Raw genomic sequence first — 72,089 nt, 5'->3', positions numbered from 1 at the left:
ATCCGTCTAAATTCCGCCTAATTAATAATTATAATCTACTTTTCACACGCTATTTATCGATTTAATAATTACTATTTACTATTAAAATGCTATTCGTTAATTTAGTAATTACTATATACTATTTAAATAAAATTCGTCGAATTAATAAATCTAATTTAAATTCGCTTAAATTCCGCCTAATTAGTAACTATAGTTTACTTTTTATACGCTATTCGCCGATTTAATAATTACTATTTACTATTAAAATACTATTCGTCGATTTAGTAATTACTATATACTATTTAAATAATATTCGCCGATTTAGTAATTATTATATACTATTTAAATAATATCCGCTAATTTAATAATTACTATATACTATTTAAATAATTTTTTTAAAAATAATAATCGTCTTATATTAATATTTTATTATTTCTATAATTCGCGATATTGACTTAACTCTATAAGTCGAGTTCGACTTAACTTAGTTATACTATAAGTCTAATTCGATTTAACTTAATAATGCTATCGTCAGATATTGAGTTTATATATATAAGTTTATATTACTATATCGAGTAATCTACCTTCTCTACTAAAGATAAGAATATTATTATTTATAATATATCTCGTAAGCGCTAATTATCTAAGAAGGAAAATCGTTGTTAGTACGCTCTTCTATCGCTATAATCGCGTTAAAGTTAATATAATATATATAAAGATTAATAATATATATTTATATCTTTATTACTCGACCTTAGCTCTACTAACCTCTTCTTTTAATATCTAAATCCCTTTAAGATTTATGCGTATTAATACTCGTTAAAGTATTAGACATTTTTCTTATAAAATCGAAATCGACTTTCTTAAGTTAGAAGTTTCGACTTTTAAATAATTATATATATAAGAGTATAGCGAGTAGTAGTATATATAAATCTCCTCTTATAATATCTTACGTTAAGGCTTTCTTCTAGTTTATCATATTTTTAAAATAACGTATCTCGGTTTTAATATTATCGTATAGATTATTAATAACTTAAAGAAACTTTGAATGATAGCCCTTATTATGGGCGATAGTATTCTTTAAATTATAAGAAATCGCGAATTAGTCTAATAGTAGTCTTCGGCGCTAGAATACTTAATTAAATACTTTTTAAAGTGTATTAACGTCTTTCTAATTAGGGAAAAGTCCGCCCTCTCTTCTCTTTCTAATTACGATATTTACGTATATATTCTATAATTATAGAATCTCTTTTCACTTAATAAACTCTAAAGATAATTCGAAAGTTATTTAAGTTGAGAAGGATATTCGAGTCGAGAAGGGTATTCGAATTGAGAAAGATATTCGAGTTAAGAAGGGTAACTAGAACCGATTTTACCTATTATATATTTAATCTTATTTCTAATATCCTAAGATTTAGATTCTTAATATCTCTATTATCTTATAGTATAGCGTATATTAATCTTCTTTACTACTCTATAGCTTTTATTTAGAAAGTTTAAATTATAAATACTATTATATTAATTAAAGTCAATAAAGCTATTAATATAATAAAATTTCTTATCTTTTACCGACGCGGGTATAATATATATACTTCTCTCTATACTTACGAGGCTATAGAATCGTCGTTTTTCGAGAATTTTTAGATTCCGCGCTATTAATAACTACGCCTTTTTTATTTTTACTATATTATAATATTTCTAAACTTATTTATTATATCGATACTTAAATATCTCTATAAAAATATCTTATAGATAAGTCGATCTTTATTTGAAATCTCTACGAGCTAGATTTATTACTTTTATTACGATTAGTACTTTCTCTATTAATTTCCTTAAAAAAATCTTATTAATATTAAAGATTTATTAATTATATTTATAGATCTAAGCGTAGTTTCTACGCTATCTTTTTTAAAAGAATTAATTAATAAGTCTATAGACGACGACGTTTTTAAATAGACGAGCTATATTTAGAGAATCTTCTTTAAGAGTCTTTTAATATCGAATATTAAAATAGATATAAATTGGATATCGATATATCTATTCACAGTTCGCCTTATATATATCGATATTATTATCTTTTTTAGATAGATAATATTCCCTTAATTTCGTTTAATCTATTCGAATAAAGGCGACTAGAGTTTTAAAAAAAGTATTTAACTCTAATTATTTAGTAATAACCTTTATTAATTATTAATAACGACTATTATAATAATAGATTTATCTTATAATATTACACTTTTTATTATTCGCCTACTAATCTTAGATATAAAGATCTAAAGAAATTCTCATCTTAATCTTTTTCTCTTTTTTTTATAATCTCTTAATTATAAATAATAATACTTCTATATTTTAGTGCTTAACGAGATTATATATCGTAATTATCTTCTAATATACGATATTATAACGTATAATCTATTTAATATAGTTATTATACTTATTCGTTAATCTATAATACTTTTTAAAGAATTTAATATACGCCTTTTCTCTTATTTAAATAGTTAATTTATCGGATAAATTAAATAATTATATTATTTCGAGTAAGTAACTAATATTATAAAACTTTAAGAAGTTAAAGTAACCTTTATTCGTTATTTTATTTAGAGATCTATATACTCGAAAAATCTCTTTTAATAAATTAATTTGAGTTAAGATCGCGAGTAGATATCGAATAGTATTATTATTATAAGAATAATATCTCGCTAATATAATAAGATTAAAAATAGCGCGATCTATATATAGCGTATTCGAATTTAATTTAATTAAGATCGATATAAAGATAATTATTATCGTCCTCTATAGAGTTCGATCGTTCTCTTTTATTTACTATATCTTCTTACTTAGAGACTTAATATATCTTAGATTAATATAGCTAGAAATCGCCCGAAAGCGAGTATTAAAAAGCTTATTTATTTTATTCTCTATCTTTATAATTTTAATATATTTAATCTATTATTTAAGTAAATAGTCTATAAGTCTCTTAATTATTAAAAAGTATAAGATATTAAAATATTATAGTCGATATATATTAATAGCGAAATAATTATCGATAAAAGGATAACGGTTATAGAGTACTATATTCTATAAATATTTCGATATTTTATTAATATATCTCTTTTATAGTCTCAGCTACTTAATCGTATACTTAAATATTTATTTAGAATATAGAATTAAGAGGTATAATTACTCTCTCTCTATAAGTAAGATTATATATATAGAATAATATTTATCGCTTAAGATTAAAGTAATTATTATCTATTTTTTATAATTTAATATTATAGTAGCTAATATTAAATAATATCTTCGAATTAGACTATCCGCGTATTATATATTAATATTATATTCGAAGTATCTTTTAATTATTAAATATACTTCGTTAGTAGATAATATATCGCGAGAGTATAAGAAGTTATCTTCGATTATTAAATTTAAGATATAGTAATAGATCTAGGTCTTAGCTTCTTTTTTTATAATAATCGATATTATTTCTAGAATCGCTATATTCGATCTACTATACGCGCGTTACGCGTCTTATTAAAGATTCTTAATTATAATATAAATTAATTAAGTATATTAGTTCTTATATATTTAAGAGAGATAAGTTTTATTTAATATTAAAATAATAAGAACGACGATAGAGTTATTAGATAGTTTATTTTACGTTTTCTACTATTAATTCGTAGTATATATCTCGTTATAGACTCTCGCTTTATTAGCGTTTCTTTAGTATATAGATCGATAATATAAGCTTATACTAAAAGATTTATATATTAAAAACGCTTTAATAATACTTATAATATCGAAGTAAATAACGTAATATATCTTCGATCTTAATTCGGGTTTAAAGTTATAGATTTTAAAAGACTAACTAATCTAGCCGCCGTCGATATTATTGCCACGTATATTCTATATTTTATATCTTAATAATTTCGCGTTATTAAAGCTATAGTCGTCTCGAAATCGCTATAAATAAATATCGCGAAAGAATTTATTAATATTATTATCGAAGAGTTTCGATTTAAGAAATTATAGCGCCAGCGCATAATCTTCCTAGGATTTAAATAAATTTTAAAAATTATTTATATCGAATATCGACTTAACGTCTAACTTAGTTTAATAATTAAATATCGATTTTATTTAACTAAGAGACTTTAATTTAAATTATAATTTTATTAATCTCTTAGCGTCTCGCTTTTTTAAATATAATTCTATAGAGTTAATTATTAAAGATAAAATTATAGTACTATAACTTAAGTCTATTATAGAGATAGAGAATATTATTATCTTATTATTTAGGTTTATTATTTACACCGCGTTTATTCCCTCTTTCTCTATCTTCTACTTATTTAATTACTATTATAATATTAAATTCGTAATTATATTATCTTCGAGTAAATATATATCTTCTTCTTTTACGATAATTAGAGCTATTAAATTATTAATATTATTAATTATATCGCAATTTGTAATATCGAAAGACGCGTATAAAAGAATTAGTTTTCGCTTTTTATAACCTCGTAGATATCTAATAAGTTCACTACTATTTTTGTATTATTTTTTATAAAAGCGATATATTCGATATATATTCTCTTATCTGTTATTGATTAATTATAAGATACGCGTTTTTTAGTAATCGATAACGTGTTAACGTCTTAGCGAACGTATATTACTACTCTAGCCTTACTTATTATAAAGCTTAATTTTAACTTTATATTCTTTATAATTATATTAAAGATATTTATAAATCTATATATAAAAAATATCTTATATTAATAGATATTTATAAAAAGGAAGAGTCTATAACGAGCTATTTAGGGGAGAAATACTTTTATTATTTTTAAACGTTTCTTCGTATTTAATGCGTATATAATTAAAGCGCTTTTATATATATAAAACTATATTTATATATTTACTTTAAAATAGTAAAGCCGTCTATAGAGTATATAATTTAAGAGTATATATTTTGCATAAAAGAAACTATTAGAATAAAAGCTTTTTAGATATAAACGATCGAAGCCGAACGAATTATTAAAAGTTATATATATTCGAAGAGAAGATAATCTAATTAATCGATTTTTATAGATATAAAGAAGAAAGAAGATTAGTATATCTACTAAAAAAGGAACTCGATTATCTACTAATTAATCGAAGAGTAGATAAAAATTATATAGATATAATATTTATTAACTACTATATCTTACTATTATCTCTTATATCGAAGAATTAAAATAAATATTAATTTTCGAAATACTAATTATTAAAGTAATCATTATTACTTAAACTTTATCGAAGATTATTAATTTCGAAATTATTAATAGAGAATAGATCTTAGAAAATTTATGCTATTATTAAATAAATTTATATCCCTAGCAGATATAGTAGCAAAATTCGCACTCTTATTATCGATATACGCGTTATTAATTTTAACGCTAGTTAAAGCTTTTATCGAAGTTTCTACTAATAATTAATTAAAGTTAATTAAAGATATAATATATTAATATTTAATTAAGGCTATTAAGATAGTCATTAATAAAGTTAATATTAATCGAAGTCTACTTATAATTAGTTAAAGTTAATCGAAGATACAATATATATTTTAAGAAATAATATCGAATATCTAACTCGAACTCTATAGTCTTATTTAAATTTCTTTTTATCTTATATCTTACTTAATCTAACGCGCGTTTTCTTACTATCGTATTATATATACTATTATATTAATATCTATATTTTCTCTAAACGATATACTTATAATAGTAGCGTCTATCGAAATTAATTTCTATTTTAAAATCGGCGTTACTAAGTTAGGCGTTATTGCGAACTAAGATAATATTTATAAAGGACTTCGATTTTCAGAGCCTATATTTAAAGTAATAAAAGAGAAGTTCTCGCGCTAATTAAGATATAAAGACCTTTAGAAAAAGTTTATAAGATCGTATAAGAGAAAGGTTAATATTATCGTAAGCGAGACTATTTAATTACTACTTATTCTTAATTATATAGTCGTATAAGACCTTAACTTTCTTCTTAAATTCTTATATAAATTAATCTTATTAATTAACGAGGCGTCTATAAAGTAAGAGAAGCGATTATTTAAGAGGGAATCGATAAAAATATAAAAAGATGAATATGCGAAGATCTAGAAGCTCTTAACAACTGAGAGATTAATAAATCTCTATTAATTTAGTAAACTATCGACTAAAAACCCCCCTAATATTAACTCTCTTTAACTTATTATTATTAATAATCTAAACGAGTATAAACTCGTCTTTATTTAGAAGTTAATAAATAATTTAATAGTAATCTCTTAATTCTAAGAGTAACTTAATCTTAAAGCTCTTATTATCTATCTTCAATCGAAATAATTTTAAAGTAATATTAATAAAAATTCTATAGTATTATTTTATTTAATCTATAGAGTAAATAATATAAGCTTAACTATAAATAATAATAATAACTTATAAGAGGCGTATAAATATTAAGAGCGAGTATATATATTTAAATAGCGGATATTCTTATAGCGCGTAATTAAAGATTTATTTATCTCGCTTCTCTATATTAATAATAAGTATTAATATTAATTCTAGCTTTAATTAAGACGTTAGATATCGAAGCTAGTATCTTTAAAACTTCGCGAGATTTATTAATACACTTATATTCTTAATCTTAATAATCTTTTAAGATATTCGAGTATTTAGTTTTTTCTTCTATTAAGCTAAAGTAAGTCTTAAAGTTTTTAATCTTTTCTAATTTTTATAATACTTTATCTTAATTTAATTTTATCGAAATTTCACTTTCTCTCTATTCTATTATTACTTTACCTTCAATTTTATTATCTAATTTACTTAATATCTATAAAAAGAATAAAATAGATTTTCGACTTATTAATATTAATTTAAATAAGAATAATCCTTAACTATAAGTTCGTTATCGTTCTCTATAAAAGAAGTTCGTTAATAATTTAATAGATAACGTTATTATACTTAAAACTTATAAAAGTAATAACGCGCTTTTATTATAAAAGAAAAAGTGTTTAATAATAGAAGATATTATATTAATAAAGCTCTTAATTAAATAAAATTACGCTTTTTAATTAACTAACTCTTATAATATTAAAATTAATAAAATTATAAGTTAAAGAAAGATATAGAATAATATAAAGGCCGACGATAAAGATCTAATATTAGAGTATATATTCGAGTATTATTATTTATTTATTTTTTATATTAATTAATATAATAGAAAGATAAAGCTCGATAAAAAGAGAGGTCTTAATAATTTAATATAACTTAATAAATTATAGAGTAAGTCTTATAGCTTAACTATAATAATATAAATATTAATAATATTCAAATATTTAGAGACTTAGACTATATCTTAGATTCGCGAGAAATATTAATTTCTATTATTTTAAAGATCTATTAACTCTATAATTTAATATAGTAATATCTTTAAATAAATATTTACGAAGAAGCTATTAATACGAATAAGCTCGACTTTAATAAGATAAATATATCTAATTCTTTTATTTAACTCGCTAATATAAATATTTCTTTAAACTCTAATACTATTAATAAGTTGAATATTTAAATAATAACTTACTTTACGATTTAATATCCTTAAAGAATATTAGAATATTACTATCGTCGAAGTCTTTAAGAAGTCTCCCTTCGCGGGTAAATATCTCACATCGAGATTTATTCGAAAGGATTAGTAGTTTTAATACCCTTCAATCGAGATACTTAACGTTATTTATCTATATAAAAATAAAGCGAATTATATAGCCTAAATAATATTTAAAATAAAATTCTTTCTTATTATTATTCTAGTAAAGACTTTAATAATTTAGCTTATTAAAATTATTAAGCTTATAAATCTCGACGATTACGACGTTATATAACTTTATATATTTTATATATATAAATTAACTCGATATAGTAAAATTAGCGCTAAGCTCTTAACTTCTATAAATATTAAATTATTTAAATATATAATTAACGATTAAGCTTAATCTAGATAAGAGAGATTCTTAATTCTAATAATCTTCAAATTATATAAGAATTATATAAAAGCTATAATTAAAGATAAAGAAAAATTCGAATATAATTTTATTATCGACTAGATTTATATTAACGAATTCTATAATACGAAGTTAAATATTATCTTAATTCTTATATTAATTAATATCTATAAAATAGAGTAATCTAGAATTATAATCGACGATTTTATAAGTATATAAAAATTACGTAAGAAGGGGTAAGTATACTATAATAGACTAGCGAAGAAGTATAAGTATTATCTATTATTTATATATAAATACTTAGCTATATTATAAATTAAATTCTTTATAGATATAGTAGCGATAATAGTTCTCTCGATAGAGTAATTATAATAGAAAATATATTCTATTATATCGAAGATAATAGAGAAAGTATATTATAAGATTAAAAAGCGGATAGAGAATATAAAATCTCGTTTACGCGCTTTATCGAATAAGAAGTTAAAGAGAAATATTAATAAAATATAGATAGTTCTAGATAAATTGATAATTAAATAAATAGCGAAGACGAGAATTATTAATAATAATATTTTACTTATTAAACTTTTACTATATAAGATAAGAAAGATTATTTATATATTAAGCGAGAATTAGAGAAAGATATTATAGAATATTAATTAAACTATTTAAAACTAGACTAAAGCGAAATATTTTATATAATATAAGAAAGTTATAATCTAAGACTATATTATCTTTAACTTTATCTATAACTTATATTTTAATAAAGCTTATAAGCTTTAAATAGTAATAGTAATTTTAAATATCCTCGACTTTTCTAAATAATATTAATTAAAATTAATTAATTCTAAGTATCGAAATAATAAAGATTATTATAGAATAAGATAATAATAATTAAACTTTACGAAGCTAGATAATAAGAAAAATAATTAACTTTAATACTTAGAATATAGTATTTATAACTATTATCTAGATAAGCTAATATAAGATACTCTTAAGCTTATCGTCTTAAAGTAACTAATTAATATTCTCGAGGAGAATATATATAAACGTATTGAAAAATTAATCGTTTTTATAAATTCTCTTATTATTAATCTTATTATTAATTTAATATATTTTTCTTCTTTATCTAATTAATCTCGAGTAATATTAATAAACTCGCAGTAACTTAAACGAGAATATTCGAATTACGAAACTCTCTAATACTTCTCGGCGATTCTTTTTAAGAATTATAATAATATAATAATATAGCCTTTCGAGAATAATAACGAATTTTACTTTCTAGTTTTTATTAAACGTCTTATAAATATAGATATAATCTTAATAAGATTCTTTCGCTTTATAAATTTAGATATTAATTAGAAGAAATAATAGAATATTTAAGTAGATAATAGAGTAATACGACTATTATAGAAAAATAAAAAGATCTATAATTATTACTTAATATTAAATAACTCGAAGAGTCTTAATAATAAGATATTAAATCGAAATATATAAAGAGAGATGATTTAATCTTAGATATATAATAATATTAGAGATAAAGATAATAATACTAAAAATGTAGATAACGCGAATATATAGATAACTTAGATATCGCTTATTCGATTTCGATACTACTACTATATTTAGTATTCGAATTAAATAAGTAATATATTCGAGTTAATTAATAGTAATAATAGATTTAATATTTAACTTCTACTAAATATCTATAATTCTTTTAATTATAATCTCTAATTATTAATATAATCTCTAATCTAGCTTCTAGATAATATAAATTATAATCGAATATTTAAATCGAATAGACGATTTAAATAGTTAATAAACTATCGAATCGAAGCTAGATAATCGATTATCGCGCTAGTTATTAACGCTTATAATATTATATTCTACTATTTTCCCTTTATAATTTATTATTTAATATTTACTTTATAAACTTTATACTATAAATAATATTTAATAAAATCTTTATCGAAGTTACTCTTAATTTTAATATCGAGTTCTATCTAATATAAATTTTTTATCTCAACTTTTAAGATTAGCTTTCGGTCTAAATAGATTATTAATAATATATTATATTCTTCTTTTAAACTTTATTTACTACTAAAGTAAATTATTAAATAAATTCTTATCTACGAAGAAGATTAAGCTATTTATTAAAGTACTCTAATCTTAACTCTAACCCTTAATATTCTTCTTCTTTATATCTTTCTTTTATTATACTTCGTATAAGAAGATTTTTAGAAAATCTCGAAGTTTTTAATTTCTTTTAGACTTGCTAATACCCCGCCTTAATCTAAATCTATTAAAACTCCGCTTTCTTTCTATTCTACTATCGCTTCGCCTTCGATCTTATTACTTAATCTATTTAATATCTACGAAGAAAATAAGATAAATTCTTAATTTATTAGTATTAGTTTAAATAAGAGTAATTCTCGGCTATAAGTCCATTATCGTTCTCTATAAAAGAAGTCTATTAATAATTTAATAGATAACGTCGTTATACTTAAAACTTATAAAAGTAATAACGCATTTTTATTATAAGAGAAGAGGCGTTTAATAATAAAAGATACTATATTAATAAAGCTTTTAATTAAATAAGATTACATCTTTTAATTAACTAACTCTTATAATATTAAGATTAATAAAATTATAAGTTAAAGAAAGATATAGAATAATATAAAGGTCGGCGATAAAGATCTAATATTAGAGTATATATTCGAATATTATTAATTATTTACTCTTTATATTAATTAATTTAATAGAAAGATTAAGCTTAATAAGAAAGGAAGATTATAATAATTAGATTAGACTTAGAAAATTATAAAGTAAGTTCTATAACTTAATCATAGTAATAGAAGTATTAAAAATACTTATATCTTTAAAGGCTTAGAATATATCTTAAGTTCGTAAGAAACCTTAATATTTATTATCTTAAAAATTTATTAGCTATATAATTTAATATAAAGACATCTTTAGATAAATCTTTATAGTAGAGTAATTAATATAAATAAGCCTAGTTTTAATAAGATAAATATATCTAATTCTTTTATTTAACTCGCTAATATAAATATTTCTTTAGACTTTAATATTATTAATAAGTTCGATATTTAAGTAATAACTTACTCTATAATTTAATATCCTTAAAGAATACTAAAATATTATTATTATTAAAGTCTTTAAGAAGTCTCCCTTCGCGGATAAATATCTTATATTAAGATTTATTCGGAAGAATCGATAGTTTTAATACCCTTCAATCGAGATATTTAATATTATATATTTATACGAAAACGAAGCTAACTATATAACTCGAATAATATTTAAATTAAGATTCTTCTTAATAATCGTTCTAGCTAAAATTTTCGCGAATTAACTTATCGAAATTACTAAGCTAATAAATCTCGAAGATTATAATATAATATAACTTCGCGTCTTTTATATATATAAATTAGTTCGATATTATAATATTAGCTTAAAGCCTTTAACTTCTACGAATATTAAATTATTTAAATATATAATTAACGATAAAGCTTAATCTAGATAAGAGAGGTTTTTAATCTTAATAATACTCGAGTTCTATAAGAATTATATTTAAGCTAAGATAAAGGGCTTATTTATATATAACTTCGCTATTAAATAGATTTATATCGACGAGTACTATAATATAAAGTCGAATATCTTCTTAACGCCTATATTAATTATTATTTATAAGATAGAGTAATCTATAATTACCGCCTATAAGATAGAGTAATTTAGAATTATTATCGAAGATCTTATTTATATATAAAATTTAAGTAAGAAGAAGTAAGTATATTATAATAGAATAGCGAAGAAGTTTAAATATTATCTATTATTCGTTTATAGATATTTAGCTATATTATAAATTATATTCTTTATTAATATAGCGACGATAATTTTATTAATTAAGTAGTTATAATAAAAGATAAATATCGTTTTATCTAAGATAATAGAGAAGAAATATTATAATATTAAAAAGTGTATAAAGAATATAAAGTTTCGTTTACGCGCTTTATCGAATAAGAAGTTAAAGAGAAATATCGATAAAATATAAATAATTCTAGATAAGCTAATAATTAAATAAATAATAAAATCGAGAATTATTAATAGCGACGCTTTGCTTATAAAGCTTTTACTTTATAAGATAAAAAAGATTATCTACTTATTAAACAACGATTAGAGAAAAATTCTTTAAGATACTAATTAAATTATTTAAGATTAGATTAAAGTTAAATATCTTATATAATATAAGAAGATCTAAAACTAAGGGTATAACCTATTTAAATTTATATATAGATTATACTTTAATAAGATTTATAAATTATACGCCGTAACTATTATTTCTAATATTCTCGAATTCTCTAAGATATATTAATTGAAGTTAATCGATATTAAGTATCGTAATAATAAGAATTATTATAAATCTAAATAATAGCGATTAATCTTTTAAATTAGATAATATAAAGGAGAATTAATTATAGTATTCGTAAGATAGTATATATAATTACTATTTATACGACTTAATAAAAAATACTTTTAAATTTATCGTATTAAAATAGCTAATCGATATTCTTAATAAAGATATCTACGAACGTTCTAAAAAGCTAATAATATTTATAAATTCCTCTATAATTAATCTAATTATCGCTCTAATATAGTCTTCTTCTTTATTTTATTAATCTTAAATAATATTAATAAACTTATAGTAATTTAAGTAAGAGTATCTAGATAATAAAACTCTCTAGTACTTTTTAGCTATTTAACTTAAGAATTATAATAGTTTAATAGTATAATCTTTTAAGGATAACGATAAATTTCGCTTTTTTATCTTAATTAAGCGCTTTATAAATATAGATATAACGCTAATAAGAGTTTTTTATTTTATTAATTTAAATACTAATTAGAAGAAATAATAGAATATTTAAATAGATAAGAGAGTAATATAACTATTATAGAAAAATAAAAAGATATATAACTACTACTTAATATTAGATAATTTAAAAAGCCTCGATAATAAGATTTTAAATAGAAATATATAAAGAGAGATAGTTCGTTTTTAGATATATAATAATACTATATTATCTTTTTAAATACGCTATTTATAAGTATACTTAATTATTCTAAAGCTTCTATACTATTTTAATATATAATTATAATTTAATATTAAATAACTTATAAGATCTAAATAAAAAGATTCTAAATAAGAAGATCGAATAAAAGATACTTAATTTAAAGGTTAATATTTATAATAGATATAAGAATAACGATATAAGTAAAGAAGTAAAAGATAAGATAATTTAGATATATAATAGATAGAGAAATTAGAAAAGATATATATTATTCTTAAATAGATATTTTAAATATCTAAATAATATATAGTATAGTTCGACTTCGTATTATATTATTCAACTTCGACTATTTAACTTAATTATTAATTAATTTCTTAAATAGATAGAATAAATAATATAATAGAGTTTATTAGATAAAGGTTAGCTCGTAAAATCTATTTCTAAATTAAAATCTCTATTAATTCTATAATATTCTTTCTAATATATTCTCCTCTAGAATTATTCTATTTTTTTTAGAATTCTATAATTTAATTAATTTTAGATATAAAATATAGATCTTTATAAATTAGCGTCGTATTATCTTTACTTATTTTATCTAAATCGTTTTATATTAATATTAATTTAAGAATTTAAACGATATTAATTATCTCGCGCGATTTAATAATAGAAGAGTCTAGTTATAAAAAGATTCGCTTTTTTTTAAAGTAAGAGATAAAAAAGAGATATCTAATTAGAAGCGCGCTTAACGTTCTTTATAATTAAATAAAACTTAACGAGACCTTTAAGTAACTAAAGAATATCTTCTCGAGAGTTTTTATATCTAATATTTTAAGAGAATAATTAAGTAATTACGAATTAAGTATAGCTATAAAAATTAACTATATATATATATAGATTTATAAATATAGACGACTAAACGAACGATCTATCTTTATTAATAACGTTAACTTTATATTATAATTATATATCTTTAATCGAGCTAGTTTTTATATATATTTAAAAAGAACTATAATCGATATACTAATATCGCCTTTTAATATTATTAAAATCTAGATATTAATTCGCATTACGATAAATAATATCGATTTCGATATATTTATAAATATATTAAAAGAAGATAAAGTATATAACGCTATAATAGATCGAATTATATATCGTATCGATAATAAAGATATTAAGATTAATTATTTTCGAAAGTTTAAGATAATCGTATTATCGATATATAAGTAAAGTTAAAATTCTATATTCTTTATAATTAAAGAATATTAGATAGATAAATATTTATTTTTTATATATATCTACTATTACTAATATGCGAAGAGATTATTTATCTTAAAAAAAGAAAAAGGTGATAAAGATATTAAGAGAAATACGTAAAGCGATATAATAGTCTAAATTGATTATTCTCGCTGTTAGCGAAAGAATTTAGAGCCGTAATATATATATATATAAGAAATAGTTAGATATTTATACTATAATCGTTATATTCTCTAAAGCTTAATTAGTTTCGAGAAATTCTATAATATAAAAAGTCTATCTTACTAAAATAATCTATAATCTCTACTTTCTCTAAATATCTCCCTACGCTTTATACGATATAAGATCTTTATCTTTAATATAATTAGCGCCTCGCGTTATTTAATAGCGTTAAACTCGAATAACTTCTAGAAAATTCGCTAATATAAATTTTCTTTATAGACTATATCTCAGTAGACTTCAATTAGAAAAAATACGCGACCTTTATTAAATAGAGAGAGGTAATATAAAAAGCGCTAAAGCTGATATTTAACCTCTATATCCTATTAATAGAGATTATAAAAAGGCGGTATCAACTATAGTAGAAATATATTATTATATATAAAATAACTTCGAGTCGCTAAAAAGAATTATACGTTATTTTTAATAGTTATAAAGTTTATAATAATATCGTTATCGATAATTACGTAAATTATAACTTTATATATAACGCTATCTAAGGAATAGAATATATTATTAATATATCGAAGTAATCGTTATTAATAAGTATTTATACTAGAAGATCTATAATTATATATACTAAAATAGATATTATTTATAGAAAAATATTTGAGAATAGAAAAGTAAATAGGGAAGTGTAATTAGGGTAATAATATTTGATAATAGATAATAGTTAACTTAACGTTAATTATTAATAGAAAATTTATTTAATTCGAATAAAGATTATTAGCGGAAACGTTATTTAGTTTAAATAGAGTGTTTAAGTTAAATAGGCAGTCGAATTTAAATAGAGATTCAACGCGCTTTAATTTAAATAAGTTGAAAACGCGCTAATTAACAGCCCCCCTTTTCAAATTAATAACTTTTCTCTATTCTTTTATTTTTTTATCTATTTAAATATATTTATTTTTATATTTTATTTATTATCGTCTTTAGCGTTTAATATCGATTTTATTCTAACTTCTAATAACGATAGAAGATTTATAATATTTCGTATTTTATTAAATAAGCTTATTATATCTAAATTATAGAGATTATAAAAACTCTAAAGTAGAATATAAAAAAGAGGATAGCGATAAAGAGGGTTAAAAATATTAGAAGGGAGAAGGAAGCTAAGAAGATAGGAAATATAAATCATAGTCTACTTATTCGCGAAAATATTATTAACTATATATTAGTAGAAAGTAAATAAAATAAAGAAAACTAATAAAAGGAAAAGACATATCGAAGAATATAGATAAGTAGATCTTAGATCGCTTAAACGTTATAGAATATATAAATCTAAAAAGAGTATATATATAGTATCTAACTACGACGATAATAAATTCTTAAATAACTCTATTAATCTATAGAAGATAAAGAAGTCGTTAATAATTATAATTATTATATATAATAAAGCTCCCTCTAACATTAACGGTACTCTCTTAATTTTATATACTATTATAAATATTAGAAAAGATCTCTCTTTTAAAGTCGAAGATAAAGGCGAAAGTTATAAACTCGATATATTCTTATTTAATTTATATTTTTTATCGGGCTAATACCTTAATAGAAAGCGGTAGAAAGACTTCTATTTAAACCTCGATCGAGTATTAAGATTATTAAATCTAGAATAAAAAGTAATAATATTAATTATTAGTTAATTAGTTTTAAAATCGAGTAATATCGATATAAACTAGCTGATATAAATTATAGAATTTAGAGTAATTCTTATTAGCGACGAAGAATTAGAATTAATAGAGTAAAATAAGAATATATTATATAACTAAATATTTAGATTAATAAATATATACTAAGTCGAAATAGGAAATAATCTATTAAGAGAAGCTATCTTTATAATAACGAAGCTAGAATACTTTATATAGAGCTTTAGTATAAAAATAAGTATATATTCTAAGTATAGTAGAATAATAATTAAATCGCTATAAGTAATTTAATATTAAAAAGTATTACGCTAAATAGAGTCGTTAGACGTTATTATATTAAAGCCGCGTTATTAGTATATAGCTCGTTTAAGCCCCTTATCGATATATCTATTAAATAAGATAAGAAAATTTAGAGCTTCATTAATATCTCTAATAATATCGAATTATATATTATCGATAGATTAGAATAAAGAAAGATATATAGATTATACTTTACAAGGTGGCTCGAATAAAGATAATTGTTAGATCGCGCTTTAAAATAATTTAATATAACGAGAAAAACGCGATTATAATATTAAGAAAGAGTATCTTAATATATTCGAGGCGATAAGAATTATCTTACTTATAATAATTATAACTAGCGAAGATCTTAAATATCTAAGTCTTTAAGAGCTAAGTTCTTAGTCGAAGTATTATATTAACGCGTTTAATTAAGTAATAATTAAAATATAAAGAGATTAGAGATAATAACTTTATAAGAATACTCGATTTATACGAAGTATCGATAATTAACCTATATATTTCGAGACGAGAAAGATATTAATACTCTTAATTAATTATTATTATTAATGCTTTAGACTCTTTCTAATAAGAATATAGCTTTTCGATTATATAGGCGATTTTCGTTTAACTTTAATAAAGAAAATTCGAGATATTATTTAATCTTATCTTAAGATTTATATAACGTTATTATCTAAAGATCTAAAGACGATAGTTAGCGACTTATTAATCGACCTTTAATTTATATATTAAGATTTATAAAATAGATAGAATATAATATATTTTATGAAACTTAAGTTAATTAACTTCTTTAGCTAATAGTCTCTAGAATAAGAAATACTTCTTATTTTAATTAATAGTTATATTGTTATATAAAATTTTCTTTTATAGTAAAAGAGTATTTCTCGGATTTAGGCAAAGAAGTAAGTATTTTTAATCACTTTTATTTAATAATACTATAGTTCTTATAGTAACCGCCTTTGATTATAATCTAAAGAACTATAGTTCTAGATATTTTTATATTAAAAAATGAAATAGTAAGAAAGTCGAAGATAAGCTCTTTACTATTATTCCACTACTCGTATAATTATAATACTTCTTAGAAATATACGAGTATATTAAGAAGTTCTAGAGAGATATAGAATAATAGAAAAGGCTTATCATATATTATATATTACGATAGCGTATTCTAAAGATATACTTTAGATTAATAAAAAAGGTATAGGGATCCTCTAAATTGAATAACCCATATAAGAATTCGCTAAATAATATTATCGAGGAATCGGGCTTCGTAAGCGCTTTAAGGGAAATTACACTAAGATTCGCTAATATTAAATTATTCGAGAGGTTGAATTCAAGCCTAATCGAAGATAACGAAAGGATCTCGCGGGCTATTAAGAAATAATTAATATATAAAATAATTAAATAGAAAAGAATTAATTTAATAAATAATAACTAAAATTTAAATCTCTCTAAGCTCGAAGTATAAATACTTCATATCTCGGTAAGTAGAGAGGATAGATAAAAAAGGCTAAACTTTAGTATATTATCTATAACTTTACTATAGCGAATAAAGAAAGAGACGACTTATAAAGAAGATAAGTATTTATAGATTAATAAAATTATACTAGATAGGGAGGAAAAATATAAAGAATATATAGCGTAGTGGATAGAATAGAAAGAGTTAATCTCTTTATCTATTAGGCGAATTAAATAAGAATTAATAAAGAATTAAATATCGCTATAGCGCTTAAAATTTTAATTATTTAAGAATCTATATTTTAGAGATTATAAATATTATTAATATTACGATAAGATACCGCGATAAATCTTAAATCGATAACTTCTATTAGATATCTAGAGATATCGAGTTTAATTCGAATTAAATACTCTAGAGACGTCGTTATAATCGGCGATATCATTTAATTCGAATATACTATAAATACTAATATTATTAGCGAAACTAGTTAATCTAGAATTTTTATAGATATTATTATAATTAATAATACTATCTAGCTCGAATAATTTCGAAAATCTTCTTAATATATATTTAATTAGCCGAATTAAATTTTTAATAGATATTATTATTATTAATAACATTATCTATCTTAAATAATCTAAAAAATCTATCTTATATATAGTCTCTCGAATTTTTAGATATATACTATTAAATTAATAGTTTATAATTACTTTAAAATCTAACTAACTTAGATAAATACTATCTTAGCTTATTAAACGCGAAGTTTACTATATTTAGTTATTAAACTAATAAAAAGAGTTAAATATAGATAAAGTTTACTTAATAGGCTAAATCGTATTAAATCGTGCTTATAATGCGGACCCGGCGGAAATCGTGCGGAAAGAAACTTTTTAGATTTGCAGATGTGGCGTATAGCAATGAAAAGTTTACTACGAAAGCTGCGTTATCTAAGTCGATATTCTAACCTTAATTACTATTATCGCTATTACACGAGTAGCGTAAAGCTATCTCTTATTCGAGTATATCTAATTCTTAATTCTAATTATCATTATAAGTATCGTTAATTTATTCTAGAATCATCAAATATACTTTTATATACTTTCTATATCTAATCTTTTTTTTATATATCGCGAGAAGGTAGCTTAAAGAAATATGACTTGTTATATTAAGCTGCGATACTTTTAAGAGAATACTAAGGGATATATTAACTTTTCTAGATCGACGATTTAATGAAAAGGCTATGATTATGATACGCATGATTTTATATTAGATAGCGATGTCGAAAATGCGCAACAGGCGTATAAAATCATCGTCGACGGCTTTGATTACGAAGTGCCGGCGGATTTCGCGCGGCTGGCACCATCGGAAGACAAGCTTTTCTTATTACCAGCAGACACAGCTCGCTTTCTTTCGTATACGTAGAGCAATAAAACATAATCGCATTCAATTCTATACCTTATTGATTCAGCGTAGCCGTTAATTAGAATAATAATTAGAATAGCTACTTCTAAATATAGAAATCTTAACCGAGATATTTTATACATATATTATTTTATGATATAATACTATAGATATACTATATCGTGGAATATCCCGCTAAGATTTCATATTATACTAGATATGAGATTATGTAAATCTTAATAATTTATATTATATTAGAGTATAATATAATAGATTAATATTCTATATTATATTATATCTTTTCGACTAGTAGTTATATTAGAGGAATAGTTCTCCCGGATCTAATATAGTTCTAAACTATATTCGATCTAGGCCCTTTACGCTCTTACGGCTCTTATAGAAGTATTAATTCTATATTAAATAGATTAAGTTTCTAAAATTTATTATATTTATTAAAGGTATTATAATAGACTAGAAATATATCGCTATTATTAAGAAGTAGTTAAAACTAAAAAATTATCGAGATATATAAATCTTTTTAAGCTTTACTAATTTTTATTAACGATTTATTTATAGTTATTTTAGTATAATAATATTATTTATTAACTTACTTAAAGAAAGTAAGAATAATAAAAAATTTAAATTATTAGAGTAAATAGATAACGCGGAGCTAACGTTTTAATAGCTCTAAAATACTTTTATAACCGCGTTATTTCTATATTACTATAATCTAAATTTAAAGCTATATCTTAAGATTAACGCTTTTAACTTTAATATAAAAACTATACTTTTATAATTAAATAAGAATAATTACTAGCGACTAATAATATTTTAATCTAAAAAAATAATTTTTATAAAGTAAAACTATAAGATTTATAACTAAGAGCTATTCGCTATTATAGTATTTATAAAATAATAATATTACTATCTAGAAGATAGTATATTTTATATTAAGATTCTAATAAACTATAATAACTTTAAAGACTTTATAAAGTAGAAGAAATTAAACTCTAGATAAACTTATTAGATACTAAAATTAGCTATTTATAACTTTAAGATTTTTTATTAAGTAGATAAACTAAATTCTATCGACTTACTATCGCGATACTCTAATTATAAAAGAACTTCGTTATTAAATATTAAACTTTTATTAATACTATAGAATAAACTCGTACTTTAAACTAGCGACGAGTAATTATAAAGAGATAAAAAGCTTATAATAGTTATAGCGCTTATATTTTATATTATCGATATTTAGATAGTTATTTCTAGAAGAAAGTTTAAGATTATATAAGAGATTACTTATAATATATCTTAAAGATTAATAAAAATATTAATTTAAGATTTATAAGTCTATAATAATTAGATAAATTCTTTTTAAATTAATATTAATAAGTTAATAATTAAGTATTATATACGTAATTAAATATAGATCTTAGATTTTAAGAAATTATTAAGATATAATAATCGCCTTTATATCTCTAAAGATAAGATTTTAAGAGAAGAGCTTATTAATAAATATTATAATAATTTATTATTAGAATACTTTAACGCTATAAAGACGTATAAGCTATTTATTTATAAATATTATTAAAATAAAAGTTTAAAGTAAGTTATTAATTATATTAAGATATATAACATTTATTAGCGAATTAAAGCTTCGCGATATCGCCTATATAGCGAATTAAGCTCGCTTTCTATCGCTATTAAATTATAAAAGAAAATTTCTATAAATTTTATTATCGGCTTATTAGCGAGTAAGTATAAGAGTATTATCTATAATACTATTCTAGTTATAATAAATCGATTTATAAAAATAGTAAGATATATTTCTATATCTATTATAATCGATATCGCTTAGCTAATAAAAGTATTTTATTTCGAAATAGTATATCGCTATAGTATATTAAATAATATTATTAATAATAGAGACTCTATATTTACTAATAGCTTCTAATTCGCTATTTACTTTTATTTTAAAATTAAGCGATATCTAAATATCGCCTTTTATCTATAAATTAATAAGTAAATTAAGTAATAAAATTAGATACTAGAATACTTCTTATATATATTCGCTAATAATAAGTAAAATATTTAAATAAAATAACTATTAATAGTAGAGTTCGCTTATATAAATAGTTAATATTCCTTTATCGAAATAATATTATTCTTTCTAATATATAAATATTATTTTAAAATTTATTAAGAGATTAAGAATAACTTTATTAAGAGGGAAATATCTGCTATCCGATAACCTCCCGGATCTAATGTAACAAATCTACCTCCACCCCCTATTATCATACTATTAAGGCATTTACGAGGTAATCATAACTGATAGGACTTGAAGGGTAGTCGTACGTGTGTTCAATGTCGCATAGACATTAAGGGGAGGGGTTTTGGTAGAGAGATTAGTGGTAATAGTGGTATTTCCCCAAGGACTAAGGGGGGGTGCAGTGTATGTAAAGTCTTCTTATGTCGCAAAGGGGACTGTGTGAAGCGATTTCATGATAGGGTAGTTGCTATGTAGTCTCTAGACTAGATACAAGCCATTCATAGTAGATTATATGGTGGGAGTGGAGTGGTGGTGGAGATGGTACGAGGGGTAGTAGGAAAAATGGATTTGTTACATGTGGGAGGTTATCGGATAAATAATAGGGTAAAAAAGTTATAAGTATTAAGAAATAAGATAGTAGAGTATCTTTATAGCGTAGTTATAACTTAATCTAAATATTATAATAAAATATATTAACTTTAAAGCTATAAGATAAACGATTTAATAATATTAATAATTAAGAATTTAAAGTAAAAACGCTTAAATAAGAAGTTATCTTATAAATTTATAGAATTATTTTAAATTATAGATAAGATAGAGGCGTAGGCGTACCGCCTACTTTTACCCCCGATATATAGAATTTATAATATCTTTTATATATTATTATTTAAGTCTTATTATCTTCGCGATTATAATAATATAGCGAAAGCCTTTATATAAACTCTTAATCTTATTAATAATAATAAGCTTTAAAAAATTAAAGAAATTATTAATAAGATTAAGTATAAAAAAGATATTTAATATAAAATTAAATAGACTAATTAAGACGAAGAGTATAATTAATAACTATTAAATAATAAATTTATTAATATTAATAAGTTAATTTAAATCTATAAATAAACGAATAATAAGTGAAAGTATTAAATAATAAATAATAAGTCTCTTATTATTAAAGAGCTTAATTAATTATATAGATTAACGGCGAGTAAGCGAAGGCGATAAAATAAGATATAATTATTAACTAGATTAGATATATTTCTAGATAATATTTATACTACGTATATACTCCTCTATATTTACTACTATTAAAATATAAATTAATAAAATAATTATATTATTTAATTATCTATTAAACTCTATTATAGAGAAGATTTATTATATTAGAATATATATTATTAATATAGATATATTTTTATCTAGAGTAGTTATTAAAGAATTATCTAAAAACTTTATATTAACGCTATTATTAAAAAAAGATCGCTATTTAAATATCCTTTACTATCTTAGCGTTAAAGATCGAATTAAGTTTATTAATCTAATTCTTTAATAAGAAGATAATTAAAGTATAGTCTTCGTATTAATATTTATCGACGTTCATTATATATCGATAAAGGCTCTCGAGCTTCTTCTCTAGTAACTCGTTTATTTCCTTTAATTTCTTTATATACTTATATATCGCTATAAGCTAATTTTAAAAATCTATAATTATAATAAAAACGATCGAAGTCGTCGCTATCGTATATCTCTATAACTTATATTATTAAATAATCTTTTTATTAAGCTTAATTTATCGATAAGATAGCTTCTAAAATTATTTAACGCGGCGATAGCGCTATATTAATTTTCTTATTTACATTTAAAAGTATAGAGAGATTTTAATATAGCGATTAATATTATATCTTTTAATCTTATAATTATCGTAGAAAGAAGATTTATCTTAAATATATAAATTATTATCTTAATAAAAGTAAGTTCTATATAATAAATTAGATATTAGAACTTATTAGTAATTATATATACGAAGTAATAATAATAAAAATAGTTAAGAGTTAGTAATCGCGTCTATAAGACGACTATATACTTACTATTAAAGTTATTATTATTATTAAAAAAGAGTATTATAAAATTATTAGTCTATATATCGATATAATTAATAATAATAAGATATTTATAATAAAGAGAAGTAGACTATTAATATAATAAGATATATTATACTTATATTAGTATTAATATTAACGTTATAGCGTTAAAGTAAGCATTTATAAGAAAAACGTTAAAAGTTATAAAGAATAAAAATAAATAATTCGAAAGAGGTTTTTATATTCTTTATTATAGCGCTATTATTAGCGAATAGTATTTAATAATATAGATAATAATAACGCGATAATATTTCGCTATTATCTATTAAACCGCGTTATCTAACTACTATTATTATTTCTACTATTATTAATTAATAATCGAGAATATTATCGCGAACGCGTCGCTCTATTAATTACTCTCTTTAAATCTCTATAATAAAGATTATTATTATATTATTTCGCTATAGATATAATACGCTATAAAAATAACGTTATCTATAAAAAAACCCTTCTTTCTTCTTTATCTATTAGATTTTCGAGATTTTATTATAAGTTCTTAAATCTAATATTATTCGCTATAGAGATTATTAACTAGCGCTATAGAAACGCTAATATTAAACGCGTTAACTTATTATAAATTATTATTAATTAATATTATAGAAGTAATATTATTCTTAAAGATAGTATTAATATTATTATATAATATATTAATAACGCGCCTACGGCGCGTAAGAGTTAATTCTATTACGTTATTAAAACGATATCGTAATAAATTAACTCTTTTCTCTTATTTCTCTATTAGAATTTAAAGATTTTTTAATAAGCGTTCTATCTTTACTTAAGCGTCTAAAGATTAAAATCTAAAAGAGAAAATAATTATTAGATCTAATACGTTATAAGCCTTAGCGCTACTTATATTAAGACGCCGATATTATATATTCTATATTAAGATTTCTTTTAGAATCTAGTTTTAATAATATATCTTATATATCTAGAAACTTAACGAATATAAGTTTACTTTATATATCTCGAAGTTTTAGTATTTCTTAGAGATTAGTTCTACTATTAAATATACTATTAAATCTTATAACGACACTACGTCTTTTATAGCTATGTCCGCTAGCTAATCGTTAGTAAACTACGCCCTTATAGAAGCGAAGATAATTTATTCTTTTAATATAAAGTTAGATATTAATAGCGGCGATATCGATAAATAAGAATATCTCGCACGACGTCGAAGTCTCTTATAGATATATAAAACGTAGAAAAAGACGTCTTTAAATATAGAAAGGTCTATATTATTATTATAAACGAGCTAATCGAATATCGCTTAGTAATATTCTTCTCTCTACTTTTATATCTAGAAATTAAATATATAACTTTTTTTCTTTACTTTAAAACTAGTTTATTAAATATCTTAAAACTTTATATTCGTTAGAAGAAAGAATATTTCTATAAGCTATAAAGAGATTAGTATATATAATTTAAAAATATCTCGCTATCGTTATCGAAGAGAAAATCGCGTATCTAAGCGTTTCTTATAGTCTTTTTATCCGCTAAAGTTTATTTTAAACGCGTTAAGCGCGTTAAAATTATTTAAAATATATATTTTATACTCTCTTTAACTTCTAAGTAATATATCTTCGAGTTAATAAATATATATATAGAGGAAATAGCTTTAATACTCGATTTTTATTAAATAGTAATATAATTAAATTTATAATCTAATTATTATATCTAACTCGTTATATAATCTTTTAATAATATTAAATATAATACGTTATTATCTAAAATTTAATTATTAAAGAATAATTAATTAAAGATAAATACTATAATCGTTAGCGAAGAATATATATTCGAATAAGCTTATATAATAATAACGAGCTATCCGATTATAATAAAAAGTTTATATACTTATTTAATAATCTCGAAAGATCTATTAATCTCTTAATTAATATTAAAAGACTATATAATAATAGCTGGAAAAATAAAGAAAGTCGCGATTTTCCGATAACGGGGTGATTATTACGGTAGGCCTATACAAATTAACGGTCTATATAGCGATTCGGGGGTTTTCTACTTAGACTCTAAGGGAGGGGTATACCGTAATGAGCTTGCGATATAATTAACCCCCGAAGCGAGGCACGAGTGTAGGGCTGGCCATAGATACCCCGGCTAGCCGTGAGTCTAAATTACTGAGACTATTAAATAAGAATGCTTGGCAAAGCTGACCCAGCTCCGCCTCCGACTTTTTGTTAGCGTCCTTCATAGAAAATTGTAGAGAACGTACTTGCCACTCTTGTACCAGCCCACTCCGACTTACCAGCATGCTTATGCTCTGGAACGATTAGGTCAGGGAGAAGGTCATAGAGAAGGTGGAGGATTTTGATTTTTTTTTTTTTTTTTTTTTTTTTTTTTTTTTTTTTTTTTTTTTTTAATTTTTTAAATTTTTTTTTTATTTTTTTTTTTTTTTTTTTTTTAATTTTTTTTTGTTTTTTTTTTTTTTAATTTCTCCACCCCAAAATAAAAACCACTAATATTTTTTTTTTTTTTTTTAAATTTTTATGGGTTTTTTGGGGGTTGGGGGGGGGGGTGGGGGGGGGGGGGGGGGGGGGGGTTTTTTTTTTTTTGGGGGGGGGGGGGGGGGGGGGGGGGGGGGGGTGGTGTTTTTAAAATAAAAAAAAAAAAAAAAAAAAAAAAAAAAAAGAAAAAATATTTATTTTTTTAAAAATAAAAAAAAAAAAATAAAGAAAAAAGGAAGAGGGGTTTTTGAAAAAGGGGAAAAAATTTTTTTAATAATTTTTTAATAATAAAAAAAAAAAAAAAGGGGGGGGGGGGGGGGGCCTGGACCATTTTTTCCAAAATTTTTTTTTTAATTTTTAATTTAAACATCCGCGGCTCAAAATGAGTATCCATTAAAATTCCTACACCGGCGAAGAATGTGTCTGCGCTGGATCACAAGGTACCAGATGTGCTTGATGAGTTGCAGTTGCAACTATAGAGTCATAGACTTTCCACGCAAAATCAAGAGGCAAACAACCACTCGAGCTTGTAATTAGAATTGCGCTATAGCATTCGTCTGCTTCAATACACAAGTAGCAGTCTGCTGACAGGACTCGCCCTTCCCTTTTTCAACAGCCAATTATCAAGCATCGACTTGCTCTCATCATGCCAGCGCTCCCCCTCAGGTCTTCTACCCCTTTATCTTCCGCAGCAGGACTTTCAACAGGCCATCTTCCTTCTCTTTCGCTTCGTACTTGGGGAAATAATGCTTTTTCTTCTTAATGTGCTGTTGGAGCTCACGATGGCAGGGAAAAATATGGACTCGAGTGCCGCCGAGGCGTCGACTGTCGATGAGGTCGACGATACAGACATGGACCGTCCTCAATTTCTGGCAAGCTGGGTTAGTGATAACCCAACACGCCCGGTCGGAGCATTCGTGACAGACCTTCTTGCACTGAGTGATCGATGTCGGGATAGGACAGACCCTCAGCTCCTTACACAGCCCTTGCAAGCCCGCCAGCTTTTCCGCCGCGCCACCTCTCTCGATGCTTTCGATGTGGGTATCGGCCAGAGCGATCATGTAGCTCTTTCTCTCATCCTTGTACTCCTGGCTCTTCCTCCCCCAGCCATTCGAGATGGCAAGCTGCGCGAAGTTTTCGAGGACCGTGGCTTGCGGGTCTGGGGCGAAGGTCTGGAAACGACTGAAGTATGCTTGCTCCGCCATGGTACCGACTGGCAAGTGCGGTATGATCAGAAGAGCAGGGAGTTGGGGAAAGCTGTTCTCGTAAGGGGACGCGAAGTTTGAAACCAGAATTCAAGGCCAGGCAGCTGCTTTATCTGCCTTTGGTCCAAAAGACATGTCTCATTTTACTTCCCCTCGATGCTAAGGAGCCCTGCATGATGCCTGCCCAAAAGGGAAAGCGATTGCAGATGGTGTTGAGCATAGCAAACACATGAACCACCGGGATTGGTAAGCCCCTCTCCAAGGATAGAGAAATGTGATTCATTTTGCTCTGCTATAGTTTCTGTCATAAGGATTATAATTACGGGAGTATACAGTACGGAGATCTGTATCCCACCGCTGTGCATCTTTCAACCTCGCCCCATCGCGTCTTGTTCTTGACCTGGAATCGGTCAAACCGTTCGTATCTCTCACACGGCGAGATTGCCCAAAATCGAAAAAACTTCCTCCCCCCCCCCCGCATGCACAGCGTGATGTTCCGAACCAAGAATGTCCCCCGCGTTTAGGCTATGGGATCGACTGGACCCGGACTCCCTCATACGCGCGACACATCTCGCCCAAGGCCATGCCCCACATCTGCACTGCACCCACGGCTCCCTGGTAAAACGACGCACGAAACAAGTGAAGAGCACTCGATCCGATCGCGGTCTGTGGCCGAACATCAAGTCCGTGCCAGCGTTGACGATGGTACCCCCTTCCCGAAAGCGCGTGTCTGCAAAGCCTGGGATGGAATTTTCCCGGCACCGGGAAAGGCGCCAAAAGTCCTGACGACCTCCGCCGGAATTTGATTCTCGCCCTGGACACTTTTTCCCGCAGAAGGAGGACGGCCCGTCCAGATGGCGGAACGCTTTTGTTCTCAGATATCAGGCCTTCGTTCATGATCCTTCCAAAACCGTTGCGGACAGTCGCGCGCTGGCGTCCATCTTTGCACACGATAGCTCCCGACGTGCAGATTTTGGGGTCGGCATGTCTTCTTTCGGGTGAAGAAACTGCATGTGAGACATGTCTCGCGACGTAAATCGCCGGTTTGGACGGGGAAGAATTAAGCGCCGAGAAGGGCACGGATGGCTTCTGTCGTTGCTTGGATTTGACTCAAGGGTTCACCAAGGTTGGGCCGATGGGATGCGAGGGCGTTGAGATCTTCCTGGGTGGCGTCCCTAGGTTGGCTTTCGCGTTGGGAACAGCGTCACGGTAGAGCTGTTTTGGGGACTTGGTTGGTGGGATTGACATTGACACTGAGATTGAAGAAGGATCCGTGGCGGGTTTTTTTTCTCTCATGCCTTCTAACGGGACACATGGACGACTGTAGTGCTATGGATTCCGTTTGAGAGCAACGAATCTGAGCTTTCACCCTTGGGGAGTACTCGTAGCATGCATGCATCTTGACGTGAGACACGGGTCGTTCATGAACCTCTGCACCCAAAGAGAAACGCACAACTTCAAGTAAGATATTTCATTTCATAGCTATGCTATGCTATGCTACCCCATTGTGTAAAAACCCCCAGCATCAGCTTCGCGTCCATCCCCGCTCCCCCATCTCCACCCCCATGCCCGACGATTTCCCGTCACGAAAGCCTTCACGCGTTACTGATAGCCCCCTGGATGGCATCCGACCCTGGCCACGCAACGAGAACACGCTACACTTGGTTGATCGCGCCCTGGATGGCATCCCTACCGGCCGTGGCCCCGGCGCCGAAGATGGCGGCGTTGCCGAACTTCTTGCCGACGTTCTTGAGCCATTCACCGTGCTGGGGCTTGTGTCAGCGTAGTGTCAATGGAGGGGCGTGTGGGGGTGGACGGGATGGGGGGGTTGAATTGCAAAGTTACCTTTGGGTGCTGGGGATGGGCCGGGTGGCTGGGGTCTGAGGGTGGGTCTGTTAGTGAGCTGTATCGCGGAGAGAGTGGGGGGGAAGGGTACGCTACCTTTTGCGTTTTGGGCCTCTTGCTCAGCGGCTTGGGCTTGTTCTTTGGAGTCGGGCATTTCGACGAGGTGGATGTGGTATATTCTTGTCTGGTGGTTTATGGATGTATAGGGACGTTCGAGGTTATTGTTGTGTAAGGTAGGTTGGAGCGATGATGTAGAGATCGAGGTGGGGGTCCGGATTGATGTCATACGATGCTGAGTCCGAGGCTAGCCTTAAGTCCGAGAAACATGTCTCGGCAATCACAACCTGTGGAGGTCGCACTCGACCCCTGCAAGGCTGCCGCTTTTAGGGTGAGTAGGGGATGTTTTCTGGGTGAATGGTGACGGACACTCTGCGCTCATCCTTCCACTCACCCACCTCAGGGTTTTAACGCCCAGAAGCGCTGCCCTTCTCCCGGCGCGATCCCACTCCATATTCTTCTCTCCTCTACTAACAGCTGGACGTTTGGTTCTACATTGCTATTTATTACACCAGCGCGCACAGCCTAAAGATGGATGGATGGAGAGCTGGCCGGGCGAGAGGAGGGCGATTGAAGACCCTGTTCAGCTGTGAACTGCTTCAGGCGTGGGGGTACTGCACTGTGGTCTGATGTGATGGGTGGCAGCCGCACCTTCTTGTCAGGGGAAATATCGGAATCGCCAAAGAGGAGCAGTCTCCTATTATGCCGTAACGCATGCACTTCGCTGACGATCAAGGCGCTGGGTGTGCTCGGTTGTGGTTTTCCTTGAGATTTCTATTGAAACTCAGCCTTCTTCTGCAGTCTTTTCGTAGCAGTCGCAGAGAGGCTACTCTACGCGGCACTTACTCGTAAGCCGCCGAGAAAATTCTCTTAGAATTGTGTCGCTCTTCAGCAATTAATCCCTATATCATCCTTCTTCTTCTGTACTCGTCATTCAAGACTTACTAAGCAGTTCAAATACATATATGACGCCAATTACTGGTTTGACTGAGCTGTATAGAGGCGATGATCCGGCTGTAGAGCATGTCAAGGATACCCCACGCGTAGGCAAAGGCCTGCTAATGCGCATAGCATCGTTGCCGTCCACGGGCTCAATGGCGACCCCTTCAGGACATGGACTACGGGGGGGTCCGAGAAGATGTGGCTCAAGGACCTCGATCTTCTGCCGTCCAATCTGAAGAATTCTCGAATCCTAACTTATGGCTACGACGCAAACGTGACGGCAATGTTCGGCAAGACCTCGTCAGACCGCATTCTACAGCACGCGCATACGTTGATTGCCCAATTGGTGGCAGATCGCGAGGTGAGTCGGGTGGGCAAAGGTGGAGCTCAGCTATGGCGACTAAGATGAAGCAAATAGCTGGAAGATGCGACCCAACGGCCCATAATCTTCGTCTGCCACTCACTTGGTGGCATTGTCGTGAAACGTGTGAGACAGAGATGGCCATCCATGAGCCACAGATTGACTGTCCGCAGGCAATTGCGTATTCCGCAAGCCGCACCAGCAAGTCCATTCAGCATGTGCATTCGATTTACGTCTCGACGTTTGGAATTTTGTTCTTGGGGACGCCTCACGACGGCGGCAATAAAGCCAAGCTCGCTTCGACCAGTCGTCGCATGATCGGAGCCTTGGTGCCCTCTAAGATTCTAGACACCGAAGGGCAGCTTCTCGATGCCGTGCAGGAAGGTTCAGAAGTGCTGCAGAACATCACCGACATGTTTGTACCACTCATGAAGGATTTCCACATCTTCTTATTCTGGGAACAGGAGAAGACGGACATGGGAGTTACACAGGACTACGTCCGTCAATGCTCCTCCTCTTCGGAATGAGACGGTTAATGCTGATGTCTGGCAGGTCGTCGAAGAATCCTCCGCAGCTCCGATTCTGGATAATACGGAGCGAGCCGGTCTTCCAGGTGATCATAGGAACATGTGCAAGTTCGAGAGCCGCACTTCCCCTGGATATAGACTCGTTGTGGCTGCCTTGCTGCGGTACTCAAAGGAAGCGCCTGAGGTGGTCTCACGGCGTTGGAAGCATGCTGTTGACATGCTCAATTCGAAACGCTCGCAGGAAGCGGATGAGCTGCTGCGATAGTTCCCGTGGCATTTGTCAAAACCTAGTCTAGATAGAAGAAGTCACATGTTGTGAGAATAATGTCATGCATCTTGTTCCTGCTCTTCTCTAGAGGCAAAGTCCACCAGGCAGCCTTCCGTAGATGAAAGCACAAGAGTCATGGTCTGCTTCTCCACACCCATGATCTCGACCTTTTGGCCCGCTGGTAATCGTATGACGGGGAAATGGTGAAGGAGCCGGACCACTGTATACGCGGCTTCGGTAAGCGCGAAATCCACTGAAGAAGAGGTCAGTATATTCGCCAGGATTCTTTCGGTTGACCTGCAACTTACGGCCAAGGCAGATCCTGGGGCCTCCATTGAAGGGAAGGTAGCCCCACGTTGCGTTGGTCTTATCACGACGCATTGGCATGTCTTCGTCCCATCTCTCCGGACGGAAGAGCTCAGCGTCCATGCCATACAGGTCCGGTCTTCTGTGCATGGCGTAAACGGAGTACGCAACCGTTGAACCCTTCGGAATGAGCACTGGAGCTGTTCGGTCTGGTCCACCACCTGTTGGCAGTACGGTCGTCCTTGTGGCTGTACGAGTGTTTACAGGAACAGATGGGTAGAGTCGCAAAGTCTCGTTGAGGACGTGCTGAAGGTAGTTCATCTTTCGAAGGTCTGCCCTCGTAAGACTCGCTGGATCAGAGCAATTACAGTTGATCTCTGTTCGCAGCTTCTCCAGAACCTTTGGATGACGAACGAGTAGGAAGAAAGTCCATGTCATTAAGCAGGCTGTACTGTCTCGACCCGCCACCAGAAGGCTGATGATTTGACCTCTCAAGGCATCACGATCTGCTGTGCTCTCAGCTACCGCGTCCAGAAAGACGCGGCCTTCCCCAGAGCTGCGCGATAAGTTGCGATCGATGATCTCATCCGCAAAGCAGTGCACATTGTTGCAAGCGTTTCGGAACTTGGACCCTCCTATCATCCAATAGAAATCCGGAAGTCGGAAGCGCTGAGTCACAGTCGCTTGAGCTGTATTAAAAGCTTCGCCAAAAGTTTGCTCGTTAGCCGACTTGGGTGCTCTGAGGCTGTTCACTGACTCGCCAAAGAGAAATTCTGTAGCGGTATCAAGTGTTAAGCGGAAGAAAAGAGGCTGCAGATCAATCACAGCAGACTGTCTGGATAAGATATCGATCAAGTCATCCACACCTTGTTTAAAAGCAGTTAAATTTTCGTAGTGTTTATGCTGAAGTGGTGGTCGTAGCAAGTCTCGAGAATGCTTCCATGCCGCACCTTCTTGATTGAAAATGCCGTCACCAAACATTGGAAATGTGATTTCTCGACGTCTACCCATGGAAAAGTCTGTTTGGAATTAGGTGACTCAAGGAGCAGTAGTGTCATTGAGAGTCTGTGGAAGAGGTACCTTTGAAGTTGGTCGATAGCAAGGCTTCGAGATTGGCGGGTTCAATTGTGTCGAACGCTGTTGTACCAATAAAGACTTGTTCAACGGTATTTCCCGTCTGCCTGAAATGGAACATAAAGAGCTCCATCAAGCGCGACTCGCTATCGCCGCGGAAAATCTGCTCGAGTCGATCTACGCCCCAGGGCCTCTGGTTCTGAATTCGAGGCGCTGGTAGACATCCATGCTGCTCGGCAAATAGCTTATGAGCCTGCTTTTCGCATGAGCCTGGATTCCATTCGAGAACTGGACGAGACGTACCTGACGAGTCTGGTAATTGTGGATAAGTCTCCAACAACAGAGGGTGATGAGGATTACATAGGCGAGGAGAGAGTAATAAGACTGAGCCATACTTGAAGGAAAGGTTATAAAGTGTAAACCAAGCGCACAGTGAGGGGCGAGATATATAAAGTATCTACCTTTATAAACGTGGAATGGCAGACGCGATCCGCTTGCTTTTAAGTCGCTTGAGCCAGGAACCAGTAAGCTAAAGTAAGGAACCGAACGGGGGCCGAATAGCGTGGCACGGTCTCGTTGCTATTCTGGAACAGACTAGGCGCATTTTGGCTAGGCAGTGTTGACTTCCCCGGGCGGGTATGGTATGGAACGTGATTTGCTAGTCGTACTTTACCTTATCTAGGTACCTTAACGCCGGGGGGGGGGCTGGGATTCCTCCGGAGCGATGCTACGCGCCAAGCTGAGAGGCTAGTCTACCTTAATATTTTAGCCAACATCGAGATTGTTCATGCAGTCATGCAGACATGCCTCGATTCCTCGAAGCCTCGAGAAAGTGGAGGAAAAGAATTCGCAGTACTCTACCAAGCTTCTTGCAATAGCTGTTTAGCATATATAGAGTACGAGTGATGAATCTTACGCGAATGGATTGGAAAATGCTGGAGATGTATGAACAATCAATCGTTGAGGTTCATGAGATAAGCGATTGGAGGCCGGCACTTTCGTCCCCCACCCCCACTCGCGTGGGCTGAAACCTCCGAGTTTCAAATATGACGAAGGCTGCAACGATGGTAAACCCAGGACCGCGTTTGATCCATCGGACCTGTCCACTTGCTCAAAGACACTATACTGCCGTCCTGCCAGCCACGCTTCAGCGTATCAGCTGCCGCTCTGGGCACCATGGTTCTCTCGTGTAGGGTCTTAGCAGAGTAAGGAATGGCCATCTCAGAGCTCACTGCGCCCACCACTTTCGAGCCTTCGTCGTGCCATGCAACAAGAGTTCCCGTTGCAGAGTCAGTTGTTGCCATGCTTCGTCTTGTGTCCTTTTCTCCGACTAATTGAAAATTGTAGCATCGTTGCTGTCCATGGTATTCTCGAGAGCGGACTCGAGGCATGGACGGACATAAATTCAGGCGTCCTGTGGCTCTGAGACCTGTTCCCACATGAGCGATACAACGCCCGAGTTCTTGTTTACCACTACAATCCCGATGTCTTCTCGTCTCCTGGCGAGGCATCCGCCGATCGAATACTGCCGTTCGCGAACAGCCTTGTGGCTGAGCTCTGCGCGGATCGCCAGCTGGTAGATGCATTCAAGCGGCCTATCATCTTCGTGTGCCATGGCTTCGGAGGTTTACTTGTGAAGCGAGCACTCGCATTTTCCTCAACAAGACGTGCGCAAGCGGTGGAGCACCTTCGCTCGGTGTTCATGTCCACACACTCAATTATTTTCCTTGGGACCCCACACAATGGCGTACGGAAGGAGAAATTGCTTTTGTGGCATCACGACACGCTAGGCCCGAGCCAATTCTTGTTAAACCTTATGAGAGGATCAGAGATGCTACAAGAGATCACCGATCAGTTTGCACCGCTCATGAAACGATTTGCTATCTTTAATCTGTGGGAGCAAAGGAAGACCAAAGCGGGCGACGTGAGCTTTGCTGTTGTGGAAGAGGACTCCGCAGCGCCTACGTGGGACAACTCTGAACGATGCGGTATATTCGCAACTCACGACGTCATGAACAAATTTTCAGACGTCCACGATGACGGTTACCGAGTTGTTCTCGAAGCACTAGCACGATATATCACGACTGCGCCTGCTTTAATCCATTACAGATGGGACAAGGATATGGAAGCGCTGGGACATGAACGGCAACTTGAAGCAGAAGATTTGTTGAAGCCACCGCTCCGATACCTTATGTCCGGCGATGGTAACAAGCCTAATCGTAACGAATGGTTCATCATCCCACGCTGCTCCAGTACCTACTTTACCGGTAGGATTCTTCACGCAGAATTCGTACGGGAGAAGCTAGGTCCAGTCAACCACCTGGACGAAGCCAATCGACACAGAATCTTTATTATATATGGACTCGGCGGTGCCGGCAAGACCCAGTTCTGCTTGAGATATGCAGAAGACAACAAATCAAGATACTGGGGTGTGTTCTGGATTGATGCGAGTAGCGAGGAGAATGCCGAGAATAGCTTTGCCTCGCTCGGCCAACAAATGGGAAAAGGAGCGACCTTCACGGGCGGGATGTATTGGCTCTCCCAATGTACGAAGCCATGGTTACTCGTGATCGATAATGCTGACGATCCTGAAATGGATGTTTCCAAGTACTTTCCTGTTGGCGGCAGCGGCCACATCCTGATCACGACTCGCAATCCAGGAGCTGAAATTTACGCCACAGCCGGCCATCTTCGCTTTAGCGGCTTGGAGCCAGAAGATGCCGTTAACCTCTTGCTCAAAACCGCGTTTCCCAAGGATGAATCGCCTTCTCCAAAGTCAGACAGTCGACGGACTGCACAAAAGATTACATCTGAGCTCGGCTACTTGGCACTTGCAATAGCCAACGCAGGCACGAGTATTCGTCGCAACATTTACACACTAGAGATGTATCTGAGGCACTACCTAGGGCACAGGAAAGAGATGATCGTATCCAAGAGCATTAGCACCGCCGATGAAGCCAATATAATCACGACTTGGGAGATCCCGTTTCAGAGAATTGCGAGTCGCAGATCTCTAGAGTATAGGGACGCTGTGGACTTGATCCATTTATCCGCCTTCATGCACTTCGAATCTATACCGGAGGCTATGTTTCAGAGATCCTGGGAAGGCATTGAGACAGGGAAACAACTCCATGTCACTCACGGTCTAGCCGAAACCACATCAGAGTGGGATGAAGGGTCTCAATTTCGGCTACGAACGGCGCTGAGTATTCTTTACAACTATTCCATCATCGATCATGACCCAAAGAGGGGCCTTCTGTCGCTGCATCCGGTAATTCAGCGATGGGCAAAGGACAGACTCTCCGAGACAGACCAAAAACGCTGGCTCAATGCTGCCGTCGCTGTACTGGCGCAATGCATATCTCCACACATGGAGGCATCAGGCCAGGGATTTCGGAGGTCATTGTTGCCGCACATCGAGGCTTGCTTGCGAGCGCTAAAGTCACTATATAACACGGTCGGACCGGATACCGTGGAAAGGGCAACAGAGATCGAGCGGTTTGCCTGGGTGTTTGCTGAAAATGGTCTTTGGAAGCGGGCAAGCTCATATCAAGTCGACGTCCTCAAGTTCAGGGCCGAGAAGCTCGGCAGATTCCACATGCACACAATTGAGGCACAGCGCAGTCTCGCGCAGTCCAACTTGAATCTCTTCGATCTCATACCATGCATTTCGGCCCAGCGCCACATCCTTGAAACCAACTGGTATGCGCGCCCTTCCTTTGCAGACTGGATGACATGGCCACCTTGGAAACCGGAACACGTCCCCTATTGCATTACTCTCTCGGACTTAACACTCTCCCTCTGGTTCGCTGGGAAATTAGATTGGTCCAAACGAGCTGGGGAACGTGCAGTCAAAGGCCTGGTGAAGCGTTTAGGCCCTGACGACCCTCTGACCCTGACGGCCATGTTCAACCTGGCCCGCACATACCACCACCTCTGCGACAAGCACGCCAGCCGCGCCTTACTGGTCGAAGTCCTTCATAAACGCAAGCGGCTCTTCGGCCCCAACCACCCGGACACCCTCATGGTGCGTAACGAGCTCGGCATGAGCTTCTGCGTCGCCAGAGAGCGCCTTCCAGCCGCCGAGCGGCTCGTGTCGAACGTGCTGGCGGCTCGAAAGAGGATACTAGGCGAGGAGCATGCGTATACCCTCTGGTCGATGAACGATCTGGCCAGAGTGCTCACCACACGGCAGCGTCCCGACGAGGCCATCGCGATCCTCGATAAGGTTGCGCCCATCCTTCGCCGCACTTTGGGTGAGGCGCATCCCGGCATGTCAATGACGAAGGCGAACCTAACGCAGGCGTACGTGCGTGCGGGCCGATGGGGAGAAGCGGAGACAGTGCTCAAGGAGGTGCTACAAGTTGTCCCAAAGGACCATCCAGACTGGATTGTTGCCAAACTAGGGTATATACGCGTGCTGATTGCAACGGAACGATTGGAGAAGGCGGAGACGGATTGCCTGAAGGTCTTGAACATCATTGCAAAGGAGAAGGTTTTGTCGGCAGATAGTCCACGAATACTAGTGATTGCGGAACAACTCTCGCTAATATACGAGAAGCAGGAGCGGTGGAACGAGCTTGAGGCGCTGAAGGCTAGATACCCGTTGATGGACCAGCCGGGCAAGCAGCAGTTCAACATACGGTTGTAGCAAAGGCCTCGGGCGAGGTGCACTAAGTAGGCCGATCCATCTTGCGGCATGGACACGGACCGGCATAGTCTTGTCCATGTACCTCTTTTCGTCTTGAGTGCTGCGTCTCTCTTGTATCTGTCTGGTTCCGCCTAAGAAGCAGGATTGTTGGCCGTGACTGTTATATTAGCCATGACAGCAGGAAAGGCAGTCGTGGAAAGACCGAGAAGCGCGAGAAATGGGCCAGAATGCATGGTGGTCGACCTGAGAGGGTAGGAGAGCGGGGGAGCCCCGGCTGTCGTCATTGTGCTCATGGGAGAGGACCCTCACACGCTCTTCAGAGGTCACGAGACCGGCAAAGATCTTGAACACGCCAAGCACGTGAACTAATCCCTGACCACGTTCATGGACAAACTCAGCATCCCTGTGGACAAGAAGGCGGTGGCGTCCAGCTTCGGGAAGACTTCAATGTCTGGTTTCTACGGAGCTAGATTGATGACCTCATGCGCATACTCGCCGCCCAAGGAGCTAAGTCGCAGGATTGCAGACAAGCGTGGAAGAGTACGGAGGGGGCCTTTCACGGATTGGATGACGAAAATGTGATGATTGACAGTCTCGACCAGGAAGGACCGAGATCCTGAGTCTCAAAGCGGAGCTTTATTGCTTCTAAGGCGGCGATGACGAGAGCGTCGGCAGCGTGTATAACAAGGATATCGACGAGGAGATTGAAAATTTAATGACCGACTTACTTGCATCAACAGAGCATTCTGCGTTTCGCATTGATTGAGCGTCGAGGCCGTACGTACAACTTGCCCTGGGCATATTGGATATTATATATATATACTCCTTGTTGAGGTAGATCTCCAGGGTGAAAAGTTCTTCCCGTCATAATGAGCAGAGATATACTTTATAAGCAATCAACGTTATCTAACGCATTTCATACCGATACTTTACTGCGGTCCTCATCAGATAACATCTATAAAACACAAAAATCTACAAATGAAGCAGGCGCCCATGAGATCGTTCACCGAGATAGCAGTCTCAACGGTTGAGGTCCGAAATCCCATCCTCTCCAAGTAATCCAAACTCAGCGGTTCTTGTCGACTGTTGTCCGTGCCCAGATCAACCCTCCGTCTCTATCGTTGTGCTCCATCGAGGTACTTCGTCCGTTCGTTCTTGCAGGTGACAAATTCGATCGGGACACTTCCTTACAAGTGCACCGCTGATATCTGTTGTGAATACGGCATGAATGATATTTCATCATATCAGTGGAGACAAACTTGCACAGAAATGAGAAATTACTCGGTCACGGAATATGTCGACTGTCCCTCCCCTCCCCCTCTTCCTCCACCCCTACCTTATCCTCCCTCCATCACCGGCTGACGAGTGATGACCCTCGATATCTTCGAGGCCGTAGTCGCGTGGTTCGTATGTCTGTTATTCTGCATTCTACGACCCAGGGGTCTATGAGGGTCGCACCGTGTTTCTGGATTTGGTTTGGGGACTGGTGAGGTGCAGATGGAGCAGTGCGTATCGAGTAGTAGTATTTTCTGTTGAGGAATGTTAAGTAGAGAGGATTTGACGTGCAGGGAAATGGTTTGTTCATAGATGGAATAATGGTTTTTAGTAAAGTCTTTATGAAGACTATCACTTTTTCCTGACATCGCGCCTGAATTGTAGGACTTGTAAAATTGCATCAAGTGCGTTTACTCTCTATGAATAATGTTTTCTGGAAAAGTTATTAAACCATGGCAATTTTTTCTGGCGCTGCGTAGGAATCTTATGGGTTTATTGAGGGTTTCGCCCTCTATGCATGACTTTTGCTACATTCCCCTCACCTACATTTGATCTTGCGAACAATCCGTCCATGATCCTTGGCTGTTCGAGGAATGGGTCGAAGGACTCTTCGATCTTAAGTGAGTGAGTCGGTGCACGAGACGACTTTTCGAGCGCTCCTCTATCTATCAGTTGACGTCTAGCTACGCTGGACGTCCTCTAGAGCTGAGGTATTGATTTGCTAAGAATGGAGAGTTGAGTGAGGCATATCTCCGATTTGGGTTAGGAGCAGCAATCTGTAATCCTATACCAACGCCTCTTCCGCCTCTCCCGTCTCATAGTTCTAACCCCTATAGCTGAACCGGGAGCACTAGATCTCCCTTACCTCCATCCTTCACGACTGCCACCGCGACCGCCTTCTGCGACGCCTCGTGGATCTTCCCAACGAGCATCTCAGGCTGGCTCAGGTGCGGCGAGTGTCCCGAGCTGCACCTTTCCACCTGCGCTTTCGCGCTCGCGGCGAACATCTCCTGGTACTGAGGGGGAGCGGCCTGATCGTTCTCGCAGATGAGATAGGTGGAGGGAATGTAGCGCCAGGCGGCGCGAGTGAGCTTGGTGGTCTGCACCCGATACGATTGTGGAATCAGCCGCGAGGCCCATAGCGATGCCTCGGATGGTGGGAGGTCGCTGTAGAGCGTTCGGTCGCCATGTAGGATGTAGAAGCGGCCGTCGGGCTAGATGTCTATGAGTTTTTGGGATTTTGGAAAGAAAATGAAAGTACTCGACGTTCTTACTTTTCGCCAGGTAGTGAGGGAGGCAAGCATATTTATGTGGATAGCCGAGATCCATGTTGGAGAGCTGAATAGGCGGTGTCCCGTTTCTTGCTCTTTATTCTTTCCTCCCGTCTAAGAATTTTTTTTTTTTTTTTTTTTTTTTTTTTTTTTTTTTTTTTTTTTTTTTTTTTTTTTTGTCCCTTTTTTTTTTTTTTTTTTTTTTTTTTTTTTTTTTTTTTTTTAAAATTTTCGGTTTTTTTTTTTTTTTTTTTTTTAGTTATAATTCGTCTATCAAAAAAAACGAAAAAAACACGAGAGAACCATATATAAACGAGGTTAATAAGATTGACGTCGCAGTAACGCCTCTATTATAAAGCCAATAGTTATATAAGTATAAGTGTTTATTGACAGTCGTACCATATAGGCCCCATAGTTAACTTTGGCCCTACGAGCAGAGAAGTCAATATGTCGAGACGAAGTAGTAATGTCGCTTCTCTTATATTAAGATAATAATCTTATAAAGCCCTCTTCTCGTTTAAAGCGGGGAGAAATATATTAAATAAATTTACTATAAGACGTCGATATTAAATATCTTAATAAACTATTAATAGCTTATTAACGTCGCGGCGGCGATAAGGAATAAGACTAAAGAGCTTCTGAATGAGGTCTAGGAAATCATATATTTTTGTCTATAAAAGCCCCTTAAGAAGCATCGGATTATGCATATTGATCAAAATAATAATCGATACGCATTTTACGAGATCGTTAGAGGATTAGCTTTGTAAGACGATGTCAGCGTGGCGAATACGATAATTACTTAAAAATCAATTTGAGATAGCGACCCAGATCTAATGAGGCTACCCATGTACAATTCACGTCAAGTTAGGCTTGCCTAGGCATATCGGGTGCTACTCCAATCTTCTTACTAGAATATCTAAAACCCTAATGTTCACGAAGGTAATGCAAGAACAAACGCGACGCAAATAGAACATATATAGTTAATACATATATAGCTATATTAACAAGTAATAACCGGGTAAAGGTTTTTACCTCGGATAAAGAGGGGCCTAAGGATAGCTGAGTTATTTGAAGCTTATCCGCGAGTGAGCTCTTATTAAAGAGACGTAGTTACTAAAGAAAAGGGAAGAAATAGCTAAGATACGATAGGTATTGCAATATCTACACAATCACGCGATAAGGCCCAGTTAGTTACGTAAATAAACCTTATCAGTATTATTAAGTATGAAATACTATTTAAAGACCTTTAAAAGAGGAGATAATATATAATAAGGTAACGAATAAATATTATTCGTATGTATCGAAGCATAACAAAAGAGATAAATCTTTTTTACGGCTATACTGTTAATCACATATTTATAAGGCAAAAGCACGAGTACACCATATAATACATACACTGGAAATAAATAAACGAGATCTGTGACGTATTAGATAATTCTATAGCCGAGTAGATTTGGCTACTGGTTTTTTGGAATAGCTTCATTATATGATAGTTTACTATTAATACGCACCGCGTCTTTTATTTTAATCTATTGCAAGGCTATTAAGTACCGTTATTATTCTTAAAGCATTATATTACTATCAGACGACTGCTATTCTTCGAAGGACGTAATTCAATTTAGCGAGGACTTAATATGTCATAATAATCAAAATAAATATATTAAGAACGAAAAGTACTTATGAATTTAAATAGTTAATAGCGAGAGATAAAGATTAGGTCCCTTGATAAGTGAAAGGGAGAAAGTATAAAAGCCCTTAAAAGGCGAAGATAAACGAGCTAAGTAGCGAAGATAATTTTCGAAAGTAAAGTTTAGAGGGCTTTAAGAAGCACCGCATTATTTAAAAAATAAATATTATTATATACCCGTAAAGGAAACAAATATCTAGGAGAATGAAGTCGGCAAGTACGGACTATATAAGATAAATACTTCTAATAAGCTCGAAATAAGAGGGTATATTCTCGAGGATATCGCTACTCGTTCTAAACTAGACGATACGTTTAATATATACTTCGCTACCCGCTACTATAAGAAGGATATCTAATTTAAAGAGATGCTTATTATTTTAGGCCATTCGCAGATGGCTACCTCACTTATATTAGTTATATCTTACGCTCTACTATAATAACGACGCTGTCGTCGAGAGTATTCGTAGTAGTTTTATATATAGATTAGCTATGGCACCGCTTAGACAAATAGTTATACTATTCGCTTAATACGATATCGTTTATAATGTAATTTAAATCCCTATCAAGTGAAATACTTTAGCCGACTTACTCTCCGCTTCAAATTTAATAAAATTGCTAACTGTATTCATACTGAGCGCTCTCAGCCTACGCAGGATTCATTAAGCCGCGATTTACCTAAATTATAATATAAGAAAACTCCTCTAAACCGTAATACCGCGAGATATCTCTAATGGGGTTTAGTTAATAAAACGAGAAGTAGCTACTAAATAGCGAAGGCTTTCTATATCGAATTTTATGCCCTATCGAGAACTACCGCGTTTTCACTATTATTTAATTACTTATCGGCTAAATAGCACGTCTAGCCGATTGTTATATTCAGGTTAAATCCATTAAGGCCTATCTTATAGGCGTCCAGTCAGTCTATGTGGATATAGGATTCGAGGACCTCGAGGTCTTCCACTACTCACTATTATAGCGGGTGATTACCGATATTCGCAGACTACGTGACGAGGCCGATACTAAAGAATACCGTCCAATCACACAAGACCTACTACTCTATATCCTTACCTAATTCGATAAAACTTCTCTAGAGGGAGTCACCTTATATACTTTCTTTTGCCTCGTATTTGCTGCATTTCTTCGTATGGGCGAATTTATATAGTTCTAGACTAAATCGAGAATAGCGATTTCGACAATGTATATTATAAGACGTTTAGTTACGCTTTATAGCCATTATATAAAGCTATTTCTACCGGCCTTAAAGACGGATCTATTTAGAAGAGGGATTACTCTATTTATTACCGCTGTAAATAATAACGCCTACCCTATTCGTTCGCTACGAAACTTATTTACTCGCTTTTTTATTAGTGGGTTATCGCCGCTATTTAATCCGGGCAAGGCCTTTATAAGATAGTACATCACCGCTACGCTATATAGCACCCTACACACACTCGATTATTCGGGTTACTACTTAGGATACTCTTTTCGTAGGGGGGTCGCTATCTCCGCGAGGGACGCCGGTCTAATCGATAATGAGATTTAACTACTTGGTCGTTGGAAGTCTGATTCGTACCGCCTATATATCGAAACGCACCCGGCCTATATTCTCGCCGTATTACGTCGTTTTTAGCGTCCTTATATAGCTTAGAGCTAATAGGTTCCCGTCAGGTGTGAGTCTATTTTAGGAGTTTTTCTAGGGCTAAGCTGTATAGTGGACCGCTATCTGCGTACGGCTAGGCCTTAGAACCCAGCCAATTATCATTTAGAACTTATTTGTGCGTGTAGTTTTCATAGGACGTTACGCGAGATAGTACTAGTCGCTATAGCTTGACTAGGGGCTAGTGAGGGAGAGGTATAGTATACTTATAGCAGGATAGCCGAGATTACTATATTGGAAGAGCCTTGAATAGGCGGTATCCCCCCCGTTTCTTACTCTTTATTCTTGTTTCTCTCGTCATAAGAAGAGGTTTTTGGACTTTTCTCATCTATCCGCGCCTTGTTTTTTAGCGTTTTCTTGTACTTAGACTTTAGGTCTTCTATCTTATGTAGAGGGAGTTCCTAAAGGTAAACTTTATAGTGGATCGCTTTCTGCATGCGGCTGGGCCTTAGGACCCAGCCAATCATCATTTAGAACTCATTTGTGCGTGTAGTTTCGTGGGACGTTACGCGAGACAGCACTAGGACGTCATTGTTGGGCGATTCGCCAAACGTGCTTAATACGGACTGGCCCTCATTGAGAAGGAACGCAGAATAAAGGAAGAGATGGAGGACGCCTCCTGGTAGACCTTGAGCCTTCCGTTTGGCGTAGCTGAGCTCTTCTGTTGCGGCTTCGCTGCCTACTAGACCGCCGTAGGAGTGCATAACCAGCACCACGGTTTTCCCGTCGTATTCAATCTGGCGAATGAGCTCGGTGCGGATGGCTAATGCGTCGTCGACGAGTGAGAGCTGTGGAAAAAGTGTGCTGTCTGTATTGCTGCAACTTGGGAGCTGGGGATGAATCGTAGGATATCCTTGAGCCACAAGCCCTCGCACTAATTTTTCATAAACTTTAGGGATCTGAAAGGAGCCTTGGACAATTACGACAGTGGGTAAATCCTGTATTTGAGCGGCTGTAGCAGACTCAGTTGAGGCTACCGTCGCCATGGTACTGGTTGACAGGTGGGTTCAGGCCAGTTTCTAGAGTCGTGACATTTTGCGAACCACAAAAAGGTTTGGCTCAAGAGAAGAAACGTCTCCGCGAAAACGCAAACATTGATTTTCCGGTATGACTTAATCAATCTATAAATCAATTCAACTCAGGATACCACCACAACGACAGAAATTATAAAAGATTGTGCTACCGCAAAGTGGTAACACTTTTAAGGCGCTACAAGTCTTAAATTCATAGTACCTTCGTAATACTAACGATTGGGATGATATAGCAGCAAGTCCTGCTTGTTTGCTGCCAAAATCTAGGGGCGTGGCGAGTCGAGCAGCAGAAGCCGTTTGATTTCTCTTCCTTGCTCGAGTAGCTGCTTTGAAATCTGGTGTGCGTAGACGTCGCCAATGACGATACCACTGAGGGTTAGAGCGCCTGTGGGTGCGGCGTGCATTATCGAATTGGAGAAGACGGTCGATCCCTCTACGAGGGACAGGGTGAAGGTGGACGGATTCTTCAAGAAGAGCTAAGGGCCATAAGACGTAAACATGAATGGAGGGCTGGAGAGCCGGCTCCGTCGGGCAAAAGAATCAAAGAAGGGGAATTGACGGTAACGTTCACAGGATATTGGAGCAGTGTAGTGCTGCGACGAAAGGGTGGTGTATTCGATATAGGCGGTTGGACGACCTGAGACGAAGGCGGAGCCGGCTTTCTTGATCGAATCGCGTTGCTCGAGGCTGGAGTCTCAATTTCAGTCTTTCTTCGTGCAGGAGCTGGGGTTTGGGGTATAGTCCGGGTCGCCGGTTCCTGGAATATCCTGCCCAGTGATGGACTGAACCGATCCCATGATAGAAAGAGTGAGCATGGAATCGGCGCCCAAATCTACAAGCCTCGCGTGCGGCTTTAGCTGATTCCGAGCTCCTCCGCAATAATATTCTTGAGCTGCCTGGTCTGCTGCTTTGGATGGACATGAGAATTCAATTGCTTTGACGAGGTATTCACCATCATCTCCCTCTGAGAATCACGGTCCTCGTCCCTATTGTGTTTTCAGAGGTCAATGTCAGTCAGGTTTGCAGCGTGGGTCTGTTCGACGTGTCGCTTCAGAGCGCCCATCGTGGAGGTTTTATGAAGTAGCGACTAGGGACACCAATGGCTAAATCGCTTCGAAGCTTGGTTTGGATATCGATATTCAGAAGAGAATTAACGCCTGAATCGGCGAGGATCGCATCGTTCTCTAGTATGGCAGAATCTACACCCGGCTGGGCAGTAATCAAGGCAGAGGCCGCAGAAGCGTTGTTGGATTGGTAAAGGAGCGGTGTTGTGGAAATTTGTCCAGTATGAATGAAGTCTTGACGCTTCAGATGAGTGCGACGGTGCATTACCCTCCAGGGGCGCCTGTCCGCCGGTCTCTGGGGGTAGAATAGGGACCACGACTTGGGTATTATTCGCTTTTCTGCATTCCGTGGACACTCATATCTGGTGGCTATTGCTATGGAGGGTCACCCTCACACCTCGACTGTCCAGACTCGGATTCGTAACGAAAAAATCGTGTTTGACGTCGACATCCCTTTCCCTGACGGTGTCATACAACTGCATCTTTGTCCCAAACTTTCTGAAAATTGTTGCAAGCGTCATGTGAAACTCCGCTTGAGCCAAGTTCATACCTACGCATTGTCTGGTACCTCTCCCAAAATTGAACAAGTGTCTCTGCCTCATTTCTTTCTCCGGCCCCATCCAACGTGAAGGGTCAAACCTCCTAGGCTCCGGAAATATCGCAGGGTCGTTGTGCATATGGAGAGAGCTCATTCCGACGGGTGTGCCGGGCGGAATGGTCCAGTTCCGGAAAGTCAAGGCGTTATCTGGGTGAACACGCTGTAGTCGATGAATTGACCCATATGAGATACGTAAACCTTCGTTAATGACCGCACTGAGGTAGGGAATTTGCTCGAGTTTCTGCAATGAGCACGGCGTAGACGCATCCGGCAACGCTTGTTCAAGTTGCGCCATTAGTTTGCTAAGGATCGGTGGGTTCATGAGGACATGATAAGTGGTCATGCTCAGCATATGCGTAGATGTCAGAGTCCCTGCACCAACGAGACTTTGTGCTTCCATGACAAGGCGTGGAAGTGACTTCTCTGAGAGCGGGAGGCCATCGTCATCTCGCAACGAATGGAACACTGTGGAATGGGATTTGGTTCCGGTCTCGTCATGATAAGATAGGATTGATTGAACCTGGGAAACGTACTCCAGTTGCTGTGCGCGGAGTTTTGAGAATAGAGGGTTCGTGGCACGCACCCACCAGTCGGGAAGAAGGTTCAGTATTGTAAGCATGTGAGGAAATTGCTTGATCCTAGTATTCAATTAGCACGAGAAAAGCATAGGAGGGAGATCTGATTAGGAGAGAAACGCACATATGGGAGAGCTCCGATGGCTTCTGCACGAGCTCGTAATACCACGGAGAAAAATCTTTCATCTCGAGTACATTCCTGCAGTTTGAGAAACAGTACTCTGTGATAACATCTTGTGTCAATGCCGAGTATGCATGAACCATGTTCACCGGCTCCCCAGTATCCATCTTCTCTGACAGTCTCTCGCACAAAACATCGATGCGGGACTGGATCACCGGCTGAAGCCGCCGGACAGACGTTGTGGAAAAGAAGTTGCTGAAAGCAGCACGTCGTCGGCGGTGGAGCGTATGGCCTACGGTCCCAAAGGTCATAGCAGTGCTGCCAAACATACCCGCGGACCAAGACCATTTCTCTACATTCTTAGCGACGGTAGGATAGAGCCGATCTATGAAATCCGCGTCTGCAACGTGAAGCTCGTATGGATTGATGCGGACGATTGGACCTAGTCAGGATGTCAGCTACATAGAAGCTCACATGCCTCCGTTTGGAAGAATACCGTAGGTCTCGTGCATTTTCTGAATTTCCCAGACGTAGGAGCCCCGTTTAATGACGTCGAAATAGAACTCGTACCAGAAGGTCAGAGCTGCCAGTTTCCGACCCGGGAAATGAGCAATAGGAGAAAGATAAAGACGATAGATGACGCCGTACGCGGCGTACAACATCATGGCTACTAAGGAGCATTCCATGAGGAGAGTACTGATGTCCATGTTGACTGGACGAGACGACGATCTTTTCAGGTACCACTTTTTGGATGTGCGCAGAAATAGGAATGGATGAGTGAAGCGAAGGTAAGGTGCGTTGGAAGTCGCGCTATAAGGGATTCAGCGGTAGCAATTTGTGAGGATGTGCAAGCTGGAAGTGCCTAACGGGACATTCTTCAGGATCCCGAATGGTGCAATTTATTGCATATGCAAGTCAGCAAGCCAAAGATGAAGTATAGCTAGGGAAGCTGCAGGAGTCTCCACTAAGGTATCTATTGCCATGGTAATGGCTGCATGATGATGTCACAAGCAGCCCCTTCGCAAAGTGAATTGAGCTGAATAAGGCGGGCTGCATGATGCATGATGCATCGTTATTTAATTTACGAATGAAAGGGAGCGACAACCGTTGGCGCTAGTCACGACTCCACACCACACGGCACGCGCTCAGGTTCTATCTCCGACCAGCCAAACCAAAGCACGGTACAATATAAAGCTCTAACACTCTATCTGAGTACACAGCTAAGGATACCACCACCACCTCTACCTTGGCAAATGTTATGGTCCCCCAAGTTTCTCTTCAACTTGGAGCGAGCACGTATTCAACCAACGCGTCCCCGTTGCTTGTAGAGCGATGCGAGAAGAAACGAGAAATGAGCCACAACCTGGAGCGATCTCCTCCATCCGGTTTAGCTGGCCCGGACGTTAAAACCGTTCGGAGTACCTTGAGGATTGGTCTTGTTGACCATGTGGTCGCCAATCTCTTTCTGGCACAGGCATATGAATCGCCATCGCCCCAATACCGAGACACTGGGTCGTGGGTAGATAGTGTTATGGGACGGAGGAGCACGGCAATTCTTACTTCGACCTCGGCTTATGTCACATGTGCAGCCCTGCTTGGAGTCCTTCCGAATCGCCCATTTATGTAGCTGCCAGGTGACTTTTATGTTTTCTATCGTTCCTTCCTTAAAACATGGCAGAACAGCAGGAGAACCGCACCCCGACCATTGTCGCTACTGTGACAGCACTATGGGTATTGTCGTACATTGCAGTCGGAGCACGCTTTTGGGGCCGGTTTGTTGGAGACAGCAAGTTGTGGTGGGACGACTGGCTTATCCTTCTCGCCGCGGTATGCACTCACATCGACCACTCACGTCTTCTTAAGAAGCGATTGGATCTAATGGCGGCCCAAGGTAATGCTCGTTCCGGCTCTGACAGCAGACTTGATTGAATGTCATCTCGGCGCTGGAAAACACGTGCAAGCCGTGGTCCAGGACCATCCAGGGAATATCGTCCACTTTCTTAAGGTCCTGCCCCCCCAATTGGACGTCATTGTTTGCACGCTCGGCTGACATTCTCTTCCTAGGCCATCTACGCCGGAGAAATTTTCTATCCACCCATTATCGTCTGCATCAAGTGTAGCATCCTTACCCTCTACTATCGACTCTTCGGCATTAGAAAGGGGATCGCTCGCGTTTGCCACGTCCTCCTGGGCATGACGGTGGCATGGGGCATCGCAACTTTACTCCCTGCGGGTTTTCAGTGCAAGCCTGTCCACGTGGCGTGGGATCCAACGAGCACTAGAAATGAATGTTTCAAGCTGAGGCCGTACTTAGTAGGCACGAACGTCGCCAACGTTCTTCTCGATTGTGCGATCTTAGTGACGCCCTTATATCCAGTTTGGCAGTTGCAGCTGCCGAGAGCAAAGAAGGTTTTGATCAGCGGCATTTTTGTGCTAGGTGCTTGGTATGCCGTCGTTCTCGCATCTCCGAAAGATGGGACCATTTGCTTACGCTCTGCAGCGAAACCGCGTTTAGTATCGTCCGCCTCGTAGAGCTTACCAGTCTTGACATCTCCGATGTGACCTGGGACTACCTGCCCCCAATCATCTGGTCAACGGTCGAAATTTGCGTCGGAATGTTCTGTGCTTGTCTCCCGGTGATGGCGCCTTTGGTCCCGAAATTCATGCGAGGGCGATCTGGCCCCAAGGAACCTTATGATTACTCAAGCTTCGGACCAACGAACACAGCAAGGGTGACGAATGGTTTTGCGAAGCAAGAATTTGATAGGCTCGAAGATGATACCGCAGGTTTAGTTCTGGGTAGAGATCATCAGTTGAGTATCAGGCAGACTACCAACATAGACGTACATGAGGAAGGTAGCATAGCCTTACATACAATGGCTTGATAAACCGATTCTGCGTTGTAGAAATCGGGGGTCCATCACCAAGTATCCCATGTAAAGTAGCCATAGCCCAAAAACCCCATTCTTCATGCACACTTCCAGAGATGAGTCCCAAGGTACATCCATCACCGCCAAGTGTGAAGAAACTGATTTGATGTCGTCGAGTCTATGCCCGTAGCATCTCTTTGCGCAACGACTTCTTTCATTAGAGCAACAGCATCTTCGTGCGACCCCTGTCCATGGAGACAAACTGCCAAGTCGTGGGAGATCCGTAGTGTCTGCGGATGCTTTGCTCCATGGACCTCGATACTCACACTGACGGCGTCCCAGTACAAGTCCGTTGCATCACCGAGCCGACCTTCGAGCCAGTACGTGACCGCTAGGCTGATCATGCTTGTTATTGTATCCGGATGGTTGAAACCAAAGAGGTGTGATCGTCGCTCCAGAACTTCGTGAGCCAATATCTCGGCTTCTGCTAATTTATCCTGTTTCCGATATACTTCTGCAAGATTTCCCATGATTGTAAGACGTTGCTGATGATCTACACCATGAACTTTTAACGAAAGCTCTTGAGCTTGGACGAGCAGGTTTTCTGCATCCGTCCACCGTTTCTGGTGATTCAGATTCACTGCCAAGTGTCCGAGGTTCGATATGTTGTCGGGGTGGTTGTGTCCCAGGCGCCGTTCCGAAATGACCAAGACCTCTCGCATAAGCTGCTCAGCTTCCACCCACCGTTGCTGTTCCTGATACGTGGCTGCCAGGTTGGACATGCTGTTTAGCGTATCTGGATGCTCTGGTCCGATACACTTTTTACTTATAGCCATAACTTGAGCCTGCAACTGCTCCACTTCTCTCAGTCTCTGTGGATCCTTGAGTGCCAAAGCTCTCATCGCTGAAGCCAAATTACTTCACGCCTTGATTGTGTTTGGATGTTCCTCTCCAAACATGCTTATATAGAATTCCAAAACTTGTCGGTCGAGTTCTTCGACTTCCCGCCAGCGTTGTAGTTTTTCGAAGACTGAGGATAGACCGGCCAGGCCCAGGATCACTTGTGGATGATTTGGACCTAGTAATTCCTTGCTCTTGGCCATAGCCGATGATGCTAGCCTTTCGGCCTCTGCGAACTTCCCTTGTCTTTCTAGGACAGACGCCAGACGCGTCTCCACTGCCAATGTGACGGGATGCACTTTGGAAATTCTCTGCCTGCATGCCAAAACTCCGTTGAGCAACTCAACCGCCTCGTCATCCCTTCCCTCGTCTTCTAAAATATCGGCAAGTATTTCCTTCAGATTTTGGACCAGGAAATGTTGACCCCCAAACGCGATCTCAAACTCAGCAATCGTCCTTGCGTATTCTTTCTTCGCTAGAACTTGCTGTCCGTGATCTCGATAATGCTGTGGATATTGGACAGGACTGATAAATCCGCTTGTCCACAGCTCCAGAAACTTCCCAGGCTGGAAAACCCTTTGATCTTCAACCTGGGCGACGGCAGCCCGGAGATCCTCCGTACACTTTGAGCACAGCTTGAGATAATACTCTACTTGCGACGTATCTCTGGCTGTCCCAAATCCTATATGATAACAAATCGCCAACTGGAAAGCTGCACGTTTCTGGGTTGTTGTAGAACCGCGATGGTCTCTGGCTTTGAGACCGTTGTAGATCATTGTGCGAAGGCGGAAGTCTCCCCAAACAAGCTGCAAGAGCGACGAAGGAATCTGTGAATCTGTCAGGGATATACAAAACTTATAATCTTGCAAGAGATCGTTCAGACCCTGAAATCTGTGGTATCCTCTTCTTCATTCTCAAAGAGATTTTTGTTTGTGCTTTGACAGAAGGATGAAAGACCACTATTAGATGGTTAGGAGTTCTTTCCTTTTCTACATTGTGTCAACCACTACTCACCAGAGTGGATCAAGATATGAAATGAGACTTCCAATATCTGGCACTCTTTGATCCTGATCATCACAGATCGTCTTGGCAAAGAAATGGACTAGTCTTTGGCTACGTTCTGGATCATCTGGGAGATCTTGTTTCATGATCTCACACAGAGTCTCAAATAGCACCTGGCGCTGTTTCAAGTCACTCAGTAAAGCCTCAATACTTCCAGCTTGGCAGTCCTCTATTTGTGCACGTTCAGTCTTCAGTTCCAACATGGTCCTCCCAAACAACACCCACGCACAAAGCATGCCGAACGAATATATGTCCATTTTCTTGGCATGAGCGATGGGAAAGCCTCGATGGTGCCACTCAGGCGCTTGCCAAGGTGGCGATCTAGGTAACCGTACAATGTCAGTCTCACTTCGGCCAAGACAAGAGTATGCAAAGTCTGTGACGGCTACCACTGGCGGCCCGTCTGAGGACTTGTACAGTAGGACATTTTGAGGCTTGATGTCTCCATGAATAACATCTTTTAAGTGTGTCAGGTTTTGTAACCTTTCTAATATTCATGTGGGTTTTATACTTTCCGTATGCAAAGTGTTAATAGCTCGGGCGATCTGAATGCACCATTTGAGTCTTGTGTCGAAAGAAACGGCTTTACCGTCTTGGCGACGCAAGTATGTATATAGATCTCCATATTCGGCCTTGGGAAAAACTAGCACTGGGTATATGGTGCCACTTGGGTCGTCGAATTCCCAGCAAATGCCTTGCAAATTGACTACGTGAGGGCTGGATCGTGTGTGCGGATTCTGAAGGACCCGAATTTCAGAAGCCAAAGCCTTGAAGACCAGTTCAGCCCCATCAGTTCTAGGTTCCGAGAAACGTTTGAACGCAAAGCTTGTCTGAATGTTGATCTGTGACTGGCTGATTTGAGCGGATCCGCCTCTGCCAGCGAGTTCCTCAAAGGGTGCCCATGTGATCGGCAAAAAGTCGGTCTTGGTATGCTGAGCGATAGAGAGGAACTGGATCAAGTCGATAGATCTGTCGTTCTCAAGGAAGTCCTGTGGTGCAGCGCTATCAAAATTCGGGTTGCTAGTAGAGAAGGTGAGGAGGGAGCCCATGACAACTCCAGCTTTCAGAGGGACAACGGTCTGCAGGTCTCCTTCTGTGCTTTCATTATAGGTTTCGTTTCTTGGATGATATTCCCAAGCAGGAACTAATTGAAAGTGGTTTTCATCGGCATAGTACTGTGGATTGGATTCCTCGAGCAATCTTATAGAGCATGGCGCGTTTTAGCGTATGCAGAAAACTTTACAATTCTTAGCACCGAGAAAATTAGCGTGTGCACAAAAGGTTGCAATTCTTGGCGCTGAGAAAGTCACACAAACATCAGTATAAAGTAGTGCGACCTTCGGACGGTAGAGGTATAATATAGTTCGTGAAGTCGCTCAAAGCTCGTTGACTGACTACCATAACAGCTAGCCTGCGTCGGTTGATCGTGATCGAGAACGCAATGTTGGAGGATGTTAGCCTCCAAGATGAGATTCTTGAGCACTGAATACCTAGTCGAAGATTTTTCATGTCTACGGAAAGACTGTCCGTGACCAGCCGGCCTTATGGGGAGGGTTTGGCAGCTCGCAAGGAAGGCTTTGATGTCTGTGCTCAGCCTCAGCCACCCGTCCCTGGTCCGCTGGCCTGGGTAGGTGGCTCATCAGACATGCATGCGAGCGGGCTGGCGAAGTCAGCTTAATCTACTGCAGATTTGAGCTGCACGATTGCTGTGTGATTACCTGCTCATCTTGCCAGTCGTGCCACGCACTTAGTTCAACCACTTGTGTTTATATACACATTTCCAAGTGATTTTGCAGCTAGGGTAGTTTTGGAGACTTTTCCATCCCTGTATGCACGCGAGAGCCACTATGACAGGGCAATACAACGGCGAAGGCGTCGATGTTGGGGGCGAGGAACATTAGGAGGCGTGACAGCGAGCTAGCCGATTGGGATGCATAGGGGTCGACCGAATTTGGTGTGCCTACAAAGGCGATCACGGAGAGGACTCTGTTTTACGGCGATACTGAGTACGAGTAGCTCTTCGTTCCTAATCACTTACGCTAGGACTTTGACAGTGATCAAAATCCTCCATTGCATTATCACACTATCGTTGGAGGCTCTATCTCATCTCCAATTTATCATTCCTTCCCTGTCAATCATGCTCATCGTCATTACAATAAGCCGAGTCAATTCTTCTCTTCTCAAGCGACTATATCTGGAAACCATGCCGCATTTCGCCCCCACGCCACTGCAGCTTGGGCGGCTACGGTAGCGAGGGTAAAAGGCCCCCATCATCATCCTCAGCCCGTCTTCTCAATTGTATGTATACCCAAGTATCGAGCGCCCTCAACTCTTCCTTCCCAAATCCTCTCGAAAGATGAACTGAATATCCTACGCGGAGCGCTGACCTTGGTTGCTTTGTAAACAACCCTTGCACGCACCTTCCGCAACCGCATCACGGTCTCTTTCAATCACCATCGCAAACATGGATGCCGCCAGCTGGGGTCTCCCCCCCTCTTTCCAGCGCCACATACATAGTCCAAGACTGAAGGCAGAGCGAGAGCGAGAACGGAATGCCGCTCTACCACCCACTTCCCCTCCTCCCATCCACCAACACGCGGGTCCATATAATGGACAATACCAGCAGCCGCAGCCTTACTACCAGCAACACGGCGGGCATCCACCACCCGGCTATCCACCACCAGGGTATCCACAGCAATCCTTTCCACCACAGCAAGGCATGAACTACCAACAACAGCAAAATGGCCCACCACAGAATTATTATACGAATAATGGTGGGAGGAACGGGGCCGCCGAGGGGGGTTTGTTCGCGGCTCTGGCGGCAAGTTTGGCCTGTTGTTGTTGCTTGGATGTCTGTGTTTTCTAGCGGGGGGACTGGAGTGGCAGAGGAGGTTTGCTCACGCCTTTTTTCTTCTTCGGAGCTTTTGTGTAAAGATCCGCGCTTCTGCTTCTTGAACAAGCTCCTGCAAATCCTTCGTTCAAAATGCATCCCGTCGCTGATGGTTCAAGAGGCTAGGCCTCTGGGGATCATCGATACAATTAATTATATGAAGGAGGGTGTCAATATATCGAAATAGGGAACGGTTCCGGACCAGTTCATAGAGAATATACGCTGTTGAATGTAACTATGGTACCCAAGAATCCGCGGGACCGACTGGAAGACCCTCTTCTGGCCTGCGGTTGTGTGGTGTAGAGGGACTAATTGTCGCAGCTTCCTCTCGTCCTCGTTGAACTCAATCAGCGAATCTCGCCTGTTCCTCAGAAAGCATCCGATTGCTGTCATTAATAATCTTGAATGTCAAGTTCCCTTAGTTGACTTCCTCATCCTGCAACGCCTCTGCAATCAACTCATCTACCTGTTGTTGTTGTTGTTGTTGTTGTTGTTAACGACTTAGCTGCTGCTGAACACATCATTCCATGGCCTCCTGATCCACGGACGCATGAACAATCCCATCGTCAATCTCATTTTCAACTTCCTGGTCCTCGATCTCGTTCTCGTTAACCTCACGCATTCCAACTGGCGCACGCTTGTGTTTGGGCTTCCGATTGAAGACAACTTCGTATGGAATGGCCGTAATGGCCCTATGGTAGGTGCTATTGAGTTGCAAGGCAAATTCCTAAAGTTCAAAAAGTCAGCCTTGAATTTCTCCTGCCGCAAATGGCATTTTGCAATCATATATCCCCAAATGACCCCTTTCGGGCCTAACAAAGTGCAAATTGGGGACACATCAATGTAGCTTTTCAGAGAAGACAAAGGCCAAAAACCAAGTCAAAAAGAGGTTAACTACCTACCTCCAAAGCATCAGCCCGGTGTGTGCTCCCATGCTTCCTCTTCCAACAGGCGATCTTATTCTCCACGGTACCGTTGGCCTTGGTCGATGAGGCCCTGGATCCGAGGCGTCCTAGGGCGGCCATTGACCACCTTGATACCGTAACGTCTCATGAGTTCTAGACGTATGCCTTTGAACTCGGAGCCGTTATCTGATTGGAGGATCTCAAAGATGCCGAGGACTGCAATGCAGTGATGAATCTCACGAGCGACAGTTGGGGCCTCCTTATGGTCATAGGAAATAGCATATGGTACTTAGTGAAATGATCCTCTATATGACAGATTCAGACATAATCGCCATCCGGGGCGGACGTTGTATCAATAAGATCAATCTAACACGCTCAAAGAGACGCGTGATCACGATGGGTTTAAGGGGGCCTGTGGACTTGCTGTGAGCCTTACGATGACAGATCTCAAACAGCTTGACAAGGAAATAGACCTCCGCACTGGCAATTTCGCAGTACTCATTGTTGATCTTGCCCGCAGTGGCGTGTTGTCCGGCGTGATCTAGGCTGTTGTGGACTCTGATGATGGTGTCCCATATGACATCCTCGGTGAGGACCTCTCGTCGTTGCTTGAAGACCTTACCAGGAAGCCTCCATATTTTGCTTTTGTCGTAAGCGAAATGGGTCTTGATCCAGAAATTGTTTCTTGCTGTCAACGAGATCAAGTCATTCCGAGACGGACTCCGTCAACCATCTGATATACCTCTGCTTTTCGGGGGCCGTTACACGCTCACGAGCCTCGTTCCTGCGGGCATCAAACATGAAGTAGAAAGCCTGACGGGCTGCAGCATTGAACGGCTCAACCTAAGCCAGGGAGGATGATGTTGGGAGCTTCGTTCCCAACTTGACGCATTAGCTAGATCGACGGTCGCTTGGGTCATTTCGATAGAATAAAAGATGATTGAAGGTAGAGTGTAGGGATTGTAGAGATGTGTGATGAGACATGAAGAATACAGTCAAACTATGAGAGCAGGAGGAAGGTTTATATGTTCGAAAGACCTTCATCAAAGACCGACATGAACAGGAAAGAAGAATACTGTGACGTAGATCAAATGACGCATGAATAGATGAGACCATATGACTACCAAATGACGTGATTGTATAGCCTCAGACGGTGTCACTTGGTGCTGGCGACAACGAGGTATTGATTGATTTTGATTGATTACATCATACTACCCTGAAGTCTTACCCTAGTAGTTGACTATGCGAGTTACGTAATCTATCTGATCCTTTCAGCCAATTATATAATCTTAAATAAATAAGGCTATATAAGTCATCATTATGGTTCTACGTCTTACTATACTTAATTCTTAGAAAGAAGTACTACACTCTATATCGCTAAGGCCCTTTCGTCTTAATTATATTCTTCTTTTTAATCGTCTATTCTAGTAAATCCTTATTATTAATTCTTATTAAGAGCTTAATATTATCTAATAAGTCTTATACTTTTTATAAAGTTCGTCGTTATAAAGGCGTAGCGTAGCTTTATTAATATATCCTTATAAGTAATAACTCCCTCTTTCATCTTTCTTCTCTCTTCGATTTATTACATTCCTCGCTTCTTACTAAATAGTTTATATTTATAAAGAATATATTAAGTTATCTACTTCGCTCTATACTCGTATTCTTTATCCTCTATATTCGATATCTATCGATTATAAAGAAAGGCCTTAAAATCTATTTTCTTAATTCTTATTTATATTATTAGCGATATCTTAGCGCGCTTAACTCTCGAATATAGAAGTTATATTTATTTTAACGATGTTAATTAGATTCTTCTAAGAATACCACCTCGCTTCTTATTAGTTTATTTAATAGTCTATTATTTCATCGCGTAATCTCTAATAGCTATCTTAATTATTAATATTATTCTTATCTATATAATTAATAATTAGACTATTTCGTTAGTATTTATCTTTACTCTTTTATTATAAATTACTCGCTCTCGCTAGTTAATAGCCTTCTTCGCCTCTCTATCCGCCTATTTATTATTGTTAATATTAATATATATCGAGATCTAGTATAATTCTATTACTATTCTAAGATATCTTAGCGAATTAATAATCTATACTACTTATATTATATAGATCTATCTTAAATACTTACTCGAGTCTTCGATAGTTTAAATTAATACTTAATTATTCGTATTTACTATAACTCTATTAAGTTATAATTTTATTTAATATATAGCTATTATAATTAAAGCTTAAAGAATATTATATAACTTCGTTAAGTATATTATATATTAGTCGCTTAAATCTAAATAAATATTAAAAATAGAATTAATATTTAACGATATAGCTAAAGCTCTTATCTTTTTATTAATTCTATTATTATTTATATATATTATTATATAACTTTTATTAATCGATCTTTTAGTTAGTTCTTTAGCGACTTTCTTAATCTTATAAATTATTATTTTAAGAGGCTCTTAATCGAGGGCGGCGCTAAAAGAGTATAGTTTCTTAATCTTATTAATATTATTATATCGTTCTTCGAATCTATTAATATATCGCTCTAATAAACTTAGTTTTCTATTCTTCTTAGATTTTCTTTTAAACTTTTATTACTCGAATTATAGCTTAATAATCTCGCTATATACTAAACTAATAGTAATTTATAAAATAGCTTTTAAGATAATTTTATCTAGCTATTATTTAACTAATAGAAGATATACTTCTATATTAAATACTAAAATAAATATAATCTTAAATACTTTAATTATCTTTCTTTTTATCTAAGATTAAATTCTTTATAGCGATAAGAGATAAGTTTTATTATAATCGATAATATTTTTAAATTAATATTATACTAAGTAGTAATACGTTATTTATAAGATAATTATTATCTAATAAAGCTATTTTATACTCTTATAATTATTACTCTACGTTAATTCGATAATTCTTATTAATATATTAATACTTTTAATAGTCTTAAATCAAATCTTTTTATTATAATAACTCTATAGAAATTTAAAGTCGATTTCGATCTCTAGATAGCGAATAAAGTATCTCGTCTTAATATATTATCTCTCGTTAAGTTATAGAGAATAATCTAAGTTAAATCTCTATTTTCTATTAAGATATAATAGTTAATATTTACTAGAATTAAACTTTAATTTATATTATAACGCCTACTTTATATAAACTTCGTCGTAGATTTTATAAAAAGCGTTATAATTTTCCTCGATAGAGTCTTCTACTATTAAAAGGCTTATATCGTCTATAAAGCCGATAACTATTATTTCTAAATTAGCGCGATTATTATATTTATTAATAAGATTTAAGTTATAAAAAAGATAAAGTATAGGCGATAGCGGTAATTTTTAAGAAATTTTAATTACTATAAGAGTCTTTAATATAGAGTATTTACTTATTTTTAGTATTATTATTCTATTAAATAAGAATAATTCTATCTAATTAATTACTTTTATATCGATTTTTCATTTTTAAAAATTATAAAGTAGTCGAGAATAAAAGACTTTATTATATATATCTAAAACGTCTAGTAGTAATATTATAACTATTTTATTAGAGTTTTAAGTCTAATATATTCTTTCTAGAAGATAGTAGATATTATATTTATATAATCGCAATCTACGATCTCCCATATATATAGTCGATAGAAGTTTATATATCTTCGTAAGATATACTATTCTTCTAGTAAGAATAAATTTTTTTTTTTTTTTATAGTGTTAAGTAAAGCTATTAGTTGATATTCTTTAGAAATTAAATAATTCTTATCTAACTTTAGAAGAATAATTATTATTAATATTCTAAAGTGCTCTAAATAGTAGTTATTTATTAAGTATATATTAAATATTCTATATAGATAAGAGAGTAACGACTCTAGAATCTTTTTAAGAATTAGATTAAAAATCGCGTCTTTCTCTAAGACTCTCTTTAACGATATTTATATTATAATCTTTCTTATTTTATTTATAATAATTATATCTATTAAATAAACTTATAAATACGTTATATTAATGTTAATATTATCTAACTTTACTTATATCGATAATAAGAAAAATATTCTTATAAGAAGATCTACCTTCGAATCTAATTTGTTATATTCTTATTTATCTTTATTAAATAGCGAAGAGAGATATATCTATATTATAAGTTATTTTCTAACTTATTTAATCTTTTTTATATTATTTATAGCGACTCGTATATCTCTATTATAAACTCTCTAAACGCCTTTCTAATAATTCTCTTAATTAGATTATTTTTAAAGTTCTTAGCGACTTTATACTTATTCTATACTTCCTTTAAGAGCGTTATTCTTCAACTTCTTTTCAGCAATTTATAACGTCTTTATACTTTCTTATATTTTAATATAAATCTCGATCTAGATTATAGCGATAATTTAATAATCGAAGTAAACTTCTTTATAGCCGCTTAGATAGAGTTAATAATAACCGCTATTTAATAATCGATATCGTTATTAATAAGATTTCTATTATTTCTTAAGAAATAGACTAAATACTCTTTCGATATTATAGCTCTAGCGAATATCTCTCTTAAAACCTCGACGTTTAATTTATTAAAGTTTCGATATATCGTTAATACTAACTCTATTACGACTAACTTAAACTTTATAAGAATTAAAAAATAGTTAAATCCGCTTTCGAAATCGTTTTCGATATTATAATTAATAATATTTACTATTAATACTAAAATAACGAATAGTAGATCTATTATTATTTAGTAGTTTTCTTCATATATTACTATTTCTACTAATAATACTTATTTTATAATAAATTCTTCCGCTATAAGTATTAGTTCTTTTACTCTCTTATCGATATAAGTATTTAATCCCCTCTATATTATATAATAAAGATTAAAATTATCTAATATAATCTATTCGTTATTCTTAGACTTTATAAGCGTCTTATATAGTTCGTTAAGTTTATCTATTTATTAATCGTCGAGATTATAAATATTATATATATATATAATTCTATTATTTTCGAACTTAATATTAAGAGTATAGAGGTCTAATAAGTAATATAATAAGTATTATTATTTTAATAATATTCTCTTATTAATATAGAAGTATACTTGTATATTATTATAATAGAGGTAGATTAAATTAAATCTATTCTTTAGAAAATAATATAATATATTTATATTAATATTTCTCTAGAGCTTCTAAATTACTACTATATCGATATTATAGATCTTTTTATTATCGAAGAGTTCTACTATAATTATTCTAAATTTTCTTATATTATATTATAGTATTAATAGCTAACTAAGATATACTATTATTTCTTAATATTATTATTAATATTACTTACTCACTCCGCCTAGTCTATAAAGTCTATATTCTCTTTCTAAGTATTCTTCTTTTCTTAATCGTCGATAAATTAAATATATCTCTTTTTATTCCTATTAACGAAAACCGTAATTCTCTTATTATCACTCTTTTAACTTAGAGGCTATCTATCGTCCTCGAAATTATTAATTTCCTCTATTATTATATCATTCTTATATTATTTAGCTTCGTTTACTACTTTAAAGAATAATCTATTTTTAAGTAAGGCCCTTATTAATAATATAAAAGTATATCTTCTTTCACTCGACTAGAGATTCGATATAATAATTCTTTCGAGATCTAGTCCTCTAATTCCTCTTTTACTAACTATTCTATCTCTATCTATTAACTTATTACGCGTGAATATTAATCTTAAAAAAATTTCTTATTTCGTCTATAATTAGACGTATTCTAAAAGTAATTACTTAATTAATCGCTTATTTAATAGCTAGTTAATACCTTCTTTATTATTATAAATCGTAAAAAAGTTTATTATCTCGCTATTCTCATTCTCGCTATCTCTCTCTTCTTTACTATATATATCTTATTTTAAGTATTAAAAATTATAATTTAACCATATATATATAAGTAAAAAGAATTAATTAACATAAGTTTATAAATAGATATATACGGTCTAAGACGCTAGTAATTCATAAGTATCTCTAAGGATCTTATAATATTAAGCCTTATATAGTTCCTCGCAAATCGAGTATTTACGAGTATCGACCGTATATTCTTTATAATAATATTTTTCTAAGCATTTCCCGTATATTAAGTAATTTTTTTTAGAATATATAGTCGATAAATAATCGTATTTTCAGTATACGAAGTATTACTTTAATTTATACTACTTATTATAAACGTAATAGCTATATAATTCTAAACCGATAACTAGACCTCTTTTAGTACTCTATTTTCTTTCTCTAAAGATACTAATTTAATAATCAATAAATTCTTATTTACTAGCCGAAAAGATATGGTATATCTTATAAGATATTCCATATTAAGTAATATCATATCGTACCCGGGTATGATATAAGTAGAGTCGAATACCATATCATTTTTCTAATATGGGTTCGGGATCTTGACGGGATATTCCACGATATGATATATCTATGAGATTATATTATGGAATAATATATATATAAAATATTCCTACTAAGATTTCTATATTTATAGAATAATCCGACTAAGATATATAGAATATATTTATTCTTCTTTATTAAGAGAGAGGGAATATAAAGAGTAATTTAATATAGCTATTTATCTTCTTATTAATAATAATAATTAGAATAATAATTAAAACTATAAGCGTCTCTATTCTTCTTCTTAAAATTATAATATAAAAGAATATTCTAAATTTTAAATCTTTAAATATTATAAGAATAAAATTCTATAATTATCTTTATTTATATATTTATCTTAACGCGTTAAATAAGCTTAATAGACTTTATATTTGTTCTTCTCTCGAATTCTTCGTTACTCTTCTATTCTACTCTATCGCAATTCTTTTAAATATCTTAAATTTATCTTTATCTAATTAAACTTATTAATTATTTATAAATAAATTCGCTTTTTAAATTATTTTAAATCTCTTTATCGAGATTAAATCTATTATTATTAACTCTCTCTAATTATAAGCTTATTAATTATTTCTTTATATATTATAGAGTATTAGTAATATATCTTAATAAATTTATAAATATTAGACTTATCGAAGTACTTTTTATAAGCTTATTATCTTTACTAATATAATTATTATAATTATTAATTAAATTTTTATATAAAGTATTATTAGCTCTTTTAGTCTAATTCGATATACTAAGATCTTTTTTAAGAATTAAATCTAATCTTATTTAAGCTCGTTTTCTCGATACTTTATATAAAGAATTATTATTAGAATATAAAATATCGCTAGTAAATAATACTTCTAAGTATTATAATATCTTTTAATTATTAAGAAATATCGCTTATATGTAATAGCCTCCGCGAAAGAATAAAGAATATTATAAGTTATTTAAGCGATTATAATATATTTAAATTTTAATTTCTTTTATTACTTTAGAATTAAGAGGTTTATTAGATTATTAAAAGAAGTTTTATAAAGATTAGAAGTAAGATTATAACTAGAATAATAATTAGAAGATTTATTATTTCGTCTATACTACTAAAGCTAATTATATTTATTCTTATTATCTAAATTCTTAATCTTAAATTCTATTACTTAATTAAATATATTTTTATTTAATTAATTTATTCGCTTAACTCTTTATAATTAATTACTTATATTAATATTTTAATAATTTTAAAATATCTTTTTAAGCGCTTTTTAGTAGATCTTTATCTATAATTTCTTTTTAATATTAATCTTTTAATTTAATTCCTTTAACTTTATATTATTATAATTTAAATATAAAAGTATAATTTATTTATATAGATAGTTTAAATCTAATTAAGTTCGATTATAGTAAATAGTTAATTTCTTCGAAGTCGTCTTAAAAGCTTTAAAAAATTCTTTTTTTAAGAAACTCTCTTTTTTTTTTAATTTTCCGAGCTTTTTATCTATATAGTTAAATAGATAATTATAAATATTAAAGACGTAGTAAATTATAATCTTCTTTCCTCTATTTATTAATTTTATAAATTTATAAAAAAATCTAATAAGCTAAATTAAATATTAAATCTATTAGAAATTAATTAAAAATTATTTAGACGTCTAGACTATAGTTTCTATTTATAATTATTTTTTATTATTTAATCTTAAATAGATAGTTAATTTATTTTTTAAAAAGTATATAATATTAATATAAAGAAGTAGAGCGCGAATTAATATCTAATAAGTTAAATTCTAATAAGTCTTAATATTCTAAAAGAGTTTAAAAGAGTATCTCTAATAATATTACTTCTTTTTAGAAAATTAATATTTATCTAATATTAAAATATCTTTATTTTAAAGTCGTTTAATTTATAATATAAAAAAGATTTCTTTACGCTAATCGCTAATATTAATATATATAATAATTTTTTAAATCTTAATATAATTAATAATATAATAATTAGAATAATAATAAGAAATATTATATCTTTATTAGGGTTATTAATAGATCGACTATACTTATTTAAACTTAGTTCTTATCTTCTTTATTATCTTAGCTTTTCTAAAATTTCTTATTTATTAAAATAATTCTAATATTATCTAGAAGTTCTTTTAAGATTAATTAAATAATATACGCTATATAGAAAATATATTATAAATAATTTAAGAACTTAAATTCTTTAATATTAAGCGGGTTTTTTATTATAAAAATAAAAAGATAAATAATTAAATCTTCGAAGAGTATACTATTATTATTAGCGTTATTAGTTATAAGTCTAAATATATAAGTTTAAATCTTATATTCTATAAGAATTAAATTAATAATATTTATAAGTTTCTAATTAATATATTTATCTTCGATATACTCGAAATTTATAAAAATCTTATATTATTACTAATTAATATTAATAAAAAAGATTAAGATTATTATAAATAATTAGTAATTATAAGATAACTAATAATTTAAAGCTAGAGAGACTTTAATATTATCGATTAATAAATTCTTTAATAATCTTATCTCTAGCTCTATAGCTTTCTTTATTAATTAATTCTTTATAATAAATATTAATTTTAATTATATATTAAAGTTAAGATAGCGTAAGAATTATAGTATTTTAAAATTATTAGCAATTATAAATAGAATATTAATATTTATAATTTAGCGATAAAATTATTTCGAGAAGTCTTCGCGTATAAGCTTTCGACTTTCTAATATTATAAGAGAATTTTAATATTATCTTTTCTAGAGTAAATAGTAAGCTAGATATTCTATTTATTATTTTATTTATTAATAATTTATATTATCTAATTTAGAAATATATCTAATTTTTATAACTATTAACTAAATTCGTTTATTATAAATTACTTAAATTAGATTTTTTAATATATCTCTTAAACTTAATATATACTATTATACTACTTATTTCATAATCTATAAATAAGTAAATTAGAATCTTATCGTAGTAATAATAAATAATATATAGCTTTCTAAAATCGACGAGCGTATATTTATTAAATTATATTTATTTCTAGAATTTTCTAATTTCTAAGCTCTAATAAATAAATTAATAATCGTTATTAGATTTAAATTAATTCTATATAACTTATATTATCTTTATCTATTACTATATCTATTATTTTTTATTATTAATATTAAAAAGAAAGTAAGATTTATTACTATCTTTATATTGAAATATATTTATCGATATCTTATATTAAGTATTATCGATTAAGAAAATCGAGTTTACGCTAAATAAAGATCTAGTTAATATTATAAGATTAAGATATTTAAAGAGAAATTAAAAGAAATACATAAATAAATAAAATATTAGAAATAAAATAAGATTAATATTTAATATATAAATTCTATCTTCTTATTATAATAAAAACTTATATCGCTTTAATAACTTATATCGCTTTAATAATATATCGCTATATTATTCTCGATATTTTAAATTAAAGATTAACTCTTTCTAATTAATATTATAATTAGTAGTTATATATTTAAAAGTATATAATAACGCTAATATAGAATTAATATTTAACTTAATTAATTTAAAACTCTAATTAGTCTAGCTATTAACGCTTCTCTACTCAATATAATATATACTCTATTTACTTTAATACTAATACTTATTCGCTATTATATTATTTTAATTATTAGAATTAGAGATTATATTTATTTAATTAATATTCTAATCGCTAGCTATATTAATAAGAGCGTATATTAATATCTTAAAATTATTAAATTTATTTTATTAGATATTAATATAGAATTAGAATCTAATTTAGACGCTTTAATAATTTAATTAATTAGATCATCTGCAAATTTAAAAAGTTTCTATAAAATTTAAAATTGCTAATCGCGCGTTTATCGCGGAAATTATAAAATTCGTCGAATTAGTAAATCTAATTAGAATTCGCTTAAATTCTATCGATTTAGTAAATCTAATTAGAATTTACTTAAATTCCGCCGATTTAATAACTATTTTAATCTTTTCGCTAATTCTATTAGTTTAATAGCAATACGTATAAAAAAGAAAAGTTCTAATAATCGACGTTACGATAGTAAGGTTCTATAATAATAAGTATTAACGTTAATTTAAATTTAGCTACGGAATTAGACGATTTAATGAAATTAATCGCGTAAGTAATACTCTAATATAACGTATAATAATACGCATATTAATGATAATATATATTAATGCCATATATATATAGAATAGTACTTAGAGTATATTAGAGTACATTACGTAAAATTTTTAAAGTTATTAAAATTTTTTAAAGTTACTAAATTAATAGAACTAATAAAAAGAATTAGAATAATTATTAAATTAGCGAAAAGAATTAGATATAGATAAAGTCTGCTAAATAGACTAAATCGTGCTTATAATGCGAACCCGGCGGAAATCGTATGAAAAGAAACTTTTTAGATTTATAGATGACTAGTTATTATCTAAATCTTCTATATATAAAAATTAAATCTTTTATTACGCTAAGATTATTTTTAAATCTCGAGATCTTTCTTATTAATATAACTCTCTCTTATTCGAGTAATATTATAATATCTTTTACTTAGACGTTAAAATATTAAAGTATTATATTCTCCGCTTTTAATTAAATAATATCGTCTTTAAGCCGATATCTTTAATCTTATAAAAATGATAATTAATTCGTTATAGACGAAGATGAAAAAGAAATAATATCTTCTTTTATCTTTAAAGTAGAAGAAGAAAAGAAAATAAGTAGATTAATTATAAGCTATACGTAATCCGACGTTTAAGAATAACGAATTAATAAAATTATAATATTAGAATAAAGAGCTTTTCTTATAACTAATAAATGTGAGATTAAATAGAAATTAGTTAGATTAATAAGATTATCTTTAATAGATATATCGCGTATATAAAGAATATCGAAATATACGAAATATAAGAGAGGGCGTATATATATAGCTATAGATATTTAAAGTATATTTGAAATATAGAAAGAAGCGCTTATATATAGCTCTATAATATATATTAATAAAAAAGAAGTTAACCTCTTTTTCTAATTAGCTTTTTAATTAATATTTAAATTTAATTTATTTTTAAATAGTATTTTATTTTAATAAGATTTTAGTTATATAATATTAATTAGCTTAATAACGAATATTTAATATTATTCTTTTCTAATTCACTCTCTTCTTTTTTAAAAATTCTTTTTATTATTATAATAATTATATTATAATACGCTCGTTTATTATAATACTATCTATATCTAGAGAAAATAAAATTATTTTCTCTATATTCTATAGTTAAATTAAATTAATAATATTATTTTTATAAAGTAAGTATACGTCTAATAGCGCTATATCTCTTAATATAATAATTAATTATAATATTAAATATAATTTATTAATATATAATATTATTATTTATTAAAGCTATTAACTCGATAATCGCGAAAACTTAAAAAATTCTTAATAATTTATTAACTATTAATTTAAGCTCGTTTAAATTATTAAAGTAAAATAAAGATAAAACTTCGCGAAGACGAAGATTAGAAGATTATACGCGAAGTTTAAGAAGTATAATTATAAATAAGAAAAGTGCGTAGTTACGTTAATTATATATATCTAAATTAAATAGTAAATTAATTATATACGCTAATTATATTATTACTAATTAGACTTTAAAACTCGTATATTAAAGAAAATCCGCGGATTATAAAAATTAATAAACTTAATTATTTCTCGAATCGTATTTACTTAAGTAATAAAGAAGATCTTAATTTATATAGCTCTAAATTTAATTAATTCGCTTCGAATTTAAATCTCTATATTATATATACTTTAAGAAGCTATAGAGATAAAATTAGCGAGCAATTTTAATAATATAATTTACTCTTTAATAATTATAAATAAAGAAAATTACTAACTAATATCTAGCGGCTTAATTATATATATTTTATATAAAAAGAATTACTTTATAATTAAAAGATATATAGCTTTTTAAATAATTACGATAAGATATAAGTTTATAAATAATAATATAGTATTATTAAAGTCTAGATATAGTTTTTATAAAAAGAAAATATATAATAAATAAAAAAAAAAACTATTCTAAGTTGAGAATAAGATATTCTAATTATTATTCTACTTATTACACTTAATTAATAATATTTAGCTATTATACTTAATTTAATAACTTTATATATTTTATATTTATAAAATAAAATTTCTTAAATTAATTTAAATATAGATATACGTTTATAAAAATATCACTACTCTAATAAAAGAGGCTTCTTATTTTAAAATCTATATTAAATTAAAGATTATATTTCTATATTCGATAGCTTTAATTTCTATAGTTATTATTAATATCGCGATTAAATTTATATAGTAATAGCACGCCTTTCTTATTAATAGATATCTCTATATTCGATAGCTTTAGTTTTTATAATTATTATTAATATCGCGATTAAATTCGTATAGTAATAATACGTCTTTCTTATTAACGAGTATTTCTATATTTAATAGCTTTAGTTCTTATAGTTATTATTAATATCGCGATTAAATTCGTATAATAATAGTACGCCTTTCTTATTAGCGAATATCTCTATATTTAATAACTTTAATTTTTATAGTTATTATTAATATCGTAATTAAATTCGTATAGTAATAGTATATCTTTTTTATTAATAAGTATATTAATAATTGTAAATAGCTAAAATATAGTAGAAAATAGTAGATAATCTTTAGTAATATTCGATCTCAAATCTATAGTTTCTTTATCTCGTCTAAAAGTAAAGATATTTATATCTAGAATTTAAAGTAAGTATATTCTAATATATAGTTATTAAATATCTAGATATAAATCTTCTAGCTAAAAGATTAATTTCTTTAGAGTTAACTAATATAATTATAATAATAATTAGAAGTATAATTATTCATCTGCAAATCTGAAAAGTTCCTGCTAAATTTCAAATTGCTGATCTTACGAATAGAGCTGAAATTAAGAATTCCGCCGGTTCAGCAACTATCTCAAAAATCAGTCAAAATTCCATCGATTTAGTAACTATCTCAAAAATTAGCTAAAATTCCGCCGATTTAATAACTATTCTAATCTTTTCCGCTAGTTCTACTAGTTTAATAGCAATATATATAAAAAAAGAAAAGTTCTAATAATCGATATTACGACGATAAGATTCTACGATAATAAGTATTAATATTAACTTAAATTTGGCTACGAAATTAAACGATTTAATAAAATTAATCGCGTAAGTAATACTCTAATATAGCGTATAATAATACGTATGTTAATGATAATATATATTAATATTATATATATATAGAATAGTACTTACTAGTAGAGTATATTAGAGTATATTACGCAAAATTTTTAAAGTTATAAATTTTTTTTAAAGTTGTTAAATTGATAGAATTAATAAAAAGAGTTAAGATAATTACTAAACTAGCGAAAAGAGTTAGATATAGGTAAAGTCTACTTAATAAACTAAATCGTGCTAAATCGTGCTTATAGTGCGGACCCGGCGGAAATCGTGCGGAAAGAAACTTTTTAGATTTATAGATGTTATATTATATAACGTAATTTAATAGATTAAATTTAATAGATTTCGCTAGTATAAGTGTATAACGCTAGATAAATTTTAAGATATTAAAACTACGAGTAGAAATTCTCTCTTTCTTTCTTTCTTAGCATTTTATTATAAATTAAATATTTTCTCTTATCGATATTTTATATTATAATTATTTTATCTTATTTATCTTAATCTAACTTAATAATAATATATTATTAATAATTATTAATTTCGATAGCGATTCTATTATATTACTATTATATAAAGATAGTAATATTAATTTATATACTTTATTAGCCTATTCGAAAGATAATATAAATCTTAATAATCTTCTTAATAATATAAATAATTAGTTAGATAATCGCCTATTTAATCTTTATATTAAGACTTTAAGTTAAAAGAAAATTTTAAAGTCTTCTAATTATAAAAAGATAATTACGAAAAAAATCGAATAGAGTAAATCTTTAGTTATTCGCGCTCCCGGTGCAAAGATCGTTAGAAAGAGTATTTCGAGGTCTTTACTTATAAAGATTAAAAATCGATATTAAAAATAAGAAAGTAAGTATAGTAATATAATATTTTATTAAGTAATATATATATATAATTAATAATAATTTAGCTATTACTTTACGGGAGATTAAAAGATATTAGAAATTAATTAATTTACTTACTAGCCGAAAAGATATAAAATATTTCATGGGATATTCCATATTAAGTAATATTATACCGTACCCGGGTATGGTATGAATAGGGTCGAATATCATACCATTTTTCTGATATGGGTTCGGGATCTTGGCGGGATATCCCACGGTATAATATATCTGTGATAGCATATCATGGAATGATATATATATGGGATATCCCTACTGAGATTTCTATATTTAGAAGTATAAGTAGCTATTCTGATCATCATTCTGGCCAACCATGGCTACCACTATCATCTACCATAACTGTCACTATCATGGCTGCCACTATCATGACTACCCCTATCATGGCTGCCACTGCCATAGCTACCACTACCATAACTACTACTACCATGGCTACCATATGACAGTAGGCTATTTCAATAGTAAATAGTGGTAGCCATGGTAGTGGCAGGCATGGTAGTGGCAGGCATGGTAGTGGCAGGCATGGTAGTGGCAGGCATGGTAGTGGCAGGCATGGTAGTGGCAGGCATGATAGTGGCAGGCATGGTAGTGCCAGCCATGGTAGTATTTCGAATGGGGGTAGATACGATTAGCCGTTGACCAGAATGATGATTAGAATAGCTACTTTATACTTCTAAATATAGAAATCCCAACGGGATATCCCATACATATATCATTCCATGGTATGATACCACAGATATACCATACCGTGGGATATCCCGCCAAGATCCCATACCATACCAGGTATGGGATTATACAAATCTCAATAACTCATATCATATTAGAGTATGATATGGCAGGTCAATATCCCATATCATACCATACCTTTCCGGTTAGTAAATTTACTTCTTTTAAAAAGACCTTTCGCTTATATAATACGAGAGATTATTAATATAATATTATTATCTTATTATATTATACGAATTTAGATTTCTATATTAAATATGTTATAAGAAGCTATCGAAGTAGCTTTAATATCGAAATTTTATTATATATTAGCTTTCTATTAAGTTATTATTTTATTAATAAATTATATAATTAATAATCTCTACGCTATTTATAATAAAAGAGTTATATTAATAATTAAAGATATAGAGCTTATATAAATAATATATCGATATATAATAAGAGGAAGTATGTAAAAAATAAGAATAAGATAATTAAAAGTGCTTTACTTAGATAGAAGAGAGTTAAGATACTTAATATAAAATAGAATTCTAGTTATCTTTCTAATTATCGAAAAATATATAAATTTATTCTTCTAATAATAATCTCTTTATATTCTCTTTATTAGCGAGAATTTCTTATCTAAAAAAACGCGTAGCTAATAATTCTAATATAAAAAATAAGATCTTAGATTCTCGAACTTTAAAGTATCGTAAGTTAAATAATAATTATAAATAATCTTAATATAAATTAAATTAGAAGTAAGAATCTAAATATAATCTTTATTATCGATAAGAAAATTATTAAAAAAGAGATAATACTTAGTATTAATCTATATAAATAGAATATAGTCGAACTATAAAACGCGTTTATAGATTAAATAAGAATTCGAATAATTTATAAATATAGATTTTTTTTATAAAAGCTTATTAAGATAATCTACGAGAGTATAAAATCTCTATTATTTCTATATTCTTATATCGTCGATAGCTTTATCTATAAAGATATTTAATAAAATAAAGATATCGAGAGTAAAGATTAATTAATAAATATCTTCTTTCTATCTATATAAATTCGATATCTTAGTTATCTTATTTAATATATCTATATTAATATTATATCTATATCGATTTTAATACTATAACTAAGATTAACTTACTTATTTTATTTATATTAGCGAATGAATTTAAAGAAACGCGCTAATAGAGGCTTTAATAAGAAATTAAGTTAAGTTATTATATTTCTAGATAAGTCTATTAGATAGATAAATCGATTTTAAAGAGTCTAAAAGAAATAGCGAAACGATCTCGATAAATAGTAGTCGAGAGATAAAGAAGATATTAAATTATTTATATAGCTAGCGAATCGAAAGAAATAGCTAATATTATCTTATATTTTTATATTTAAAATATATATTAGTAGTATTACTTATAACTTTATATACTATAATATCTAGAGTTTTAACGAGGCCTTAATTAGATAAGAAACGGCCGAGTTATAGCTAATTAAAGATACTATTCTTTAAAACTTTCTTATATATAACTTCTCTATAAGATAAGAAACTCTCTAAGCGAAGTAAGTATACTC

At 32.7% G+C, this 72,089-nt stretch overlaps 15 protein-coding genes across 15 annotated transcripts; 4 read left to right on the top strand and 11 right to left on the bottom strand.

The window, feature by feature from the left end:
• Positions 1-26,683: 26,683 nt before the first annotated feature.
• Positions 26,684-27,217, bottom strand: HO173_008817 (uncharacterized protein; the record flags this gene model as incomplete). Its single annotated transcript, XM_037310713.1, has 2 exons — positions 26,684-26,881; positions 26,939-27,217. The coding sequence occupies 2 exons, from the start codon at positions 27,215-27,217 to the stop codon at positions 26,684-26,686; spliced, it is 477 nt and encodes a 158-aa protein (XP_037162483.1).
• Positions 27,218-28,872: 1,655 nt separating this feature from the next.
• HO173_008816 (uncharacterized protein) lies at positions 28,873-29,216 on the bottom strand (the record flags this gene model as incomplete). The annotated part of the gene is made up of 3 exons (XM_037310712.1): positions 28,873-28,983; positions 29,063-29,097; positions 29,159-29,216. 3 exons carry the CDS (start codon positions 29,214-29,216, stop codon positions 28,873-28,875), a joined length of 204 nt encoding a protein of 67 aa, XP_037162482.1.
• A 1,041-nt stretch (positions 29,217-30,257) lies between these two features.
• Positions 30,258-31,214, top strand: HO173_008815 (uncharacterized protein; the record flags this gene model as incomplete). Its single annotated transcript, XM_037310711.1, has 4 exons — positions 30,258-30,422; positions 30,480-30,548; positions 30,596-30,919; positions 30,975-31,214. 4 exons carry the CDS (start codon positions 30,258-30,260, stop codon positions 31,212-31,214), a joined length of 798 nt encoding a protein of 265 aa, XP_037162481.1.
• A 62-nt stretch (positions 31,215-31,276) lies between these two features.
• Positions 31,277-32,990, bottom strand: HO173_008814 (uncharacterized protein; the record flags this gene model as incomplete). Its single annotated transcript, XM_037310710.1, has 4 exons — positions 31,277-31,470; positions 31,526-32,542; positions 32,604-32,850; positions 32,901-32,990. 4 exons carry the CDS (start codon positions 32,988-32,990, stop codon positions 31,277-31,279), a joined length of 1,548 nt encoding a protein of 515 aa, XP_037162480.1.
• Positions 32,991-33,637: 647 nt separating this feature from the next.
• Positions 33,638-33,988, bottom strand: HO173_008813 (uncharacterized protein; the record flags this gene model as incomplete). The annotated part of the gene is made up of 1 exon (XM_037310709.1): positions 33,638-33,988. One exon carries the CDS (start codon positions 33,986-33,988, stop codon positions 33,638-33,640), a length of 351 nt encoding a protein of 116 aa, XP_037162479.1.
• A 14-nt stretch (positions 33,989-34,002) lies between these two features.
• On the bottom strand, positions 34,003-34,212 carry HO173_008812 (uncharacterized protein; the record flags this gene model as incomplete). Its single annotated transcript, XM_037310708.1, has 1 exon — positions 34,003-34,212. The coding sequence occupies one exon, from the start codon at positions 34,210-34,212 to the stop codon at positions 34,003-34,005; it is 210 nt and encodes a 69-aa protein (XP_037162478.1).
• A 216-nt stretch (positions 34,213-34,428) lies between these two features.
• On the top strand, positions 34,429-37,248 carry HO173_008811 (uncharacterized protein; the record flags this gene model as incomplete). Its single annotated transcript, XM_037310707.1, has 1 exon — positions 34,429-37,248. One exon carries the CDS (start codon positions 34,429-34,431, stop codon positions 37,246-37,248), a length of 2,820 nt encoding a protein of 939 aa, XP_037162477.1.
• A 2,208-nt stretch (positions 37,249-39,456) lies between these two features.
• Positions 39,457-39,852, bottom strand: HO173_008810 (uncharacterized protein; the record flags this gene model as incomplete). The annotated part of the gene is made up of 1 exon (XM_037310706.1): positions 39,457-39,852. The coding sequence occupies one exon, from the start codon at positions 39,850-39,852 to the stop codon at positions 39,457-39,459; it is 396 nt and encodes a 131-aa protein (XP_037162476.1).
• Positions 39,853-43,608: 3,756 nt separating this feature from the next.
• HO173_008809 (uncharacterized protein) lies at positions 43,609-44,124 on the bottom strand (the record flags this gene model as incomplete). Its single annotated transcript, XM_037310705.1, has 1 exon — positions 43,609-44,124. One exon carries the CDS (start codon positions 44,122-44,124, stop codon positions 43,609-43,611), a length of 516 nt encoding a protein of 171 aa, XP_037162475.1.
• Positions 44,125-44,432: 308 nt separating this feature from the next.
• On the bottom strand, positions 44,433-47,234 carry HO173_008808 (uncharacterized protein; the record flags this gene model as incomplete). The annotated part of the gene is made up of 4 exons (XM_037310704.1): positions 44,433-44,645; positions 45,629-46,469; positions 46,531-46,969; positions 47,024-47,234. The coding sequence occupies 4 exons, from the start codon at positions 47,232-47,234 to the stop codon at positions 44,433-44,435; spliced, it is 1,704 nt and encodes a 567-aa protein (XP_037162474.1).
• Positions 47,235-48,198: 964 nt separating this feature from the next.
• HO173_008807 (uncharacterized protein) lies at positions 48,199-49,412 on the top strand (the record flags this gene model as incomplete). The annotated part of the gene is made up of 4 exons (XM_037310703.1): positions 48,199-48,354; positions 48,419-48,532; positions 48,592-48,971; positions 49,028-49,412. 4 exons carry the CDS (start codon positions 48,199-48,201, stop codon positions 49,410-49,412), a joined length of 1,035 nt encoding a protein of 344 aa, XP_037162473.1.
• Positions 49,413-49,534: 122 nt separating this feature from the next.
• Positions 49,535-50,299, bottom strand: HO173_008806 (uncharacterized protein; the record flags this gene model as incomplete). The annotated part of the gene is made up of 1 exon (XM_037310702.1): positions 49,535-50,299. The coding sequence occupies one exon, from the start codon at positions 50,297-50,299 to the stop codon at positions 49,535-49,537; it is 765 nt and encodes a 254-aa protein (XP_037162472.1).
• Positions 50,300-50,317: 18 nt separating this feature from the next.
• Positions 50,318-53,085, bottom strand: HO173_008805 (uncharacterized protein; the record flags this gene model as incomplete). Its single annotated transcript, XM_037310701.1, has 5 exons — positions 50,318-51,124; positions 51,181-51,256; positions 51,312-51,816; positions 51,949-52,559; positions 53,078-53,085. 5 exons carry the CDS (start codon positions 53,083-53,085, stop codon positions 50,318-50,320), a joined length of 2,007 nt encoding a protein of 668 aa, XP_037162471.1.
• Positions 53,086-53,823: 738 nt separating this feature from the next.
• HO173_008804 (uncharacterized protein) lies at positions 53,824-54,225 on the top strand (the record flags this gene model as incomplete). The annotated part of the gene is made up of 1 exon (XM_037310700.1): positions 53,824-54,225. The coding sequence occupies one exon, from the start codon at positions 53,824-53,826 to the stop codon at positions 54,223-54,225; it is 402 nt and encodes a 133-aa protein (XP_037162470.1).
• Positions 54,226-54,769: 544 nt separating this feature from the next.
• Positions 54,770-55,274, bottom strand: HO173_008803 (uncharacterized protein; the record flags this gene model as incomplete). Its single annotated transcript, XM_037310699.1, has 2 exons — positions 54,770-54,976; positions 55,152-55,274. 2 exons carry the CDS (start codon positions 55,272-55,274, stop codon positions 54,770-54,772), a joined length of 330 nt encoding a protein of 109 aa, XP_037162469.1.
• Between the last annotated feature and the right edge of the window lie 16,815 nt (positions 55,275-72,089).

This window comes from Letharia columbiana (genome assembly GCF_014066305.1).
Source record: "Letharia columbiana isolate WasteWater2 chromosome Unknown Sc0000034_s0, whole genome shotgun sequence".
NCBI classification, from domain to species: Eukaryota; Fungi; Ascomycota; class Lecanoromycetes; order Lecanorales; family Parmeliaceae; genus Letharia; species Letharia columbiana.
Note: the sequence above shows the minus strand (reverse complement) of the source record. Positions and strands in the feature narration are given on the sequence as shown.